Genomic DNA, 71,068 nt, shown 5'->3' on the forward strand with positions numbered 1-71,068 from the left:
GGCAGCTATGCAGCTAGGGCCGCGAATTGAGGCGATAGGGCAGAGTGCTAGTTAAGCCACATGGCTCATATCCTTTGGGCTTTTGGACCTGATGCGAGCCAGGTCGGCGATTGAGAGAAATGACGAGGTCGCGGGCTTCATAGGCTGCTGGAATGCTAGGCATGTAAGCCTTCTGCCTGCTGGTTTGAGAGAAAAAAATGAGGAAAACGCCAGCATGGGTTAAGCTCTTTTACTGAGTACCGTGAATGACGTTGGCTACTTAGTCCTTTTTGTCGAGAAAAAGATGGGCTGCTCCCAAAAGATGAGATAAAGAGGATCAAGGCAGATGCATTGGCTTGTCCAATCGCTATCGTGGAACCTACTATGAATAAAGGTGGAAAAAAGAGATATTCCCAGCCTATTTAAGAGATGTCCATTGAGAAAAAACCGAAGACTTCCTCCATTGCTCGTGAGGGTCCACCTGCTGTCGAGAAGCTTGTGATTAACTTGACTTCTTCTAATAGGAAGAAAAATAAGGCTGCTAGATCTGAGTCTATGGCGCCTGCCATGTCGAAAATGGCTAGTACAATTTCTGATATGATTGCTCAGCATAAAGGTTTTGTCATGTCGAAAGTGTCAGAGTTTGTACCAAGACGTCCGTCGTGAGCTAAGTCTGATTCACTTTTAGAGAGGCTTACTACTATGAAGAGCAATAAGGTGGACTCTGCTGCTAAAGTGGCACCAAGGTCCACTCCCCTTACTGCTAAGACTGATTCGCCTACTTAGAAAGATGAGATTACTCGCATAGGCAGTTGTAAGAAATCCACCAAGTCTGTTTCTGAGGAGGCTGCTGAGATTTGTGCGCTCTTGAAACCAGATTTGATTGAAGACATGAACGCGTGTGCCAAGCTTATTGATGGCATTAGAGGGGTTATTTGCCCAAGTTCCTTTGTGAAGCATATGACCGAATATAAAAGAACGACTTTGCTTGCTATGATGCAGAAAACGATAATTTTGGTAGTCGACTCTATGCTTCTTGACCAAAAGGATACCAAGGTTACCAAGGAGGTGGCAAAGACTATGGTAGCTGAAGTTTATTCCTCCGCTGAGAAGATTAAGAGGTTGGAATCTAAGCTCATCACTTTGAAAGGGTCTAATATCTCTACCCCTACTTTTGTGCAGCTTGAGACCGCTCACCAAGAGATCGTTGATTTGAAGACTAGGCTTGACGCGATCCAAGTGAAGTATGAAAATACAAAGAATGAGATTGGATGTTAAATACCTTAAATTCAAGATCTTGAGTGTGCCATTTCTGAGATTTGTTCTGCTGCTTATGCAAAGGATGAAGAGTTGCTTGCTGCATATAACCAAGTGATCCATTTCAACAAGATCGTTGATAGGCTTGAACCCCAAGTGTTGGAACTCCAAGGTGCACTGAAGATCAACGAAAGTCTGAAGAATGAAGTGGATGAGCTGCAGCGCATCCGTGTTGGTCTGCTCAAGGAGAACGAGCAGCTAAAGGGTGAAAAGGCTGGACGCGAGGCTGGACTCGAGGCTTTGCTTGTTTAGAGTCAGGCCGATTTCTACAAGTTTGGTTATGTATATCATCTTTTTGGTAAACCATCTGACTTTAAGTTTGCTAAGAAAGACTTCGAGACCTTCTTTATTTCTCTAGAAGACTTACTTGCCTTTACTTTTGAGGCTTCCATTGGTGAAGTAGTTGGAAAAGTTGGTGCCCAAGTTGAGGCATCCGGGGGTGAAGCGCTAGATGATACCGCTGCTGAGAACGTTGCAGCTGCTGAAGGTGTGGCGACTGAATAGTCGTGGGATGTCCAAGCTTCTAAAGAGTAGTCTTCTAGGCAGCCTTTATGATTTTCTTTGTTTTCCTTGTTGCTTTTTGCTTTGCTTGAACTCCCTTAACATTTGCTAGTTGTTTATCAATTTTGCTAGAAAATTTAATAAACTTGCTTCCTTCGCTTTTTTTCATCTTCGCTTCTTTTGTTCACTCCCAACTTTTGACCTTTAGACCAGCGGCAGACATGCTACTTTTCTATAAGCAAACAGGCCCACGTAGCCTATATAGTCGTAAGTGTTGGTGTAGAACTTTTGCAAAGTTGTTAGTCATAGGGTCGGCAGCCAAACACCTTACTTACAGAAGCAGACGAGTCTGCGTAACCATTTGGCTATTAACCTTGGCTTCCTTCAATCCTTTTGAGCTGTGTGGCCTACATCACAACATACTAACGATTTTTAGGTTATGAAATCTGCTAACCTTTCGTATCAAAAGTATGTGGTTGTATGGAATTTCGTAAGCAAGGTACGAGAGAACCCCTTGCTTTTTATGTAACCAATTTCGTGTGTTACGTAACAAGTATCACAACACTTTAGGAATTAGTGTAGATTTAAACGATCATTCCGTGCTTGGCAGAGGTGAAGCTTATCGACTGCGTAGCATGTCGGCAGTGGATAAAGCTCTATATATACACGCTAACTTGTTCAACCTTTCACAAAAATGTGCGGTTGTATAAGTTTAGAATGGCTTACTGCTCAAAGAGCAAGCCGTAGGCAATTTCTGGAAATCGTAGGCTACATTAGTGCATTTGATAGCAGCTTTAGGGTTCCAGGGCAGCCGTCCATAGGTATTATTGCGTAATGTGCCTTCTCCTTCTCTGAGGCCCGATTCCTTACGTATTGCGTAATGTGGCTTACTTATGAATTCCTCATTAGAAAACGAATGAAACGAACGAAAACTAAGTTGTAAGGTAAGGACTACATAACACTGGATAATCCTTGGCTTGTGAGGTGGTACCCGTCAAGCTGCTTGAGTCTTCGGGCTTTGATGTAGCAGGAGGTCACGCAAGGTACTTTCTTATATTGTAGTTGTTCCATCTTTTCGGAGCATTCTTAGAACTAGATCTCCAGGCTAGAATTATCAGATCTTGACCCTTTTGTTATAGTTGGAGATGAGCTGTTGCTGGTAGGCTATGATGCGGGTGATGGTTTTTTCACGTTTCTCCTCTGTCAGATCTAAGCTTGTGGCCAACTCCTTACTGTTTTGCTCGATGTTTGGTAGTAGAGTGCTGATACTTGGCACGATGACATTGGAAGGAATGATTGCTTCTGAAGCAAATGCCAAAGAGAAAGGAATCTCGCCTGTTGCTTGTCATTTGGTTGTGCAATACGCCCATAAACATTCGGGGAGTTCGTTTGGCCATTTTCCCTTTTTGTTGAAAAGAGATTTCTTGAGGCAGTCGAGAATCATTTTGTTAGATGTTTTGGCCTGCTCATTACTTTGGGATACCTAGGCGTGGACATGTGTTGCTTGATGCCATATTTTTGGAAGAACTTTGCTAAATATTTGCCTACGAATTACGGGCCGTTGTCTATGACAGTGGATTGAGGGATAACAAATTAGCCAATGATGTTCCTCCATATGAAGTGATATATGTTTGCCTGAGTTGTGGTTGTCATGGGTTATGCTTCCACCTACTTGGTGAAGTAGTCAATTGCCACGATCATCATGCCTCTGCCCCCCAGTAGCTGGTGACATTGGCCTTACCAAGTCGATTGCCCACTACATGAACGGCCAATGACTCATTTGTAAGTATAGCTCACTAGCAGGCAGTGCTGGTACTAGTTTGTAGTATTGGCAGCAGTCACATTTTTGTATTAACTCCTTAGTGTCTTGATACACAGTAAGCCAGTAGTAGCATGCATTAAAAGTCTTTTGTGTTAAGAATTGGCAGTCTTTTGTGTTAATAATTGGCCTCCGGATTGATTTCCACAAACATCTTCATGGATTGAACTTAGAACCTTGAGGTCGTCGAAAGGCGCTAGGCAGCGGAGATGTGGTCCAGTGTAGGATCTTCAGACGAGAATGTCGTTCCATATGTAGTAACGTGCCGCCTTTGTTTGAAGCTTTCTAGACTCCAATCTTTCCATAGGGAATGTACCATCAACCAAGTAGTCTATAATGGAATCTTGCTAGTTTTGAGTTGTATTAACCTGTGACACCTCGGCTACTGTCTCCACCTCTATACTTGGCTTATCTCGATACTCCACCAGAACATAGCGTTTAAGTTGGTGGTCGATGATGGAGCCTAGGTCGGCTAGTGCATTTACGTGGGCGTTGTTTGCTCACAGAACTTGAGTGAGGGTGTAAGTCTGAAACTCCTCTAGTTGTTTTCGTACATTTTCTAAGTATTACGCCATATTCGGATGTTTTGATGTGTATTCCCTAGTAGTCTGGTTGGTGATTAGCTGGGAATCAGAATGAATTGTAAGTTTTTTCACCGCCAAGTCTTTTACTATTCGGATGCCTGCTAGTAGGACTTCATATTATGCTTCTTTGTTGGATGTTTTAAAGCCTAGATTGTTTGCCTGCTCGAGCATCGAATTGTCTGGGGTGTCAAGGACCACACTTGCTCCCGAGTTCAGGTAGTTGGATATGTCGTCGTCTTGCAAATTCCTGAAGTCTTCATTAGGTGAAGCAGGTGTGGCTAGGGCATGCTCGGTTGCCTTCGAGGCATCGTTTGGGTCACTCTGTTGTGTCACATAGACTAGGCGTAAAGGCGCTGTAGAGAGTTGTAGAGTCGTCATTGGGTCGTTATTTGCTTCGCCTAGGCTAGGCGTGAAAGCGCAGTAGGAAACCGTGGAGTTGGGGCCATGTTACACGTAGCAGGAGATGCTTAGCTGCTGGTATTGGGCTACTCTAAAGCTGAATTATGGAGTAAGGGTCTACTAGGGTCGTGTGACGTGCAGTAGGAGGTGGTGCTCAACTGCTGGTAGATGTTACTCCTATGTAGAATCTTTTGGGGCGACAAGGATAAAACTTGCTTCCAAGTGCGTCATTCTAGTGATCGTCTGCCCTTAGTGTGCCTTTTGGGCTGAGTTGCTGCGTTCGTCGAAAAACTTTGTGTCCGCCAATGCCTGCGTCTTTATCGTCGCATGTTTGGATTGGGCAGAATAGTGCAGCATAAGGATGACTGTGTGCGTCTGAAAGTATAACTTGAGCTTCCGGGTTGTAACAACTATTGCCAAAGTTAGCTTTTGAATTTCTGGTAGCTGGTTTCCACATCGAGAAAAGCTTTTAAATTGTGGAAGGTAGTCGAGTCCCTAGCTCTTCTCGTATGATGGTAGAGCTTATTGCTGCTTCAAATACCATCAAACATGCGAATAGGTCATCCGCTGCTTTTAGTTTGGATAGTAGGGAGGTGATGTCAGGTACTTCTTCAAGTTCTTGAATTTGGATCGGCGAGCCTCGTCCCAAAGTGCATGCTTCTTTGCCAGAGCAAAAAAGTCTGCCAAAGTTAGATCTTCTTTCATAATCAATTTTCCGAACAGCGGGTGGTTTGCTATAAGTCATTTTTGGAAGGCTGCTCTAGTTATCGAATGGTTGGATCCGACTATCTTTGTCTCTGCTTTAAACCTCTTCAATAGTCATGAAGCAACTCATTTGAGTTCTTCTTGACGTTGAACAAGTGGTCAGACTTCTTATTGATCAAGCGATAAGATGAATATTTTTTGGTGAAAACCAAAGAAAGTTTGTTAAAACTCCGAATGGATTATGACGGCAGGGTGTAGAACCAATCTTACGTCTCGCCTTGTAAAATGATGATGAATATCTTGCACATGAGATTGTCGTTGTTTTGATAGAGGATCATTGCGCTTAAAGTAGTGCTTCAAGTATCTTTCCGGGTCTCTATCTTATTTGAAGGATGTGAAATGTGGCATGCTAAACTTACGTGGAGGCTCTGCCTGCTCAATCTTGTCTGTGAAGGATGACCTGCTCATGCTGGTCATATCCCGTCGTAGCGCCTCATTAGTGACCACGTTGCGTTGGAAATCACCCAATCGCTTGGTCAAGAGCATATCTACTTCTTCCTGAATTTTCCTTTGTTGGGGGTAGCGAAGCTCTCGGCTGCCCTTGTTCTTAACCTGCTGGTCTAGGTTGCTCTTTTATATGTTCGACTCATCTATGCCATGGTTGCGGTTGGTGCGAAAATTCTCTTAACACACAAATTTAACCCTCTTTTGACAATTGTAGTACAAGTATAAGTAGGGATCGTTCTGGACCAGTGATTAGGAGAGCTTGCTAATAACCTCTAAACTGACTCAAAAACATAAAACTAAACTTAAAAACACTTAACAAGACTCACAAGACTCAAAGCAACCTTAAAATACTCAAAACAGCTTAAAACAATCAAATAAACTTAAACTAGACACTAGGAATGACTTTGGACGAAATTTGACTTTTACTTGAATCAAAACACTTAAAAACACAAACTAAAATAGATTTGAAACACTTTGAAACAAGAAACTAAAAGGGGGGTTTTGATTTGGATGAAGTTGAAACAAACAAACAAGTATTAAAAACTAGATAGATTGTAAAACGAATGTGAGAAATAAGATGATGGATGGGATAGCTAGAGGCTTTTTCTCCACACATGACATGTATGCAAATAACTCGATTTCCAGTTACTACTTCATTGAATTATGAACGACAATACTCCAAATAAACCGTGACATCACTAGTTAACTCTCAGATTTTCCTTGTTTTATTGGATTGGATGACATCATTCGACAACCCAAAACATTCTTCTAAAGTTCCCTACATGACATCATAATAGAGATATAATCAAAGATCATTACGTTTAATGAAAATCATAAGCATTGACAAAGCACTTGCAACTATGACATCATGTCACTCATGCTAGGAATTGAACTTAACGCGATCGTCTATAAGTGACCTTCACTACATGTGAATATAAGTTTGTAACGATTATGTGAAACTTCATTATATTCTAGCAACGGATTTATGCATGCCAATTAAGTGTCGATCCTTAATTAACAAATACAAATAAGTTATCAATCAAATAGTTAAGCCAATTGCATTCACGATTCAAGAGTTCATAACTGTAATTTATCAAATTATATTGCACACATAATCATGGCTTTGCAATCACCCCTAGCCAAGAGGGGTTTAGCCACTCATATTTACAACAAAACAAAAGGAAATGAATTTAAACATTAGAAACAAAAGAAAGAAAACACCTAAACGCTTAAACGATCCAAGTTGGACAGCAAACACGTCCAAACACTTTCCTTCCCTTCCTTTGCTACGGCACAAGGTGTTGGTGAGTCTTTGAAGGTTTGTTTGTATGGAGGAATGGATGTGAAGATGAATGGATGTGTTTGGATGAAGGTTGTGTTGAAATGGGAGTGAATGATCTAACCAAGTATGAACTCAATTTATGTTACACACACTTCCTTTTATAGAGGAAGTGCAAGGCAAAGCATGGGTAAAATTGAGTGGTGTTGAAATGATTCAAAGGTGAAAGTTAAGTAATGATGCAAAGCATGGGTAAAATGGAGTGGTGTTGAAATGATTCAAAGGTGAAAGTTAAGTAATGATGCAAAGCATGGGTAAAATGGAGTGGTGTGCAAAGCATGGGTAAAATGGAGTGGTGTTGAAATGATTCAAAGGTGAAAGTGAAGTGATGATTGATGCAAGAATTAAACATGGATGGAGTGCACGACAAAGGTTTGTTATGGTACAAGGAACCCTTAATTTGTGTCCTAAAATGCATAGGAAACCTTCAATGTTGCTGGAACTTAGGGACATTTAGGATTTAGGAAGGATCAAACAAAAATAGGAAACCTTGGCTTAACTTTCCTACTTCAAGTAGGAATCCTCAACTTTAAGTCTTCAATTTCGTCCATTCCTTTAGTTCCAAGCATGTGATATTTATTCCAAGCCCAAAATTGCTCCAAAGGGCTCCAAAATGCACATTTTTGCATACTTTGTCCTTAGAACCTGAAATTGCACAAAAATGACTTTAAACACTAAAACTACTAAGGAATAACAACATAAATGCATTAGAACAAGCTAACTCAGTCGCATAAATATGCTCCTATCAGCGGTGCATGTGATACATCCCTAGCAGACGAGTGAGTTCCTCGCAGGCTGCTGGTCGAACTTGAGCTGGATTGAGTGACTGATTCTCTCCATCATTCATTCTGCCTACTTTGATGTGAGGTGAATGATGCTTCTTGCGGGCCTAGCATCGAATGAGCATTTCGCTTAGAAGGTTGCTCATGTTGATTATCGGAGTGTGGTCCTAACCATGAGTGTATGCTCGCCCGTAGGCCTAACCAAGAATGCACGCTCATTCACGCACTAAGACGAGAGTATACGCTATTTCGAGGGCCCAGTCAGGAGTGTACATTGCCAGAACGCTCAATTCGTGGCTCGTCGAGTGGTTGCTTGCCAGGATGCTACTTGAGAGGTTCTTCGTCTGCCTATGTCCGGGACACCTCGTCAGGGGCACGTTGTATCTTGGTGCGCCGCATGAGCTGATTCACCAAGGTCGTCTGTTGTGTGAGGGCGCTCTTCAATTCTATAACTTGTCGAGACAAGTGTTGTTCTCCATTTAGGTTAGAAGAGCTTGGACGAAATGTGTCTCCTTGAGTAATGGAAGTGTGGTAGACTCCAGGCGGGATTTGAGTTGGGAAATGTCAAATCTACAGAGAAATAGGGTGAAAATGTCTTTGGTTCAATCGTCGACCCTATTTGGGCTGTTTGGGACACCACGGAAGTAGGCTAGGCCATGGGAGTATGCTGCTCCACATACAGCACGTGTGGGAGTTGGGCTTGGGCTCGGCTCGGATGCGTGTTGAGCTCACATCGGGTCGTGGCTTGGGTTGACTCATTCTGGGCTTGGGCTTCTGAAGTTTGGAGTGGCACGGCTTAAGCCCTCTGGTCATTGGCTCGGCCTTGGAATGGATTGGGCTCGTGATGGCCTTGGGCCCGCAATGCTTGGGCTGCTTCTCATGCCGTGGTTGCCTGATTCTGGGCTTGTTCAACTTGGGCAGAGCTGGGTTCCCTTGTGGCGCGGGGCTGGGCTCGTTGTTGCAAGGTGGCATGGGCTTGGGCTTGCGGCTGCAAGGTGATTCATTCACCGTAGGTGTGGGCCGCGCCGAGGGTTGCCAAGGTGGTGGCTGCAGTGGTGGTTGCTACGGTGGCTACTATGGTGGTACCCCGTGGGGGTGGTGCCGCTCCACTCATTGTCGTGTTGAGCCTCGTAAATCGTCGTGGTCCAAATTCTTGAACGTTGGAATTTCTGTTCGTCGTGATTTCCGAATCTCTTGTCATTGTACTTTTCTTTTACGTTTATTCAAAGAATTTTTGTATAAAAAATTCTAGAAATAAGAACGTATGAAAAATCTACGAATGAACAAAAAATTAGAAACCTTGAATGCAAGAGTCTTCTACGAGAGTGTGAATCAAGACTCTCAATGAAAGCACCAATTTGTGGATGCAAATTTCTACCTTCTTCTTCTTGAATGAAAATGCACCTGTAAAATAATTAACACCTAAGATCAAGGTTAAAAGCCTTACGTACCCACGATGAATGGGGGGGCCTCCGATGCTAAAGTTAGAATTTAAGAGAAAAATGTTTAGAGAAATTTAGAGAATTTTAGAAGAAATTGAACTTAAGTTTTTGGAGAAATGAGAGACTATATATAGGGGTGTGGCTGGCCCTATTAGGAGAATTAGGACAGGCCACATATGGTTGATTTGTGGGATTGATTGTAAGATATAATATCTTGCAATTAATTTGGTAATTAATCCTAATTTGAAAAAAAAATAATTGAGAGTTATTTTGTGGGTAAGGATTTGATGAGAAGTGATGAGAGGGTTTTAAAAGAATACCATTTTGATCACTTTTGACCTCGATTGAGCCGTTATTGTCCGTTGCATGCGCGTGAGAATTTCGGTGTGCTTTAAAGGTAATTTTGTCTTTTTACCCAAAAGTCTACACGTCGTCTCCATAATTTACTTGATTATTTTTTACTCCACAGTGGTAAATCACGGTTATCTATCTCCTCCAAAAACCGGAAAGACTCATAGAGGAAAGTTTTACAATTTTTCACTGGAGCAAAATTGTTTGCCATCTTGAAATATTTCAACGAATATGTCGTCGGAGTTGTAAAAGTTTCACATGCATCTCTAATTTGCTCTTAAGTCCTCTATAAAAATACGGAATTCTAGAAACCCGAATTATATTTGGATTCGGAAGGACCCGGCCCAAGTAATAACCCCAACACGTTTACCCACGAAATTTTATGCGCGCATCTATTCCAATCCCCATCGTCTCCTCCACGAGCACCCCTTTCCCTCTATTTCCCAAACCCTAAATTCCCAATTCCTCTAATTTCAAAACCCTAATAGCCGTTCCCTCTCATTTCTCCAGCGACCTCGCATTCTGCAACTGCTAGATTTCTCTTCCGAATTCCAGGTAAAAACTTAAATCTGTGATTAAATTCTCTGATTCCAGTTTGTTCTAAATTATCAAGTTTCAGTTAATTCGATTAAATTTCATGTTAAAACTTTGAAATTACTTCTGCAATTGGAATTAGCAAAGTTCACGTTTGTTTTTGAGATTTGGAATCACTTTCTGGAGTTCAAAATTTGAAAAGCATTGAGAATTGCTAGAATTTGACTGGGTTGTACTGTTTTCCAGGCGAAAAAACCCTAGCCATGGGCTCCTACAAGGACGCAGACCCTTCCCTAGGGTTCCTAACCCGAAAGGACACTGAGGTCAAACTCCCACGACCCACTAGGGTTAAGAACAAAACCCCAGCCCCCGTCCAAATCACTGCAGAGCAAATTCTTCGGGAGGCACGTGAGCGTCAGGAGGCTGAAATTCGACCTCCCAAACAGAAGATAACTGATCCCACTGAGCTTGCTGATTACCGTCTCCGTAAGCGCAAAGAATTCGAGGACCTAATCCGGCGTGTGAGGTGGAATGTCAGTGTCTGGATCAAGTATGCACAGTGGGAGGAGTCCCAGAAGGACTTCAAGCGTGCTCGCTCGGTTTGGGAGCGTGCCCTTGAGGTTGATTATCGAAACCACACCCTGTGGCTCAAGTATGCGGAGGTGGAGATGAAGAACAAGTTCATTAACCATGCGAGAAATGTGTGGGACCGTGCTGTTACGCTCTTACCCAGAGTTGACCAGCTCTGGTACAAGTACATTCACATGGAAGAGATTATAGGGAATGTGGCTGGTGCTCGACAGATATATGAGAGGTGGATGAATTGGATGCCGGACCAGCAAGGCTGGCTCTCCTTTATCAAGTTTGAGCTTCGCTATAATGAAGTGGAGCGTGCTAGAGCGATTTTTGAGCGGTTCGTACAATGTCATCCAAAAGTTGGTGCTTGGATTCGGTTTGCCAAGTTTGAGATGAAGAATGGTGAGGTCGCGAGGGCAAGAAATGTATATGAGAGAGCAGTGGAGATTCTAGCCGATGATGAGGAGGCTGAGCAGTTATTTGTGGCTTTCGCTGAATTCGAAGAGCGGTGCAAAGAAACTGATCGAGCAAGGTGTATTTATAAGTTTGCACTTGATCATATACCCAAAGGAAGGGCCGATGACTTATATAAGAAGTTTGTGGGTTTCGAGAAGCAGTATGGAGATAGGCAAGGGATTGAAGATGCAATTGTGGGAAAGAGGAGGTTCCAGTATGAAGATGAGGTTAGGAAGAACCCTCGTAATTATGATGCATGGTTTGATTATATAAGGCTAGAAGAGAGTGCAGGGAATAAGGATAGAATTAGAGAAGTTTACGAGCGAGCAATTGCTAATGTTCCTCCGGCTCCGGAGAAGCGATATTGGCAACGATACATTTATTTATGGTACGTGGTACATATACTAAGCCTTGGTTAGTTAGCGACTGTGCTAATGCTTTGACTTTAATGTGGCTTGATTTGTTTGAATAATATGTTGCTGATTGTATGTTTCTTTTGCAATGTTAGGATTAACTATGCACTCTACGAGGAGCTTGATGCTGAAGACATGGAACGTACTCGAGATGTGTACAGGTATTCGTCATTTTATTAAGCTATGTTTTGTTGACGTACCTGAAGATTGTTTTGTTCTTGACATATTTTTCTTTAACTACTATTCAGATCAATATTGATGCATAAATACTTATGTATAAAATTGGAAATAAATCTTGTTCATCTTTCTAGGTACATGAATTGCTACAGTACACTGGGACTGAAAAAAGGTTTAACTGAATGTGTATGTGGATAAGCTTGAAAACTATTACCCAACGAAACTAATTTTTTCTTTTGGGTGAAAAGAAAACTAATGTTTTATTTGAACAATTTGGGTATGAAGTTATATTTTTGGTGTTCTTATATTATATGTACCATTTTAGTTTATCATGATAGTGGACTGATGAGCTTTCGGCTTTTTTGTAGTACATCATGATTTGTTGTATTAGTTTTTTAGACATCTCTTTGTTGCACCAACTAATTTGATGGTTTACACTTTGGAGATTTTGCAATGCATATTGCGGTTATTTGGTGAAAATATTCATGCAAATTAAAACAAGGATTCACAGTATAAGTTTACATTTGTTACCTTTGACATAGTTAGCATGTGGACACATCCTAAATACTTTGAACAGATTTCTCAATAACTAGAAATTCTTCCAGGGAGTGCCTTAATCTGATTCCTCACCAGAAGTTTTCGTTTGCAAAAATATGGCTTCTCGCTGCCCAGTTTGAGATACGGCAGCTGAATCTCAAGGGTGCACGACAGATCCTTGGCAATGCAATAGGAAAGGCACCCAAAGATAAGGTAATGTATATTTAGCTAATACACATACTCATTTTAAAAGTTCATTTAACAAGTCAAAATGTATAGCTAGTATTCATAATATGCTTCCCTAAAACAGATATTTAAGAAGTATATTGAGATTGAGCTGAACCTTGGGAATATGGATAGATGTCGGAAGTTGTACGAAAAGTATCTGGAGTGGTCCCCAGAAAATTGTTATGCGTGGACCAAGTATGCAGAGTTAGAGCAATCTTTATGCGAGACAGAACGAACCAGGTCGCTTTTTGAACTTGCCATTGCCCAGCCATCACTTGACATGCCTGAGTTGTTGTGGAAGGTAAGACACAGGAACATCCTTCTTTCTAAGACAACTTTTATTGTTTGAATTTTGATAGTTTCTTATGGAATATATCAACCTTTTCTGCACTTTTGTACTCTTCTATGATGTTTCATTACATATGGTATAATATACCATAGATTTTAGTTGCACCAGTGCCATGCATGGTTATAATTCTTGACTCTGAAAACTTGAATTCGAAGAAATAGCAGAAGCAATACCGTGCAGCACACCTATTATTCTCTGTTGTATCAAAGTGTTTTTCATTGTATATCCTTTCTTCTGATTGATTTATCACTAAAGCTAGTTTTGATATGGAGAACATGTTCCTAGCTACTCGGTATACCAACAGTGATTCTTTCTAGAAAATCTATGACAAATATATTTGTTGGCTACGGCTGATGTTATTAAGTTATGCACTACAGGTTCAGATGACAACATTATATTTGTTACTAATTTGATTGATAATTTGATAACAGGCATACATTGACTTTGAAATATCGGAAGGTGAATTTGAGAGAACTAGAGAACTTTACGAGAGACTCCTAGACCGGACAAAACACCTCAAGGTGTGGATCAGTTATGCGAAATTTGAGGCATCTGCTATGGTGCAAGATGTTGTGGATTCAGATATGTCCGAAGATCAAGCCCCGGATTATCTCCTTGAACAAAAGAAACAATGTCTTCTGCGTGCTCGAAGTAAGCAGTTGTTACTAGATAGAATAGTAATTGAGAGTTGTCTAATTTATATTCCTTTACAGTTGAGAATATCTAACCCTTGTGTTTTCTTTTTTTTTTTTTTTTGGCTTCACCAGGGGTTTTTGAGAAAGCTGTTAACTATTTTAGAACTTCGGCACCCGAGTTGAAGGAAGAAAGAGGTATGTTGCTGGAAGAATGGTTGAATATGGAGGCTAGCTTTGGAGACTTGGGTGATGTTAGCTTAGTCCAATCTAAGCTTCCAAAGAAACTGAAGAAGAGGAGGCCAATAATGACTGAAGACGGCCCTGCTGGGTATGCGATCAACTCGCTTGTTTTTTTATGTTCCTAAGTTTTTATATTCGTTTCTCATTTCTAAATATCTATTCATCTCGCTGTAGAGAATCTTTTAGTTACTGAAAGTGTTCAATTCCATTTGGCGAGTTCATTTCGTTTTTCCATATGTCAACTGATCTGTGTTGGGACTTGGCAGGTATGAGGAGTACATTGATTACATGTTCCCAGAGGAAGCTCAGACGACAAATCTCAAGATATTGGAAGCGGCCTACAAGTGGAAAAGGCAAAAGGTGTCTTCCGATGAGGACTAGTAAGTTTTTGCATTTTGTAGTTTCGTGTACTGTGTAAATACAGAGAAAAAGCGTCGTGCTGAGCAAAATGGTTGCTTGGCTGATGATCATCTTGATTTTGAGAAACCATGCTTGATGGTGATAGAGAGAATGTCTAACGAAACTCTTTTTACTGTACCAAAACCCTCCTATCAATTACCGTACCAAACTTAGTTTGGCAAAATCTATTACCATTACCGTACCAAACTTTCAGTATACCGAAGTTTAGTATTGCCAAATAGTTCTGTTCGCATGGTATGCCAATGGTAATTGCCACTTTGTTTTGTGACAAAATCTGTTTTTGTTTTTTTTTTAACCCAATTCAAGGGCACACTTTATATTTGTATCTTTATCTCATACATTGTAGCTTAAATTCATCTATTATTTATAATTCACAATTCACATACAATAATTCAAATGATTAAGATTCATGATGAAATTAAGCTTACAACCCAAATAAAAGTTACGAACCATAACAAATAGAAGTTAACAATCTAAGTAAAAGTTAAAGTTTCAAACCAAATGAAGATTGGAACTAAACTTCAAAAAGTAAAATTCACTGACCAATTCTTCAAGCTTGAGATGTCGAAGCTTTTGGAGAAGGTATTGAACTTGTAGAAGATTGTGCTTGTGTCAAGTCTACATTAAAATCAAAGAAAATATATTAGTAGCAAGAAGAATTAAAGGTGAAAACCATTTAATAACAAATTTACTAAAAAAAAATTAAAGCATGTCTTACTTGTTTTCATTTCTTCTATTTCCTTGTAAATTTGAAGCATATCTTCTATTGGTTCCTTGTAGAAGTTTACTTCATCCGCTAATCACTAGTACACACTAGTGCCTCTACTATTTTAGGAGTCAATGATGCCCTAAAAGGGTCCACAACCCTCCTCCCTAGGCTAAATGCATTTTCACTAGCAACTGTAGAAGTGGGGCAAAGATATCCATGGCTATTTGTGAAAGAATTGAGAACTCTTTTGTGTTTAATTTCCATCAACTCAAGAGATCAAAGTCACCAACAAAAAAGCTAATATAAGTACGGTTTTATTTTCAAATTATTGGAATATTATAAATAATATATTATATATTATATTATATTTTCGATATGATACGGTAATACCGTGGTAATGGTATCCATTACGAATATCGTACCATGAAATTTCGGTATGGTACAACACCGTACCATTACCAATTGGCACAAAATCGGTATGGCACGGTTGGCACGGTAATTTGGCAAAAAAAATCCACCCCTAGATAATTCTCTTATTGATGTAACAAAATTTGTCATTTGGTACCACTACAGTCTACCATTTATCTTTGTTATAAGTGAAAGGTCGTAAGTTTAAATATGATAAATAAAGAATTCGATATCATTTTGTTTTATCAAAATTTTAATTTATAAATCATTACGACTTGTTTGAAAGTGATTTTGAAACAACCAAAGAGATTTCAGAGTTACCTAAGAGTGTTTAGTCTAATGGTCAGGCCCTTGGTTTGTTACCAAGAGGTTTGGGGTTCGACACCTCTCAAGGTACCCACCTAGCAATTGCTAGAGTTTCTTGCCTACCAAATGTTGTGGGGTCAGGCGGGTGGCCTAGTGAGTAGTGGGGTCAAAGCCCCGGAGACACTAGATTAAAAATAAAAAAAAAAATAAAAAAAAAGAGATTTCATAGTTTCCTCCTTTCCCATTGAGTTTGACATTTAAATAGAATGTGATTTTTATGGCCACATAATTATTACAGTACGCATATAGACATTGAAAATTGGACATTAAAACTGAATTAAGTGAGGCTAATCACCCAAATCTCCTATGTGTTACTTTTTCTTTTCTATTTTTTAAAAGGTCGATCAGTTAGTGACTTCGTCACGGCAATCCACTTTTTCAAGGGTCAGGAAGACTTACAAAGGCAATCTCTCCATGGTTATCATTGTGTGATTCACTAGCATTAATAATCGGACTCAGTACGTGCTTTGTGGAATACAAACCTAAAATTTGTCATCAATCATTGAGTCATTCCGTCACGATTATCTCCCATGTGTTACACTCGCAATCACATGTTCCATGTCTATTTAATTGGCCGCTAATTATAAATCTGGTCTATATTATTAATGATCATAAAAAAGTTAGGCATATAGGATACCTAAACTCCCACACTGATAGATACCCCAGGTGCCCAAAGGTCAATACTCAAACTATTGACAATGATTCACACGATAAAACCATCAGGAAAAACGGGCTTATGACATTCGACAATTTATAATTAAGAAATGTTATGAAGTTTAAGAAAATAATGATGTTATTCATATTATTTATTTGTACCATTATTGTATACTATTGGTATGTGAGATAGACATCCGGATCATATAAATTAAGAAAAACTAATGAAAAAAATTTGAAAACTTTGAGTTTTAACGATAAGAACAAAATAAAGGGTAAAGTGAATAATATCATGATTGACTTTTTAGTGTAAAAATATGATTTTTCATTAAAATGAACAGTACTGAACATTTTTCGTTAAAGTTCACCAATCATAATTTTGATTTAATTAAAAACAAATTAAAAAACCAAAAAAAAAAAAAATCCTAAAACCTAGCAACGTGGACCTGGGTTTCAAAGTTAATCACTTTATCTAGCCGTCAATCAATCCCCGCGATGTTCTGTAAGAAGGCAGGAAATACCGCACGTGGTAATTACAGAGCGAGTACCAAATTATGCCAAGTGTCAGCCTTTTTGGTCCCGTTAGCGCGAATCTCAGACGTTGATTTCCAATGGTTTCCGTTGTAATATTTGGAAAATCAGAAGGTATTTTCATCGAAAGAAGCGCCAATTTTTGGTTCTCCACAAAGGTAGGTGTTGGACACAAGAATAACCAGTAAAAAAAACCCAAGGAAATTACAGTTATTTCCTTTCCCATTTTTCAATTTTTAACTCCCAAAATCCTGCTTTTTTTTTTCATTATTTTTTGGTTTTTGAGGGAAAAAGATCTTAAATTCTGCTCCAATTGCAATCGAAATATTTCTTTTTAGATCATCTGAGCTCAGATAAAAATTGATCCGCTAGGTGAAAATGACATTCCAGTTTCAGGTAATTTTTGTGGATAAATTATTCAAGATAATTTTATTTGATTTATTTTTACTGTGTGTTCTACTTTAAAGATTTTCTAGTTCCAATTCGAGAAATTTTTTTTTTGTTTGGTTTTATCTTACAGTCTGATATGAGCTAAGGAGCATGATTCAATAATTGTTTATATAATAGGATTTCAGAAAACAAAAAAATTTCCATTTCTTGTTACTCTTTGATGTGATTCTATCATTTACTTATTGTTTTTCGCCATTTACGTAACTTAGATGAATTTAATATAATTATCATATTGTATGTTTAAAAAAAATAGACAAATGAAATATAATATCAATAAATAAGGCTCCTCATTGTCTAATTTGGAAAAAGAACTTAATATTTTGGCAAATTTACTCTATTTGCTTTTTTTTTTTTTTTGGAAGACTACTCTATTTGTTTTTTGTTGGGAAACGTAAAGGTTATTCTCATATGTTATTTTATTGTTTGTGTATATAAATATAGTGTTTTCCTGTGCAAAACAAAGATGAGTTGAGAAAATTTCACTTTTATTCAAATTTGTTCAACTTTGATTGTCTTTTTAGGGTGTAGAAAGTTATTTAGAGCTTACACAATAGATTTCGAGAATTGAAATTGGTAAATTCCTTCAATTTTAGGTTTGAGCGCTAAAAGACAATTATATGCCCTAAAATAATTAACCGTGTCAATAAATGGTATCAAAGTTGAAGAAAATCGAGTAGAATTATCATTAAGAGCTTAGACTTTAAAGTTTCTGGTATAAGATTTGGTAAATCGTTTCAATTTTAGGTTTAAGCTATAAAGGACTATTATGCCCTAAACAATCAACTTTGTTGATCAATGAGATCAAAGTTGAAGAAAATTAAGTAGAAGTGAAATTTTTCAATGAGTTCGACACGGAAAATTCTACATCATTAAAATGTACTTGTGATTTCCATCTTTAGTGTCTTAATTTTTCTTTTACTTACTAAATCTTTAGTTGACCCTGCCATTACGATTGCCTGCGCTACTTGATGAAATAAATGCTATAACTTTCAACTCGATGAAAGAAATATTTAGTGGAACTTGAAGAATCACCAACCCATAGAATGCTTATAATGGTAAAGAACTAATAATCCGTAAGTGTTTCTCTGTCAATCTTACTCTCTAATCACAACATACAATTTCGTAAGAGCATTTTACTTCCTAGCTTTTCGATACGGATTATGATAATTTTTCTTCGCTTTTATTTGATGAGATTTTTTATTTTGTTTGAATCTTGTTCTTGTTTGATTTTCAGGTCTTAGATATGTTGCGAGCAAGACGGATGGAAAAATGTGTTTGTGTGTGGTGAGTTTTGAGTATTTGCTCAAGTATCCAAAATAGAGATGATAAAACATCGCTGGAGAGAGCTAGCTAAGTCCTTTAATAATCATGTTGATCCTGAAACAACTGAGCGGCTGAAGAGGACTAAAACAGGTGTAAACTTCTTTCCTCTCAACCTTTGATCTTCTTCGACTAAAATGCCGGTCACTCATTCGATCCGTGGATCCCGAAACAGACTTTTTATTTTTAGGGAATTTGCAAATTTTTGTTTCTGCAATGCCATGAAGAAAAGACCATAACTGAGTACGATTTTCTGGAATTGATCGTTTTTTTTTATCTTGTTTTTGTTTTTTTGTGTTGATGCGATCTTGCATGCCTTATCTAGGGTTATAAAATTATGGCAGTCTGCTTGTTGCGCAAGGAAACCATTAAAAATTGTTACCCTAAATATTATGTGATAATATGAAAATTCGGATGCATTGGTTGTGTGTTAAATTTGTCAAATTTAAGAGTTTTCTCCCCGAATTCGAGAGTCGATCAATATGTTATTCCTTTTTGTTCCCACTTCATTTGATGTTGAAGTTATTTTTCTCAGAGAAGTTTGTGTTATCTGCAGAAATTGAAAACAATGTGACAAGGATCTTCAAGCTTATAAAAATCGAAGACCAAGGGAAGAAGGATGTAAACCGAAAAGATTTGAAGCAAGAGGCGGAACTTGTTGCACTCATTGAGAACTTCTACCAACAGTACCAGTCACTATATGCTTTATATGATCATCTAGTAGGAGAGTCTGGGAGAATCGTTCATGGCAAGAAAGAACAAAAAGGTTTTTCCATGTCTCCCCCAAGCTCAGATTCCGAATATTATTCCTCAGAAGACGTTGAAGGTAACAATGCCAGATTGGAAAGAGCTGACAGCATCAAGCATGAACTTAAGAATGAATGTTCCGAAGGATCTGGTGATCTGAAGCGAAAATCGGTCTCTGAAAATGGAGAAAAGGAGGCGATAAATTCAGAATATTTGGCAGCATTGAGAAAAATAAAACAATCAGAAATTGTAGACAATGATCTGAAGGATGAAAAAGTAAGAGAACTCTCAGCTCTTGTCGAAGCGCATGAGGCTCATGGGAATCATTCCTCAGCTCGGGTAAAAGAGTTAGAGGGACAGTTAACAGGCTTTAAAATGGAGTTGGAATCCTTATGCAGCCAGAAAAGAGATTTGGAAGCATGGAAAGAAGGTAAATCTGCTGAAGCTAAACAGCTAGGAGATAAAAATATCGGACTACATGCGCGAATTTTGGAACTTGAGTTAGTTTTAAAAGAAAGAGAGGATGAAATATCTGATTTCAAGAACAAACTCAAGGAAAATGAGGAGAGCTCAGCGTCGAAAATTTCAGACTTGATGACACATGCCGAAAATATGCAACAGGAAGTTGATTCGTTGTGTGCGCAAAAAGGTGAAATGGAGAAACAGATGGTGAGTAAGAAAAATGAATCAGCGACGCAAGTCAAAGGCTTAAGTGAGCAGGTCAATGCAATGCAGAAGGAATTGAAGATCCTGCACCAGCAGAAAATTGAATCACAAGCACAACTGGATGAGAAGAATAAAGAAATCTCCAAGCATCTGCAACAGATGGAAATTCTGAGAGAGGAATTAACAAAAAAGGACACGGTTGAGAGGAAAATGATGGAAGAAAAAGGAAGTTTTCTTGTGAAATTGAATGACTTGGAATCGGAAGTGAACTCTCTACGTAACAAAAAAAGGAATGTGGAAAAGCAGATTAAAAACAGAAACCATGAGAACAGCAAGTTGAGACAGGAAAATGAAAGTCTTCTTTCTAGAATTTTCAGGTTGGAGAGAACTTTGACTGAGAGAGGGGATGAGATTTACGCTCTTCGTGGAGAATGCGAGCATGGAAAGAACGAAGCTTCTGCTCGACTTATTGAATTCACGACGCAGGTCAGCAATTTGAAACAAGAAATGGATTCCTTGCAGGCTCAGAAAAGCCAGTTGGACTTGCAGATTGAGATACTGAACAAGCGCTATTTCGAAAAACTGACTGAGATGGAAAATCTAAACGATAACTTGACAGTCAAGATTGGCCAAATTGACAGAGATAACCAAAAGTATTTGGAAATACTGAGTGAGAAGGAAAATCAAAACCATAATTTGACAGTCAAGATTTCCGATCAGCAGAAAATTATCAAGAAACATGAAGAAACTTTCAAGAAGTTCAACAAGGAGCATAAACAAGCTAAAATTTGGTTTCCTCAATCTAAGTTAAATGTACAATTTGCCGAAAGGAAGATGGAAGAATTGGCAGAGAAGTACCGAATCAATCTTGAAGACAAAGTGCGCCTCTTGTACCAGAGGATCAGGGTAGCGGAACAAATACATAACGAAAACAAGGAGAGCTACAAGAAGTTCAAGGAGATGTACGAGAAAGAAAACGAAGATCTTAAAGAAAAGCTAGCAACGTATCAAGATCCAGACAGAAAGATGAAGAAAATATCGGAAACAGCGAAAAGTGCATTGCAAGGATTGGACTTAGTGGTGCTTAAATTTGAGGAGGGACACAAGAATTTTCAAAACCAGATTGCCAAAATATCGGAGGAGCTTGAGTCTGCAAAAACTTGGGTTAAAGAGAATGCTGGCAAGATCAAACAGTTAAAGCACAACGTAGATTACTTGACCACACAACTGAATGAGAAGGAAGAGCAAGAACGTGTGTTGAGAGAGAAAGTTTGGGAGTTGGAAGCATCGGGGAGCAAGGAAACTGGAGAGAAGCTCAACTTAATGAAACAGTTTAGCCAACTTGAGAGTCAGGTGGGAAATCTTGAGAGGGAAGTAAAGTACAAGGATGAAGATTTGTTGAGCCTTGGGGAGGAGAAGAGGGAGGCCATACGGCAACTCTGCGTGTTGGTTGATCATCACCGAAGCCGCTACTATGATCTGAAGGAAGCAGTGTCAAAGAGGTCAGCTGCAACAACTACTAGAGGCAGCAAGACTACAACTTAGGCCTCTCTTATAACCATTGTTGTGATCATTTTTGTTTGCCATTATAAACCCTATTCGACTTTTGTTCTTTCTTTTTGTACAAGGTAAGTGGATGTGTTGCTCAAAGTGAATTTCACCATCCATGATATACAATGAATTCATGGGATGTATACAAGTATACATAATTTGCATTGTTTTCTGAGTTAATTAAAAACGAAATTGATTATTCGATCGATTCTTTTTTCTTTGTTTTGTTATTGTGGGAGGGAGAATTCGAACATAAGATTTATTTCAACATTAGAAGAAATGTTTAATTATACTTGTTGTGAACGTCTCTAAATGGAAGGCCTCAAGATCAAATTAGATAAATACCACGTCCAAATAGTGAGTCAATCCTATGTAACATCAAAATGTAATTTCTCACTTCACTATCGATCATCATATCAAATATTCTCCAAATTTGTTTTTGGCTTGGTGTCAAATTTGCAATGACTTTTTGAATGTATACGTGGTTCATGCCTTCTACATTTGAACCTTAAAACAACAAGGCACCTTCGTTTATGTTCCAATTGAGGTTAAGAACAAATTAGGAGGTTGATGTTGGAAGATAAGATCCTACATCGGATAGATGACAAAATAATATAATTAATATATGAGACTTTTCACCTCTAATACCATTGAGACCTTTTGTGGTACAACCCAACACCTAGCACTATGTGGTTAAGTTGAGACAATATCGGTGATGTTGGTGGTGGACCATGTTGGGCCTATAAAGTTTATTATGATATCAGAATAAACTATTATTTCAACACATTCTGGGCTAGAATTTTTCTCCTTAAGTTGGGATTTCAAAAAGTTGTGCTAGCTCCGGCTTAAATGTAACGACCTATTCCTAATTTTTATATTATTTTGACCTCGCTAATGAAAATTACCAAAATACCCAAGAAGGGTGCGTATCAACTTTTGTTGACTTTATTTTTCGTGACAAATGTAACATATTAATTAGTATATTATCGTATTACTTGTCGCTATGAACGTGTGGGCGCAAGCTCAACGAAAATTGAACTTAAAATGAGGCTTTTACAGGTCATTAAATGTAATGGCATTTTCATAATTTTATCTCCATTTCCGGAGAATTCTAATTTGTTGAATTGGGTATAGTGCGACCCACGGAGGGAGGGGAATTTTTCTTCTCCCTTACACTATGTTTGGATAAGGGAAATAAACTCAGAATTTGGATTAAAGTCAAAATTTGTAAATTGACATGCACCAGTTCCCTTGTTTGGATTCATAAACATAGAAAGTTAGAATTTCCGCGTGGAAAAAAACTTGGAATTTGGGACCTCCAATTCCCGAGTTTAAATTCCATGTAAATAGGTGTCATTTCTCAATTTCTATAATTGAGAGTTTAAAAATAACAAATTCAGTATTCAATTCCATTGTTCTTTTAGGTTAACCAAACAAGAAAATTCACAAATTCTAGAAAATAAAATTCCGTCATTTCAATTTCCGTCATTTTAAAATTCCTTAGTAAACTTAAATTTCTTCATCTAAAATTTTTTTTTTATCTTTTCCAAAACATAGTGTTATCTTTTCCACCGAACCTTTTCCATAACAATCTTGCTCTCTCTATCTCGGCTCACACTCCCCCGAGAACACGAACACCACCACCATCGTTAATTTCTCGACAATTTCAACCACCAACCACTATCATCGACACCCCACAACTTCCCAAACACCATCCAACTCGTTGTTTAGCGAGATTCGAGGAAAAACTCCTTGGTTCAAGAAAGGAGATGAGCTTTGTAGAAAGACCAAGATTTTTAGGGCAATTTTGGTCATCTTTCGACCTTGAAATTTGTGTAATCTTGTTCCTCTCTTCTTGATCTTCATTTTAATATGTGGATCATCAGTTTTTGTTGAGAAATGAGGAAGTTATGGCGAATAGAAAATTTTGCAAAAAACTGGCCAAAAACTTAGCTTCCGGAGTGATCGGCAGATCGGGTTGGGCTTGGTTCGGTCGGGTCTGGTCGGGTCAGTCAGATCGGACCGTTGACTTTACTAATGTTACTATTGACCGGTCAACATTGACTGTTGACTATTTTCAAGAATTGGTCCAAGGAATCATCTTAGGATATTTCAATGCGCTTATTCCAAATTCGCACATTGTTTTTCAAAATAATTGTGTTAATAGAGTTTTACTAATGGGTTCATTTATAACTTAGGTACGAGTAGTTCTAGAGGCCCTATAGGACAAGCCTAGATAGATGAGGACTTCATTGACGATCAGTGAGTGGACACTTAGTTGAGAAAATTTCATTTATCTAAATTTCTAAGCATACCTAGATAAATATGATTTTAGTTATATTTTAAGGATTGCATCGATATCTTCAGAGTTATGATTTATAATTATGAGTTAGTTAGACATATTTGGAGATTTTATTGCCAGACTTATGATTTATGATATATAGTTTATGATTTATAATTTATGACAATGACGATTGCATGATTGTTATTCCTTTCTTATTACTTATCTTGTGCCATGCATACACCCGTACATAATTAAAATATTGTACCACATCCATGGTCGTAGGTAGGCCTGGCAAACGGGTCGTGTCAGTCGTGTTCGTGTCGTTTTTGTGTAACACCTGTTATCTTAACGGGTCGTGTCATGTCACACCTGTTATCTTAACGGGTCCTTAACAGGTTGGGTCACTTTACCAAACGAGTAAAGTGACCCGACCCGTTATGACCCGTTAAGAAAAATAATTTTTTTTTTCTTAAATTTGCACATACCACACATTGTCACATAAATAATACTTCAAAACATTAAAACACATTTGTTGTTTAAGTACTACATCTACACTCGAAAATAAGAGCCTCAAAAAAAATACATCCATACACTACTAATCTATTACAGATATTAAATGTGCAAGGATATGCAAAATGAAAGCGTTTTTGTTTTCAAAGTTGTGAAACCTTTCTCAAAAGTTTAAACCTTGCCAATGGAACTCAAAACTTAAAGAAAGTGACCCACTAGAGTGTTTATTCGTACTTTCATTAAGTATAACATAAGATTTTGTGGTATCCACAAGTGTAAATATTTTAAATTGAAGATCGAATTCATTCATTGTATTCATATAGGGTCAAGGAGTGTAGTTGTAAAAAATCATCAAAATCGGAGTTAAAATAACCGTTAAATTGTGATTTTTCGTTTATAACCGTCGAAAAGTTTTATCTCGTTACTTAATCTTTAAATGTTTGTTTTTTGCAAATTTTTGGCGTACAAACAAGTATGACGGTTAGATCGTTGAAACTAGTTTCGTAGAATGCGTATCTCATCAAAACAATAGATTCAATAACACTTAAGAGTTTATTCTTACTTTCATTAAGTATAACATAACATTTTGTGGTATCCACTAGTGTAAATATTTTAAATTGAAGATCGAATTCATTCATTGTATTTATATAGGGTCAAGGAGTGTAGCTGTAAAAAATCATCAAAATCGGAGTTAAAATAACCGTTAAATCGTGATTTTTCGTTTATAACCGTCGAAAAGTTTTGTCTCATTACTTGATCTCTGAATGTTTGTTTTTTGTAATTTTTGGCATATGCAATCTCGAAGTATATACAAACATGTTTGACAATTGGATCGTTGAAACTAGTTTCGTAGAATGCGTATCCCATCAAAACAATAGATTCACTAACACTTAAAGATTTTATTCATACTTTTATCAAGTATAACATAAGATTTTGGGGTATCCACTAGTGTAAATATTTTAAATTGAAGATCGAATTTATTCACTATATTTATATAGGGTCAAGGAGTGTAGCAGTAAAAAATCATCAAAATCGGAGTTAAAATAACCGTTAAATCATGATTTTTCGTTTATAACCGTCGAAAAATTTTGTCCCGTTACTTGATCTCTGAATGTTTGTTTTTTGCAATTTTTGGCATATGCAATCTCGAAGCATATACAAACAAGTTTGACGGTTGGATCGTTGAAACTAGTTTTGCAAAATGCGTATCTCATCAAAACAATATAATCACTAACACTTAAGAGTTTATTAATATTTTCATTAAGTATAACATAAGATTTTGTGGTATCCACTAGTGTAAATATTTTAAATTGAAGATCGAATTTATTCATTGCATTCATATAGGGTCAAGGAGTGTAGCTGTAAAAAATCATCAAAATCGGAGTTAAAATAACCGTTAAATCGTGATTTTTCGTTTATAACCGTCGAAACGTTTTGTCTCGTTACTTTATCTCTGAATGTTTGTTTTTTGCAATTTTTGGCATATACAATCTCGAAGTATATACAAACATGTTTGACGGTTGGATCGTTGAAACTAGTTTCGTAAAATGCGTATCCCATCAAAACAATAGATTCACTAACACTTAAAGATTTTATTCATACTTTTATCAAGTATAACATAAGATTTTGTGGTATCCACTAGTGTAAATATTTTAAATTGAAGATCGAATTTATTCATTGCATTCATATAGGGTCAAGGAGTGTAGCTGTAAAAAATTATCAAAATCGAAGTTAAAATAACTGTTAAATCGTGATTTTTCGTTTATAACCGTCCAAAAGTTTTGTCTTGTTACTCTATCTCTGAATGTTTGTTTTTTGCAATTTTTGGCGTATGCGATCTCGAAGTATATGCAAACATGTTTCACGGTTGGATCGTTGAAACTAGTTTCGTAGAATGCGTTTCCCATCAAAACAATAGATTCACTAACACTTAAAGAGTTTATTAATATTTTCATAAAGTATAACATAAGATTTTGTGGTATCCACTAGTGTAAATATTTTAAATTGAAGATCGAATTTATTCATTGTATTCATATAGGGTCAAGGAGTGTAGCTGTAAAAAATCATCAAAATCGGAGTTAAAATAACCGTTAAATCGTGATTTTTCGTTTATAACCGTCGAAACGTTTTGTCTCGTTACTTTATCTCTGAATGTTTGTTTTTTGCAATTTTTGGCATATACAATCTCGAAGTATATACAAACATGTTTGACGGTTGGATCGTTGAAACTAGTTTCGTAGAATGTGTATCCCATCAAAACAATAGATTCACTAACATTTAAAGATTTTATTCATACTTTCTTCAAGTATAACATAAGATTTTGTGGTATCCACTAGTGTAAATATTTTAAATTGAAGATCGAATAGGGTCAAGGAGTGTAGCTGTAAAAAATCATCAAAATCGGAGTTAAAATAACCGTTAAATCGTGATTTTTTGTTTATAACCATCAAAAAGTTTTCTCCTTTTACTCTATCTCTGAATGTTTGTTTTTTGCAATTTTTGGCGTATGCGATCTCGAAGTATATACAAACATTTTTGACAGTTGGATCGTTGAAACTAGTTTCGTAGAATGCGTATCCCATCAAAACAATAGATTCACTAACACTTAAGAGTTTATTCATAATTTCATCAAGTATAACATAAGATTTTGTGGTATCCACCAGTGTAAGTATTTTAAATTGAAGATCGAATTCATTTATTGTATTCATATAGGGTCAAAGAGTGTAGATGTAAAAAATCATAGAAATCGGAGTTAAAATAACCGTTAAATCGTGATTTTTCATTTATAACCGTCGAAACGTTTTGTCCCGTTCCTTGATCTCTGAATGTTTGTTTTTTGCAATTTTTGGCGTATGCGATCTCGAAGCATATGCAAACAAGTTTGACAGTTGGATCGTTGAAATTAGTTTCGTAAAATGCATATCTCATCAAAACAATAAATTCACTAACACTTAAGAGTTTATTCATATTTTCATTAAATATAACATAAGATTTAGTGGTATCCACTAGTGTAAATATTTTAAATTGAAGATCGAATTCATTCACTGTATTTATATAGGGTCAAGGAGTGTAGCTGTAAAAAATCATCAAAATCGGAGTTAAAATAACCGTTAAATCATGATTTTTCGTTTATAACCGTCGAAAATTTTTGTCCCGTTACTTGATCTCTGAATGTTTGTTTTTTGCAATTTTTGGCATATGCAATCTCGAAGCATATACAAACAAGTTTGACGGTTGGATCGTTGAAACTAGTTTTGCAAAATACGTATCTCATCAAAACAATATATTCACTAACACTTAAGAGTTTATTAATATTTTCATTAAGTATAACATAAGATATTGTGGTATCCACTAGTGTAAATATTTTAAATTGAAGATCGAATTCATTCATTGTATTTATATAGGGTCAAGGAGTGTAGTTGTAAAAAATCATCAAAATCGGAGTTAAAATAACCGTTAAATTGTGATTTTTCGTTTATAACCGTCGAAAAGTTTTGTCCCGTTAATTAATCTTTAAATGTTTGTTTTTTGCAATTTTTGGCATATACAATCTCGAAGCATATACAAACAAGTATGACGGGTAGATCGTTAAAACTAGTTTCGTAGAATGCGTATCTCATCAAAACAATAGATTCACTAACACTTAAGAGTTTATTCTTACTTTCATTAAGTATAACATAACATTTTGTGGTATCCACTAGTGTAAATATTTTAAATTGAAGATCAAATTTATTCATTGCATTCATATAGGGTCAAGGAGTGTAGATGTAAAACATCATCAAAACGGAGTTAAAATAACCGTTAAATCGTGATTTTTCGTTTATAATCGTCGAAAAGTTTTGTCCCGTTATTTGATCTCTGAATGTTTGTTTTTTGCAATTTTTGGCGTATTCGATCTCGAAGCATATACAAACAAGTTTGGCGATTGGATCGTTGAAACTAGTTTCGTAGAATGCGTATCCCATCAAAACAACAGATTCACTAACATTTAAAGATTTTATTCATACTTTCTTCAAGTATAACATAAGATTTTGTGGTATCCACTAGTGTAAATATTTTAATTTGAAGATCGAATTCATTCATTGTATTTATATAGGGTCAAGGAGTGTAGCTGTAAAAAATCATCAAAATCGAAGTTAAAATAACCGTTAAATCGTGATTTTTCTTTTATAACCGTAAAAAAGTTTTGTCCCGTTACTTGATCTTTGAATGTTTGTTTTTTGCAATTTTTGGCATATGCGATCTCGAAGCATATACAAACAAGCTTGATGGTTGGATCGTTGAAAATAGTTTGACCAAATGCGTATCTCATCAAAACAATATATTCACTAACACTTGAGAGTTTATTAATATTTTCATTAAGTATAACATAAGATTTTGTGGTATCCAGTAGTGTAAATATTTTAAATTGAAGATCGAATTCTTTCATTGTATTCATATAGGGTGAAGGAGCATAGCTGTAAAAAATCATCAAAATCGGAGTTAAAATAACCGTTAAATCGTGATTTTTCGTTTATAACCGTCGAAACGTTTTGTCTCGTTACTTGATCTCCGAATGTTTGTTTTTTGCAATTTTTGGCATATACAATCTTGAACTATATACAAACATGTTTGACGGTTGGATTGTTGAAACTAGTTTCGTAGAATACGTATCCCATCAAAACAATAGATTCACTAACATTTAAAGATTTTATTCATACTTTCTTCAAGTATAACATAAGATTTTGTGGTATCCACTAGTGTAAATATTTTAAATTAAAGATCGAATTCATTCATTGTATTTATATAGGGTCAAGGAGTGTAGCTGTAAAAAAATCATCAAAATCGGAGTTAAAATAACCGTTAAATCGTGATTTTTCGTTTATAACCGTCGAAAAGTTTTGTCTCATTACTTGATCTCTGAATGTTTATTTTTTGTAATTTTTGGCATATGCAATCTCGAAGTATATACAAACATGTTTGACAATTGGATCGTTGAAACTAGTTTCGTAGAATGCGTATCCCATCAAAACAATAGATTCACTAACACTTAAAGATTTTATTCATACTTTTATCAAGTATAACATAAGATTTTGGGGTATCCACTAGTGTAAATATTTTAAATTGAAGATCGAATTCATTCATTGTATTCATATAGGGTCAAGGAGTGTAGCTGTAAAAAATCATCAAAATCGGAGTTAAAATAACCGTTAAATCGTGATTTTTCGTTTATAACCGTCTAAAAGTTTTTTATCGTTACTTGATCTGTGAATGTTTGTTTTTTGTAATTTTTTGCTTATGCGATCTCGAAGCATGTACAAACAAGTTTGACGGTTGGATCGTTGAAATTAGTTTCGTATAATTCGTATCCCATGAAGTTCAATGGTGTGTGTGTGTGTATATATATATATATTTATTTATTAAGTAGATTTAAATCTATTTATTTTGTATGTATAATTATTATAGTTTTTAGGGGTATAAAATTTAATTTAAAATTTAATATATATATATATAAATATAACTATTATAGTTAATATTTTGGGGGTATAATTATTATAGTATATATAATTATTATAATTATTATAGTTAATATATATATATATATATAATTATTATAGTTTTTAGGGTTATAAAATTGTTAAATTAATATATATAATAATTATAGTATTTTTTTTAGGGTTATAAAATTATTAAATTAATATTCTGCTTATCGTGTATCGTGTTAACCACGTGTATACCCGAAACAACCCGTTATCTTAACAGGTGCTTATTGGGTTACCCGATAACGACCCGTTTCATTATCGTGTCAACCCGAACACCTGTTAATTTCGTGTCGTGTCGTGTCGGGTTATTGGGTCGTGTCAGGAATTGCCAGGCCTAGTCGTAGGACACAACTTACATGTGTATGAGTATTTTTAGCTTGTTCACATAGTGGCCATGTCCTTCTAGCTTGTCATTTCCTCGAGATTACTCGGCAATGACTTGATTATATTTCCAACTTACACTAGCTATGGGTAGTGTGTAATTATATTTCCAGCTTACACTAGCTACGGCTAGTGTGTGATTGTATATCAGCTTACATGTGTATTGGGGTGAGGGTATTACATTTGTACTCTCAGCTTGTCATTACTAAGATATTACTCAATAATTACATGATTCCACAATTATATTCTCAACTTGCCATTGCCTCGAGATTATTGGCAATGACATGATTATATTATCCAGCTTCCACTAGCTACAACCACTACAACAAAATTATATATAACTGGCGGTTCAAAAACCGACAAAAAACATATATTACTGTCGGATTTTAAGCAAAATCCGACAGAAAATGGATGCAATGACGGGTATAATAAGCGACAGAATTGCATGCGTCAGGAAATGAACTTTCCAACAGAAAATACTCTAAAACCGACAGAAATCATGTCGGTTATAATCGACATGATTTTTATTTATAATAAATAAATAAATGAATTCCTGTCGGATAAAACCGACAGAGAATTTATTATAAAAATAAATAAAATCATTCTTGTAGGCTAAAACCGACAGAAAATATGTTAATAATAAAAAAAAATTATTTCGGCATTTTCCATATTCCCTGCATTCACCATTCGGAACCTCGCCGGAGCTCGATCTTGGAAACCTGTTGTGGGATTTTGAAGAGAGCGAGAGAGAGAGAAAATATTAGAAGAAATGAAGCAAGAGGGGGAAGAAGAAGAAGAAGAAGCAATAGCAAGAGAGAAAATACCAAATACACAATACCCATAATATCAAACAAACAACTTACATCCGCTCCGCATTGGGGTCGTACAAGGACATGTTCAAAACAGCTTCCGAGCAAAATTCTGGTAATCGTTCATTGGAGCCACAACATGTCCAAGAGGTTAAAGATGCAAGTCCGCATGCAAGGAAATATGTTCGAAGTTCAAAGGAAGCACATGAAAGAAAAACAAAACACATTGATCATGTTCAGAGTAAAAGAAGACTTGGTGCTAGTGAACCAGATGTTTCATCAACTAAAGATGATACCAGAATTAAAATAGTGCATGCCAGAGATGAATATGATTTACCACTGAAAGACGGCTTTTCTACTGTCGCTCCAGATGCCCACCGTAAAAATTCCAAGGATGTCAAGTCCACAAAGTCAGAGGAACGTGTTACAGATATGAAAGTAAAGATAAAGATATCAAAAAATGAAGCTTTAATTTGGACAATACTCGAATTGGTAAGAGGAAAGACATATTTGAAAATTCAAATCAAGCAAAGAATGCAAGTGATGGAGGTAGAGCTTCAAATCAAGAGAGAAAATACCAAATACACAATACCCATAATATCAAGCAAACTGAACCATAATCTCTCTTCCATCAACAACTCTCCCTGAAATCAAATTCAATTAATTAATTACAAAACCCTATCTTCTAATTAAGCTCATAAGAGGCCTATGAGAGAGAGAGGAACCATCGAGCTTCTCCACTGCCTTATGCGCCTCGTCCTGATACTTATATCGGACAATAGCAAATCCAAGAGAATCGCCAGTCCTCCAGTCTCGGGGAATGAAGACATTGACGACCTTGCCGTACTTGTCGAAGAGCGGGAATAGGTCATCCGCGGTGGTTCCTGGTAAACACAAACCAAACAAAGAGAGAGAAAGAGAGTTAGGGCTTTCAGAAAGGGGATGGAGAAGGAGGAGAAGGGTAAAAGGGGAATTACGAAAAGTGATGTTGAGGACGAGGAAGAAGTAGGTGTCTCTGATGTCCGGAGGTCCGGATCGACCGAAGTGCGACATCTCCGAGAGGGATTGGAGTGGCGAGCGTGTGTTAGTCTGCGACCAGACTAGGGATCGGGAGATCTAGGGTTTGTAATTTGTGGTGGGGGATTTTGGGAGCACAATGAAAGGGATTTAAGAAATTGGGCGGATGTGGGTATAAAAAGAAATGAACCAAAAGGGGCCGGATGTGGGTATAAAAAAAATTTCATTACTGTTGGTTAAAATCGATAGAAACATTTTTTAAAATATAAACTGACGGAAAATTATCATTCCTGTCGGTTAAAACCGACAGAACAAAAAATGCCGACAATATTCCCCCCAAAATTCCCTCCCAAAATTTTAAATTCCCCCCAAAATTTTGTTACTATTTAAAAAAATAAAATAATAATTGTTTGGTTTAATAAATAAATAAATAAAATGTATTTAAGTAGAATAAGTTTTTAAAAATTAAATAAATAATTGTTTTTTTTTGTCGAAAATAAATAATTATTTGGTTTAATAGATAACTATTAACTACATCTTGTAAACTTTTTTTTTTGTCATGTTCATTGTTAATTTGGATAATCCAATTAAAATATTCCCAAAAAAATTGAACATTTTGCTGTTATTTACTAATTGTGTGTATCTTGTAAACGTTTTTTTTTATATTTTGCCATGTTCTTTATAAAATAAAAAAACCTTATTTATTATGGAATCTGTTTGGAAATCACCCTACTGTTGCCATACAACAACAACAAAATGAAATCTTATCTTACTAAAATAAATCAATTATATAAATAATAGAACACCACTCAATTTTTTTCGCTACACTCCTCGACCCTATAAGAATGCATTGAACAAATTCGATCTTCAATTTAAAATATTTACAGTATAACATTAACTCTTAGTGTTTGTTAAATCTATCAATTTGATAGGATATGCATTCTACGAAACTAGTTTCAACGATCCAACCGTCAAATATGTTTGTATATACTCCAAGATCACATACCTAAAAAATCACAAAAAACAAACATTTAGAGATTAGGTAACAGAACAAAAGTTTTCGACGGTTATAAACGAAAAATCATAATTTAACGGTTATTTTTGCTCCAATTTTGATGATTTTTTACAGCTACACTCCTCGACCTTATAAGAATGTATTGAACAAATTCGATCTTCAATTTAAAATATTTACACTATTTATACTTAATGGAAGTATAACATTAACTCTTAAGTGTTTGTTAAATCTATCAATTTTATAGGATATGCATTCTACGAAACTAGTTTCAACAATCCAACCGTCAAATATGTTTGTATATACTCCACGATCGCATACCTAAAAAATCACAAAAAATAAACATTCAGATATTAGGTAACAAAACAAAAGTTTTCAACGGTTATAAATGAAAAATCACAATTTAATGATTATTTTAGCTCTAATTTTGATGATTTTTTATAGCTACACTCCTCGACCCTATAAGAATGCATTGAACAATTTCGATCTTCAATTTAAAATATTTACACTAGTGGATAATTTTTTATACTTAATGGAAGTATAACATTAACTCTTAAGTGTTTGTTAAATCTATCAATTTGATAGGATATGTATTCTACAAAACTAGTTTCAACGATCCAACCGTCAAATATGTTTGTATATACTCCGAGATAGCATGTGTAAAAAGTCGCAAAAAAAAAAAAACATTCAGAGATTAGGTAACGGGACCGTGAGTGAAAAAAAAATATTTAAACCATTTGTTTATTTATTTATAATCAATATAACATTTTAAAATAATAAAATAGTCAATTTCTGTCAGTTATAACCGCCACCATTAACTTAAAAACCGCTAGAATATGTTAAAAATATTAAAAAAAGAAAAGAATTCAAAAATACTGAGGGTTATAATAATTTTACGGCGATTAAATCCGCCAGGAATTTATGTCGGATATATCCGACAGAAAGTAACTTTAATCCGACAGTAAATAAATTATGTGTCGGATATATTTTATCCGTCAGAATGGCTTATTAACCGCCAGGATCGTCCGACACCTAAAGCTATTATTGTAGTAGTGAGCTAATGGATGATATTGTACGCTATGCCATTGGTATGTATCAGCTCGTTGTATATGTATCTATCAGCTCTTAGTGTTTACAGGTGTATATATATATATATATATATATATATATATATACACTTTTTAACTTTTATGGCATGCTTAGGTTTTTCAGAAATCATAAGTAGTATTAGATGTGTTCTTAGTACTGAGGGTTAATATGTTCAAAAAGTAAATAGTTTTTTAAAACTTTATTTTTTGTCCATTCACATTTTTATGTTTTGCGCCCACTTAGGAATCAGTAGTAGTTGATGTGAGCATATTCAACGTCAAGGCATATTCCCAGGCTCTCAAATGTCCTCGCTAATGTGAAATGACCAAAATGTTCCTAGAAGGGTGTGTATCGACTTTTGTTGACTTTATTTGTCGTGACACGTGTGACGTACTAATTAGTATATTATCGTGGCACTCGTCACTACGAACTCGTGGGCTCAAGTGGAATGATAATTGAACTTAACATGCAGCTTTAATGGGTTGTTCAATGCAAGGACATTTTCGTAAATTTCTCTCCATTTTTGGAGAATTCTAATTTGTTGAAGTGGGTGTAGTGGGACCCACCGGGGGTGGATCTTTTCTTCTCCCTTCTCTTTTCCCCTGTGGCCCTGTGCCCTTTCCGTCACACACAATTTGGCCTTGAGTTTTCACTTTTTGGTATCCAGCTTTTTTTATTTTTTATTTTTTTAACTGAAGTATTTTTTAGAAAAGTAAAAACGAAATAGTTATCCAACAACCCATCTAATCGTTTTTTATATAGAAATGATCTTCTATTTTTAAACTAGTCTAAACTTTTAAAAGCGAGATTTGATCTCGATGCATAAAATAAATACATGTACTCTAGCCAATATGATTACAACCTCTTGACAAAATCGAGATCCGTCCCATTTAATCCGATGAGGATAAGGTTGGAAATAGCAAATTCAAACCTGCCATCAATTGTTGCTATCTCAAACTGTCTGTTTGGATCATGGTCCAAAAGCACAACAAGCCCACTTCATCCTCCATTTCATGTTATAGCTAATATAACTACGATCACGTCTGTTATTTTTTCCCCAAAATGGAGATCCGTCTTGTTCAATAGAACTACTATTAATCCTACCAATCATAATAGAAGTGATGCAGGACCATCAAACCCTACTGTACACAGACCACATTTAGTACCACTACCACGCCTCACAAATTGTTGCTTATCCCTAACTGTCCGTTTCGATCGTTGCCCAAAAGCAGAGGAAGCCCACTTCATCCTCCATATCCGGCAATTATTACCGCCGACGAAATTCCCAAAGCCCACATGGAAGCGAGTGGGACAGCGAAAACAACAACGAGCGAACCTGCGCGGGAATATGACTGATGTGGCGAGACCTCATGGGCCATCAAGTACGCAATAATTTCCGACCAAAGCTCACGGCACAATCACCTTTGACGCCCCAAAATTTGACCGTACTCGGATGAGAACTTGGCTGGCAACTGTCTCAATGCCGAGCTTACATGTAACGGATACATGATAATAAAAAATAACGAGTAAATTATAGTAATAGTTCATCAATTTTAATTTAATTAGAGTAATGGTTATTTAACTAAAAATTCATTACTATTGATTCCTTAACTCATTAAAATATGCAGCTATGATCTTTTTCGTCAACTTTGTTAGAACTTCCGTCAAAATGAGTAACGTGTCATATACGTGAGGTTGAATCAAGGGGCAAATATAGAAAATCAAATAAGAAAAATTGTATTAATGACCCATTAACTTTAGTCCAACTGGAGAAATGGTCCATAAGCTTTAACCCAATTGAAGCAATGATCATAACTGTTCTAAAAATCCTCGTCTAGGCGCTAGGTGGCTGGTCACCGTCCCAATTAATGCCTAGGCATTTGAAAATTAAAAAGGACGTCTAAACCTATTGGGGCGCCCGCCTAGGTATCAGCCTTGGTTGCAACTCACTTAGACAGAAAATAGATAATTTTTATTTTGAATTATATTTTTTTAATTGTAAGAGACTTGTTGAATACTTAAATAAACATATATTATAGGCTTGTTTTTCACGTTTTCATTATGTTTCAATACTTCATAATATATATCATTATTTTGTAGTTTACAATGAAATTATATATATTTTAATTATAAACAGACACTTATTTACATGAAATATAATAGATTTACTTAAATCTGCCTAGTTCACCTAGGTGCCCGCCTAGGCCCCGTCTAGCCGTCTAGGTGCTAGGCCTTAGCTCGCAGCTCGATTAGCGCCTAACGTCTTTTAGAACCTTATTTTCAATATAACTCATTTTGAAAAAATTCTGACGGAGTTGACGAAAATAACTATTATATGTTTTGATGAGTTGATGGACCAATGATAATGAATTTTTAGTTGAGGGACCCTTGCTTTAATTTGGTTAAAGTTGATGAACCATTACTACAATTTACTCAAAAATGACTTATACGTAATGACTTATAAAGTTGATGGACCAATGATCATGTGATGTTTCATTTTAATAAGAGATGTGCTATTCATACATCTCATTTTACTTCTTACACACTTCTTATTAATTTTTATCATTTGATTTTCTTAAATTCATTAAATTCGACGATCAAAAATTAAAAAAAATGTGCGAGAAGCCAAAAAAAAAGGATGTGATATCCACACACCCCATTTTACTTCTCACACACCTTTTGAATTTTCGGCCGTCGGATCGAATGAATTGAAGAAGATCAACGGATATAAATTATCAAGGATGTGTGAGAAATAAAATAAAATATGTGGATAGCACATCAAAAAAAAAAAAAACGTGTGATATCACAACTCTTTAATAATGCATATTTATATCATTTTTTGACATGACATAATTTTATTAGGACTTGGATTGTCTGCCCTCTTAGTTATGGTGCCTTTCCAGCACTTCTATTTTGTGCGATCACGGTTAAGCCACGTCAATATTTTATATTAATTTTTTAATAAGATAATAAGACAAAAAATAATAAAAATATAAAATATTGAAGTGGCTTAATCGTGACCGCACAAAATAGGAGGGCATGGATCGGCACCACAACTAGGACGGCAGACAATCCAAGTCCATTTTATTAGACGGAACGCAGCGGGTAACTGTGATTCTTTTCCGAGCTAGTCATTCGCATCAACGCCAGGAAGAATGGCACTAGTGTAATATAGCTTCAAAGACAAGGGCAATTACGCACCAGAAGCTCCAAGATTCCGCACCTTCGGATATTTGAAGCGACAAATGGCGTACTGTCACTTTGAGCGCCTCTAATAAAAACAAAATCTCTTTTTCCCTTTCATTTTATTTTTTCGATTTTTCATTTTTCATAAGCCTCTCTCTCTCTCCTCCCCCCCTCTCTCTCGTCAATCGGAGGACTGGAAGGCTGGAAGCTTCTCTCTGCTCGATCACCGGTCGAGAATCGGCTCTGACCTTTCGGCTTCAGGTGATCATCGACTCTGTTTTCTTCTCGGAATTGAAGTCTCTGTTTTTTTTTTTCAGTAGAATTTTCGTCACTGGTTTTCTTGAACTTCTTGATCGGAGTCGGATCAAACTTCTTCTTCTCCGCCATAGCTTTGCATGCTCGATTTCGCTTTCTCTTCATTCTGTAAATTCTTCAGTTGCTCGATTTATATCTCTCGATTTTTGTTAACGACAATCTGAAATCGGATCAGCCGAGTTCTGGAATTGAAATTTGATTTAAAAATTGATTAATTATTTTTCTTCTGTTTGCCTAAAATTTTCACTCGCTTTGTTCATAACTGTTGTGATTTATTTATTTGATTATTTTCTTACAGCGGGGTGGTTGCTAAGATTTTGAGGTCAGCAATTCCCGACGAAGCTTCATCAAGACGACTTGAAGAGGAAGCAAAAGAGTATTAAGGTAAATATCTTTTCTTCCTATATTTGACTGTCAGCCGGAGTTACAGGTTTAAAGTGGCAATTACGTAATTTAGTAATTTTTAAAAGGGCAGATACGGAATACAGAAAGTAATGATATGGTTTTGGCTACTTTTTATATATTCGAGCATTTGTTGACAATTACCTGGCATTTAGTTAAATGGAAGGAAATAAACAAAAAGAAACAGCTCATTTTTCGAATTTTATTTTTGTGTACACACGGCGAACAGCTCATTTTTTTTTCAAGGTATGCATGTTGGCTGTCTATACTGGATCCCAAATCGGCTTTGTAGGGATTCCGCTTTTCTAAAAAGCTGACGTGGCATCAAAATTTGGACTTTTACTAATTTGGATTCACTCAAAATTTTTCTAAAGTAGCCATGTTTTTTATTTTTGTTTTTTTAGTTTCTAATTCTTTAGAGATTATTGCACTCGCCCTCTTCACTCAAGTTGGAACAGTTTTTCTTACGTGGTTTGAATATTAGAATTATTACTTAAAATGTTGCTCGAATAATAAAAAAAAAAAAGAATTCCATGTTGGTGTAAGCAAAAATAATTGGGGGTTTCAAATTGAAACAAATTTAAGGAGTAGTTAATAATTTACTGTAATACCTAAATGTATTAATTAGGTGAACTATTGTGTGGTCTTGAAAGACAATCTTCCGAGATTTACTCAAATTTAGAAGATAGGAAGGTGTTCGGATGCATGTTTGACCAAAAAAAAAAAAAAAAGGTGGCGGATGCATGTGGCTTGTACGGTTATACCTACCATTTGTTTGAAAATGAAAATTTTACAAAGGAAAAGAATAGAATGATGCAACTAAATTTTTTTTTTTGTTTTTTAGCCACCAGACTAGTTCAGTGGCAACGGTGGATAGGGTGATGGGTAGATTCTGGGAAACACTGTTTAGAAAGAAAAAAAAATTATTTTTTTGTGATGCTATGGAGGATTGGCTACTTAATACTATAGTTTAGTAATATTCCTCTTTACTTGTAAGTGAAAGGTTTTAGGTTTGAATCACGGGAATGGCGTGTTCGCAACCAATTTATTGCTCCACCCCCGTAGTGTAAATATATCTTTGTATAAAAAAACTACGGAGGATTGAAAATCAGTCTAAAATGGATTCAGATTCGGTTGGTTGGTTAGAAAACTGTAGTAGGTAGAGCTCTTGGTTTAGCTTTGTACATGCTTCCTAAAGTAGCTATGGCAAGGACCATGCTAGTTTCCACATATTGATTCATGGACAGTTACATTGGTCTATTATTTATTGCACCTTAAAGATGAGACAACGGAGAGAGACTTCCAAAGAACGGGTTGTTGTGAATCCTGTTTCACCCAAGTCTTTCTCCTGTGAACTGAACAACTAAACTAGAATGTATAATCTATTGCTTTTCTTATGATAGTTTTATCAGAGTGGAGTGAGGATAAAAAATGAGTAAGAAGTCCATACCTGGGTAAACATACACAAACCTCATGACATTGACATGAATAAACAAAGTTAATGACCAGTAGTGTTAAAGGTAAATTGTCGATGTAACCCTCTTCTGAATGCTTTTAGCACTTGACCTTATCTACTTACACCTTATGCTTCTACAATGATTTAAAAGGGGAGAATTTTTGTGTTTCAGGCTTTGAGCTGGAGATGGATACAACCTCTTCATAACTCACATCTACTGGGGAAGCATAGAAATTGAAGCGATGCCAAAGCACCGCATGAGGGAAATTAAGTCCTTATTTGGAAGTCACATCAATTCACAGAAGCATGAAGAGCTGAAAGGAACTAAAATAGGTAAATTTTCCTGTAAAATTCTGCATTAGGCTTTGAGATGGCATTGCAGCACTATACAATGCAACTGGGATAAACTTCACTATGATTACATATTTCGGTGGATCGATGAAATGGAAATTTAAAGAAGTTTTCTATTTTTACTGCAGGTATTGAGGAGAAGGTGAATAAAATATTGAAGCTTCTAAAAAATGAAGAGCTTAAAAAAGATGACATCCCAGTAGAGAACTCCAAAGTGGAACCTCTCGCTGAGCTAATTCAGGATTTCCACAAGGATTACCAATCACTGTATGCACAATATGATCAACTAACTGGAGCGCTGAAGGAAAAAGTTTGGAGCAAACAAGAAAAGGACAACAGCTCTTCATCAAGTTCAGACTCAGATTCCGATCATTCTTCAAATGAAAAAAGCCGTAAAAATGGAGTGATGGAAAGTGACTTTCAGAAAATAACTGATGGGACCAAGCAGGAACTTGAATTGGCACATCAAGAAGTTGCTGACCTGAAGAGGAGATTGACTGCTACAAGTGAAGAGAAGGAAGCTTTAAGCTCAGAATGTGCGGCGGCTTTGGCCAAGATAGAAGAAAAGGAGAGTGTTGTTATTGACTTGAAGACTGCAGCTGAAAGGTTAGATGCTGAAAAATCACTACTTTTGGCCGAGAATGGTGAGCTAAAACAAAAACTGGAAGCTGGTGGAAAGATAGAAGCTGAATTGATTCAAAAAGTGGAAGTTGTGGAAGGAGAGAAAGATAACTTGATTAAGGAGAAAGAGACTGCTCTGAGAACGATTGAAGATGGAGAGACTATTACAGCGGAATTAAGAACCGTGATTGATCGGCTGAAAGATGAAAAAGTAACCCTTGAGCAAGAACTAGAATCTGTTCGAGGGGAAGTCATCCATATAAAGCAGAAGCTGCAATCTGCAGAAGAGCAGGTATCAGATTTAAGCCACAATCTGAAAGCCAAGGAGGAAGAAACAACTGAATCTAGTCAGCTAAGGGAGAAATTGGGTCAGAGGGAAGTGGAATATTCGGCTCTGTCTGAGATGCATGAGCTGCATGAGAAGGAAACATTGGCTCAAATTATGGAATTACAGGCTGCTGTGACAGGGCTGGAACTGGAGCTGGAATCTTTGCGAGCTCAGAAAAGAGATATGGAAGTGAAGATTGAGAGCACAGAAGCTGAAGTAAAACAACTGGGAGAGGTGAGTGCAGGACTGCAAGTCCAAATTTCAGAAGTTGAGTCAATATCAAATGAGAAAGCAGCAGAACTTTCTGCTCTCGAGAAAAACCTTGAAGATTACAAAAGTGAATCTATTCAGCTGAAGGAGAAATTGGGTCAGAGGGAAGTGGAATACTCAGCTCTGTCTGAGATGCATGAGCTGCATAAGAGTAAAACATTGGCTCAAATTACGGGATTAGAGGCTGCTGTGGCAGGGCTGGAACTGGAGCTGGAATCTTTGCGAGGTCAGAAAACAGATATAGAAGTTGAGATTGAGAACAAAGAAACTCAAGTGAAACAACTAGCAGAAGAGAATGCGGGACTGCAAGCCCGAATTTCACAACTTGAATCAATATCAAATGAGAGAGAAGCCGAATTTTCTTCCCTGGCAAAGAAATTTGAGGACAGCAGTAATGAATATGGTCAACTACAGGAGAAACTGGGTCAGAGGGAAGTGGAACACTCAACTCTGTCTGAGATGCATGAGCTGCATAAGAGTAAAACGTTGGCTCAAATTACAGGTTTAGAGGCTGCTGTGGCAGGGCTGGAACTTGAGCTGGAATCCTTGCGAGGTCAGAAAAAAGATATAGAAGTTGAGATTGAGAAGAAAGAAACTCAAGTGAAACAACTAGCCGAAGAGAATGCGGGATTGCAAGCCCAAACTTCAGAACTTGAATCAATATCAAATGAGAGAGAAGCTGAACTTTCTGCTCTCACCAAAAAACTTGAGGAGATCAATAGTGAATCCATTCAGCTGAAGGAGCAATTGGATCAGAAGGAAAAGGAATACTCAGCTCTGTCTGAGAAGCATGAGCTGCATGAGAGTAAAACATCGGCTCAAATCCTGGGATTAGAGGCTGCTGTGGCAGGGCTGGAACTGGAGCTAAGATCTTTGCGAGGTCAGAAAGAAGATATAGATGTTGAGATTGAGAACAAAGAAACTCAAGTGAAACAACTAGCAGAAGAGAATGTGGGACTGCAAGCCCGAATTTCACAACTTGAATCAATATCAAATGAGAGAGAAGCCGAATTTTCTTCCCTGGCGAAGAAATTCGAGGACAGCAGTAATGAATATGGTCGGCTGCAGGAAAAACTGGGTCAGAGGGAAGTGGAACACTCAACTCTGTCTGAGATGCATGAGCTGCATAAGAGTAAAACTTTGGCTCAAATTACAGGTTTAGAGGCTGCTGTGGCAGGGCTGGAACTGGAGCTGGAATCTTTGAGAGGTCAGAAAAAAGATATAGAAGTTGAGATTGAGAAGAAAGAAACTCAAGTGAAACAACTAGCCGAAGAGAATGCGGGATTGCAAGCCCAAACTTCAGAACTTGTATCAATATCAAATGAGAGAGAAGCTGAACGTTCTGCTCTCACCAAAAAACTTGAGGAGATCAATAGTGAATCTATTCAGCTGAAGGAGCAATTGGATCAGAAGGAAAAGGAATACTCAGCTCTGTCTGAGAAGCATGAGCTGCATGAGAGTAAAACATCGGCTCAAATCCTGGGATTAGAGGCTGCTGTGGCAGGGCTGGAACTGGAGCTGAGATCTTTGCGAGGTCAGAAAGAAGATATAGATGTTGAGATTGAGAACAAAGAAACTCAAGTGAAACAACTAGCAGAAGAGAATGTGGGACTGCAAGCCCGAATTTCAGAACTTGAATCAATATCAAATGAGAGAGATGCCGAATTTTCTTCCCTGGCGAAGAAATTTGAGGACAGCAGTAATGAATATGGTCGGCTGCAGGAAAAACTGGGTCAGAGGGAAGTGGAACACTCAACTCTGTCTGAGATGCATGAGCTGCATAAGAGTAAAACTTTGGCTCAAATTACAGGTTTAGAGGCTGCTGTGGCAGGGCTGGAACTGGAGCTGGAATCTTTGAGAGGTCAGAAAAAAGATATAGAAGTTGAGATTGAGAAGAAAGAAACTCAAGTGAAACAACTAGCCGAAGAGAATGCGGGATTGCAAGCCCAAACTTCAGAACTTGTATCAGTATCAAATGAGAGAGAAGCTGAACGTTCTGCTCTCACCAAAAAACTTGAGGAGATCAATAGTGAATCTATTCAGCTGAAGGAACAATTGGATCAGAAGGAAAAGGAATACTCAGCTCTGTCTGAGAAGCATGAGCTGCATGAGAGTAAAACATCAGCTCAAATCCTGGGATTAGAGGCTGCTGTGGCAGGGCTGGAACTGGAGCTGAGATCTTTGCGAGGTCAGAAAGAAGATATAGATGTTGAGATTGAGAACAAAGAAACTCAAGTGAAACAACTAGCAGAAGAGAATGTGGGACTGCAAGCCCGAATTTCACAACTTGAATCAATATCAAATGAGAGAGAAGCCGAATTTTCTTCCCTGGCGAAGAAATTTGAGGACAGCAGTAATGAATATGGTCAGCTGCAGGAAAAACTGGGTCAGAGGGAAGTAGAACACTCAACTCTGTCTGAGATGCATGAGCTGCATAAGAGTAAAACTTTGGCTCAAATTACAGGTTTAGAGGCTGCTGTGGCAGGGCTGGAACTGGAGCTGGAATCTTTGAGAGGTCAGAAAAAAGATGTAGAAGTTGAGATTGAGAAGAAAGAAACTCAAGTGAAACAACTAGCCGAAGAGAATGCGGGATTGCAAGCCCAAACTTCAGAACTTGTATCAATATCAAATGAGAGAGAAGCTGAACGTTCTGCTCTCACCAAAAAACTTGAGGAGATCAATAGTGAATCTATTCAGCTGAAGGAGCAATTGGATCAGAAGGAAAAGGAATACTCAGCTCTGTCTGAGAAGCATGAGCTGCATGAGAGTAAAACATCGGCTCAAATCCTGGGATTAGAGGCTGCTGTGGCAGGGCTGGAACTGGAGCTGAGATCTTTGCGAGGTCAGAAAGAAGATATAGATGTTGAGATTGAGAACAAAGAAACTCAAGTAAAACAACTAGCAGAAGAGAATGTGGGACTGCAAGCCCGAATTTCAGAACTTGAATCAATATCAAATGAGAGAGAAGCCGAATTTTCTTCCCTGGCGAAGAAATTTGAGGACAGCAGTAATGAATATGGTCGGCTACAGGAAAAACTGGGTCAGAGGGAAGTGGAACACTCAACTCTGTCTGAGATGCATGAGCTGCATAAGAGTAAAACTTTGGCTCAAATTACAGGTTTAGAGGCTGCTGTGGCAGGGCTGGAACTGGAGCTGGAATCTTTGCGAGATCAGAAAAAAGATATAGAAGTTGAGATTGAGAAGAAAGAAACTCAAGTGAAACAACTAGCCGAAGAGAATGCGGGATTGCAAGCCCAAACTTCAGAACTTGTATCAATATCAAATGAGAGAGAAGCTGAACTTTCTGCTCTCACCAAAAAACTTGAGGAGATCAATAGTGAATCTATTCAGCTGAAGGAGAAATTGGGTCAGAGGGAAGTGGAATACTCAGCTCTGTCTGAGATGCATGAGCTGCATAAGAGTAAAACATTGGCTCAAATTACGGGATTAGAGGCTGCTGTGGCAGGGCTGGTACTGGAGCTGGAATCTTTGCGAGGTCAGAAAACAGATATCGAAGTTGAGATTGAGAACAAAGAAACTCAAGTGAAACAACTAGCAGAAGAGAATGCGGGACTGCAAGCCCGAATTTCACAACTTGAATCAATATCAAATGAGAGAGAAGCCGAATTTTCTTCCCTGGCAAAGAAATTTGAGGACAGCAGTAACGAATATGGTCAGCTACAGGAGAAACTGGGTCAGATGGAAGTGGAACACTCAACTCTGGCTGAGATGCATGAGCTGCATAAGAGTAAAACGTTGGCTCAAATTACAGGTTTAGAGGCTGCTGTGGCAGGGCTGGAACTGGAGCTGGAATCCTTGCGAGGTCAGAAAGAAGATATAGAAGTTGAGATTGAGAAGAAAGAAACTCAAGTGAAACAACTAGCAGAAGAGAATGTGGGATTGCAAGCCCGAATTTCAGAACTTGAATCAATATCAAATGAGAGAGAAGCTGAACTTTCTGCTCTGACGAAGAAACTTGAGGACAGCAGCAATGAATATGGTCAGCTACAAGAGAAACTGGGTCAGAGGGAAAAGGAATACTCAACTCTGTCTGAGATGCACAATCTGCATGAGATTGAAACACTGGATAAAATAAAAGGATTTGACTCAGAAGTTACAGGGCTAGCACTGGAGCTGGAATCTTTGCGACATGAGAAGAGTGGTTTGGAAGTAGAGATCGAGAGCAAAGAAACTGTAGCAAAACAACTGGGAGAGGAAAATGCGGGACTGCAAGCCCGAATTTCAGAACTTGAATCGACTTTGAAAGACAGAGAAGCTGAACTTTCTGCTCTCACAAAGAAACTTGAGGACAGCAATCATGAATCGTCATCCAGAATAGCAGATTTGTCCGCACAGATCAATAATCTGCTAGCTGAGGTAGATTCTTTGCGTGCCCAGAAAGTTGAGTTGGAGGAACTTATAGTATCCAAAGGTGATGAAGCATCGACCCAGGTCAAGGGATTAATGGAACAAGTAAATGTGTTGCAGCAGGAATTGTTGTCAATGCAGAGCGGGAAAACTGAATTGCAAGTGCAGCTTGAGAACAAAACTCAAGAAGTTTCTGAATTCTTGATACAGATACAGAATCTGAAAGAAGAAATAACAAACAAGATAACGGATCATGAGAGGGTTGTGGAAGAGAAAGAGAGTTTGACGGCAGAAAAGAGAGAGATTGAGATAAAGGTGGACTCAATACACAACCACAAAAGTGAACTCGAAGAGGAGATAAGAACAAAATGCCTCGAGAGTGATCAGTTGAGAGTGGAAATTGTTGAGCTAAGGGATCAAATTGTTGAATTTGAGAGGAGACTAACAGAAAAAGAGGCCGAGTTTTCTTCCCTCCAGGAGAAACATGACAGTGCAGTGAATGACACTTCTGCTCAAATAACAGCCTTTGTATCACAGGTTACTAATCTACAACAGGATTTGGATTTATTGCAGGCTGAGAAGAACCAGATGGAGTTGCAGTTTGAGAGGGAGAAACAAGAACTTTCACAGAGCCTGACGCAATTGGAAAATGAAAAGGTTGAGTTAGAGAGCAAGATTGCTGATCATCAGAGACTGCTGAATGAACACGAGGAGACATATGGCAAGTTAAAAGATGAATATATGCAGCTGGAGAGTCATATCCAGGACAGTAAGGTCAACCAAGACGCTGCAGAAAGGAAAATCGAGCAAATGGCGGAAGATTTCAGTAAGAAAATTGAATCCAAAGATGAGACAATAGCTGATTTGGAGCAAGAGGCTGAATATCTGAAACGAGATCTTGAAGAAAAAGGGTACGAGCTTAGTTCTTTGGTTGAAAACTCCCGTAATGTTGAAGTTAAGCTCCGCCTGTCAAACCAGAAGCTCCGGGTTACAGAGCAGGTATTGACTGAGAAAGAGGAGAGCTTCAGAAAGGCAGAACTGAAATTCCTGGAAGAACAGAGAGCACTTGAAGACAGGATTGCTAGATTGTCTGATATAATCTCTGCAAACAACGAAGCCTATCAAAGAAACATCACACTTGTTGCAGAAAATGTGAACAGTTCTTTCAGCGGAATGGAATCCATGATAAAAAAATTTATGGACAACTGTGCAGAGTATGAGACGTGCATTCTGGAAACATCACAGGAGCTTCACGTTGCAAAGAATTGGGTTGCAGAAACAAGGAGTGAAAGAGAGACGTTGAAGAGGGAGGTGGGGGACCTAATTGAACAACTGCGAGATAAGAAAGAAGAAGCATTGGTGCTTGGAGAGCAGGTCAAGAGGATGCGGGCAAAGGCAAGCAAGGAAGAAGTGGAGAAGGGGAGTCTGATCAAGGCCATGAGCCAACTTGAGAAGAAAGCGGCGGACTTGGAGAAGGTGGTGGAGGAGAAAACAGAGGGAATGCTGGGATTAGGAGAGGAGAAGAGGGAAGCCATAAGACAGTTGTGCATTTGGATCGAGTATCACCAAAGCCGGTACGATCATCTCAAGGAAATTCTCTCGAAGACAACTCCTGCAAGAGGCCAGACGAGGGCTTCGACATCTCGTCCTTGATAAATATATATATATATATTTTTTTCCTTTGATTGCAATATGACAGTTTTTAGTCCCTTTGCATCATGAATTGTTTTTATTGATTCCATTTTTTGTGTTTCTTTTGAAGGCTAGTGTTTATAAAGCATTTTAGGTAGAGCTTGAAACGTATATGCACGAGTTTGCTTGTAAATTTTGCTTTTGTTCTCGTCCATTGAATGCAGGCATTTATAAAATGCAGATGGTTCTTTGTTAACCTCATTTGCGTCGAATGTCACTGGTTTAGACGAAAAATAAGATTTTTCGAATCCATCAACACATACAATCACGTTATCTGTAAATGTAATATTCAAAGATTGGCACAAAATATTCGAACTTCAAGAGGTAACGGTACCAAACACTTTGAAGAAAATAAATCTCAAAGTGCAAAAGTTCAACTCATTCCTTGCAAAACTGCTGTTTTGGCGAATCCACGTGTTGTACAGCGTCACTTTTAGTTTGCCAACTGATTCGCTCAAAAATGCCCGCAGTATACGGAAGGCAAATGGACAATAAATAGAACTGAGCAAAATTACTCGTATTCTGTAGAAATCAATCCATTGTAATGCATAATTTCCTTGAAAGATAATACTTATTGTCACAATGCCAAAGCATATGAATAGGAAAGCTAAAAGCTATAGTCGTTCGGATGAAGACAGATATGTGTATAAGATGGACGGGAAGGACTATCAACCTGGGCTATACGTCTGCTTCTAAACTTCCTCCTATAAATTATTAAAAAATCCTGACACTTTACCTTCTACGCAGTCCATTCCCGCTCATTTCCAGATTTAGAACAGAAGTTAAACATATGGCTCACGGTTCTCTATGCTTTTAGTCAGATATCCTCATCTCAACTCCAAGAACATCCTTCACTACCTCATATGTGACAAAAGCAATTGCTATGGAAGGTACCACCTAAAAGAACAAAAAAGCATAGTAAAGGTTGGATAGAAGATAAGTATGCAAAGATACGCTAAGATTTTAATTTCGGTTCCAGGATATGCCTTTAAACACTGACCTTAACAGAGTTTGGGACCAAACCCTTGTACAGTGCTCCAAACCCCTCATGACGTACTGTTTTCCTGAATGCATCAACCATACCAGTATATTCCAGGGATGCCCTTCTCTTTCCATCACCAACGACAACCGAAGCAGCATCCTTCCAGCCTACCATCTGCATTCTTCTCCGGATGACATCGAGAGGGTAAGCAACTGTCTGGCCCACAGTCCCAGCAGCAGCCCCACATGCAAGCCTCGTAGGTACACTCAACTCAGAGTCCTGGACTAGTCCAAAAGGTCTACTTTTGATCAACCAGTCTTTCAGAGATTCATAAACAGCAAAATTGAGACCAACGTAAGGTACCTGTAAACAGATTAGAAAACATTTTAGACATCTCATACAGAAATGCGAATAAAACCTTGGGGTGTGCTATCTACACACCCTATTTTACTTCTCACACACCCCTTGTTAATTTCTGTCCGTTGATCTTCTTCAATTCATCCAATCCGACGGCCGAAAATTAAAAAGGTGTTGAGAAGTAAAATGGGGTGTGTGGACATCACACCCCTAAAACCTTTCCTCGCACAATATTACCCTAAAAAAATATCCCATCAGAACTATAACTCATCATCTACACTCATCAAAGTGCAGATTACGACAATGGAAATGTTAATGAATGAACCAACGATTTGATAGAGGATTCTATTTATTTTAGCACCATAGAGAATACAGAAATAAACAAACACTTCACTTACAACTCCTATGACAGAAGGCAGCCAGCCTCTGTACAGAGCCCGGGGTCCTTCTTCCCTAAAGACGGTTGTGAGAGCATGATATATTCCCCTATATTGCCGAGGAGACATGTCTGTCTGAAGAAATAAAGTTCAAACAAATTTAAGCCATCAAGGTGAACATGCAATACTAATTGCTTCGATCACAGAAAGAAATCTCTAAATTATACCTGGACAGTCAAACGACCTCGTACCATGTCCATTGGGTAAGTTGCTGACATGGCAATAATTCCAGCACATGCACCAGCTCCAAGGCGTAATACAGGTGTGAGTTGAGCATCTTCTGCAAGAGATGAACAACAAATATCACTCTAGAAATCCATTAAAGCCACAATTTTCATAATTTTTTTCCCAAAATTGGATCTATAAGACATACATTTTACATGAGGGAAGAACTTGGCCACAGAGAGCACACAACTGATTCAAAGTTAACCAAAGAAACTCATTGGCAATCAGATCTCAGACAACAAACACAGACTGAATGAATTCAGCCCAGGAAATCAAAAAATTTAATTTACATGCATCTCTAGGTGGAAAACTACAAAACACAAAAGGGGATGGTTTGAATCGTTTAATAATCCAAGCATCAATCAATACAAATAAGACACTGCCTCCCAAAGTACTACTATTTAACATTAGATACCATAACCCAAATAGTCTAAAAGCACACAAACCATAAAATGAACTTCCTACCCCCTATCAAGACTGAAAGTAAAGAACCTTCAAGTTATCATTGAAAAGCTACACAATGAGGATAAGACTGGCATAGTTGCCTAGAAACTGTGAAAATTACTTTGAATTGATTCATTCCAAATGAAGCCGCCAATAATTTCATGGTAATTGACTTTGCATAAGAAATAGGCACGAGGTGGTCATACCATTTCCAGTTTGCTGTCGGTAGAACCATAAAATACCCCTATTTGGACAAAGTACATAAACGTGAAAATGTTATCAGAAAGCAGCTGACAGGAAATATAGCTGCCAATACAAATCAGTACACATATTAAAAAATTGTGGGGGTGGGGGGAGAAATTGGGACATGGAGAAGCATACTTTGATGCTTCCTCGTAGCTAAAGAACTTGACTGCTGAATTTGGGACTATGCGAGCACAATTAGTTCCATTGCCTTTAAACAAGCCTCTGAAACCCTCAGTCCTCCATATGTACTTCAAGCCCTGAATCGTCCCATTGTATTTAATACTATGAGGGTTTTGAACCTGCATATATGGAAGATGCAAATCCAATTTAGGTTGACTTAACATAAAATGCTTAGGTCCTCGTCAACCCCACCCACCCCAATACCCCAAAAAAAGAGAGTATTGATTAACATGCATTCAATTACAGTGATAAAGGTTTCATAAACAGAGTATTGAATAAGGATCAAATGGTACATCACCAAATTTCCCGTATGTGCAAATAAGATAAGTACCTGCAGCAAAATTTTTAATCTTTCCAATGGAGCAACTGCAGTTCGTGACCTGCACCGGGTAGTCAATACCAGATAGAGAAGCGTAAGGTTTGAAGTTCACCCACATCACTCTTGTTGCATGTAACACAACAACAACAATGCCTATTGACAACTACATTCATGCATAACACAAAACTATTTGCTCTTAACACTCAATTATCTAAAACCCATTCAAGAAAGAAATAGCAACTCCGACAACAAGGAGTGGGTGCTTCCTGTTAAGCAAACAGCATAGAGATCATAAAACATACAATCTTCACACAGCAAGATCCCATTTCCTCCTCAAGTGTTCCATCCATTTCCTACAAGTACTTTCGTTCTGAAATACATAAAGACATATACGACTCCTTACAATATACTTCCAACAAACATTGAGATTCAACTACATCATTGTTAAATACTGCTCTTCCATGGAAGACCACAATCCATGAAATTTAAAAAAGGTTTTCCATTTCCGGGCAACCAAGCATTAAGTCCAATTTCATGCCACAAGTTTTTGGAAAAAAAAAAAAACCTACAGCAAATTCAGCGCAAAAACAAACCAAAGCAAAAGGAGTAAAGCAAAGCAATCGTATACACCCACAAAAAATAAAAACTTTATAATTTCTACTTATTAAATAGAAAAAAAATCAGTATTCGCTCCGAACTCACACTCCACCGGCAACTCCTCCGGCGACGAGGGACTTGGCGATGCTAAGCAAGACATGGCCGGTCGGCGCCTTCACTCCTTCGCTTGCGAGCTTCGCCTCCTCGGCCAGGTTCACAATCGTCGACACCGCGGAATCACTCGTCCTCTTCACATCCTCCGACGCCATTAAACCCCACGCACAACACACGCAGAGAGAGAATCTCAACGGCTCGCCGGAACCCTAGGAAGACTCCCGGACCAATCCGCGTCCAATTCGATCGACGAGATTCCCAGCGATTTATCGGCGAGTATGCGGCCGCATGTGTGCGGACTGCGGAGAGGAGGCGTGCCGTTGGGTACGAGAACGCGATTATATATGTACGATAAAATGATTTGGTCGTTGAGGGTTATATATGTACGGCCGTCGTCACTATAACCAGCAAAGTACTACTACTGCTACGCTGCTTTTACTATTTTTTTTTTTTTCTTTATTTACTTTTTTTGGGTTTTGATGTTTTTGCTGGGTGTTTATTTTCGTAGCAAGTTGCGAATTTAGAAAACAGAAATGACTCTTTATAGACTTTAGGTCGTTTTACTGTTTAATGTTAATTTTCGTGTTATCATAATAAGGTATTGTGTTCAAAACATGAGGTGAAAGACTCTTTATAGACTTTAGGTCGTTTTACTGTTTAATGTTAATTTTTGTGTTAACATAATAAAGTATTGTATTCAAAACATGAGGTGAAAGAAAGTCCAGAGAATCTCATTTTTGAAAAAGCATCCTTACCATTTCTCAAAAGAAAATAGGTTTATAGTTGTATCGTACTCGTCATCGTGTTTTTACTAGACGGGCATGCCTTGTTTGTTGGTAGTCAGTGTGATTAATGATTCTGATCAGTTGATTTGGAAAAAAAAAATCAAAATGTATGGTTTGTGATGCTATTGACCGGCCAACAAATTCATCATTCATAGGAGTTGAATTTGATATTCTACTTACAAATAAAAATGACTAATAGTATACTGTAATGATAATAACAGAGCAACACTGTAATTTAAAATTGAAATAATTCCATGTTGAAGTGAAGTAGTGAAAGTAAATTTTATTTCTTTATGCATAAATAAAAAATTAGTGTAACATTAGTATTATTGTCTATTGACATTTCTTTCCGAGTGTAAAAAAAGGTCTCGGGCACGACTCTCATGAACCACAGATTTAAAATTTATTAGTATTCCTTTGATGCTTGATTGTGAATAGTAATCAATTAATCATATTAAGGGGGAAAAGTTCATTTTATCAACCAATTTGGTGCTTTATGGCCACATAAATCAATTAAGAGAAGAAAAAAAGTCAATTCCATCTATCAATAATTATGATTATCGTGTAAGGGGAGCGTAACTTAATCAGTTAAGAACATTCATTTTTACATTTGAGGATTTAAGTGCTAATACGGTCTGTATTTGTTTCTCCTCTTATAATAAACATTTGTAGTTTTTTTACATGTGGTAGCCGTTTAGAAATTTACAACAATTGTCTGTTTTAGCAAATTGGTTAGAGATTATTTTCTTAGTTACTACATCATTATACTCAATTGACACTTTTATATTTATTTTAATTGGTCATTGAAAATTTCAAACTATTGTTTCTTGTAAAAAAATATTGAAAAATATTAAGGGGACTCTCAAAAGTGGGACTCTCCATTGACTCTCTATTACCTCACAATTTAATGTAAATTTCTGTACCAATGTTATAAAACATTGTGCCAAAATGAGAATGCTAATGAGACCGAATTTGCAAACCAAATGATGTGTTGTCGTTAAGAAATAAATACGTTAATCCAGTGGCGGAGGCACTACAAGGCCAGCATTGGCCTAGGCCTACCCTTACTTTTTCAAAATATTTAGTATCATATGTATTATATTTCCCTTTTTTTTTTTGGTAAAATTAATATTATACTTTTTTAGTATACACAAAATCCCTAATTCTATTCACCAATAAATAAAACAAGATGTCTCCTTTTCTTTTCAATCCCAAGAACACTCATCCTAAAACTAAGCATCTTATTTATAAACAAATCAATAACTCTTAAACTATAAAATCTAAAGTCTAATTTAGTTTTATCAAAATAATATTCTTTTACTTTGCCAACCGAAGAATAATAAACTTTGAGCTTTTCTTCCTCACCTTCTTGAAATTTCAAATATTTTGTCCTCAAAGCTCCCAGCCCACAACAATATTAAGGTTTGTAAATCTCTCTGTTCTTTGTAACTTTTACTTAGTTTTTAGAATTTGACATATTTTGTTCTCCAAGTTTCCAATTCATTCTTCTCATTTTTGGTTTGAAAATTCCCAATTTATTCTATCTTGACTTGGGGTGGTGTTAGAGAGATCATCTACTTGAACCATATTTTGGGATCACATGATTATATAGCGTTTAATAATTGGATTATTTCTTTAAATCATTAACCACCACATTGGTCTCCAAAATATGGTCTAAAAAGTTGGTCTCTAGCATTTTTATTGACTTGATATTGGAAGGTTAATTTCTCTTAATCCTCTTAAATTTTGATTTACTACTCTATATTAACTTGATATTGGAAGATTAATTTCAACATGAAAAAAGCATTTAGCACCTATAAAAAAAATTTTAATTAGCTCACAACTCCAAGTATGTATTATATTGTCTTGTACGTACTATCTATTTTTTTAACAATTGTGAGGCCCCTCCTCACGTAAAATCATTGCTCCGCCAGTGCATTAATCAACATTTAAATAATAATTCAATCATCAACATCCACATAATTTGGTTTAAAATTTTGATCTCTTTAGCATTATCTATGCCAAAAACACTTAATGACAATAAATCCATGAAGAGACTCATTTTTAGCGAGTTCCTTCAACATTTCTCAAAAACATTTTCCATCTCATCTTATTCATATTTTTTTTTTTGACAAAAAATATGTTTACATGATTTATTGAGGATGGATTGGTCACGATGTCATATGATCTTATCTCATTAATTAGAAGATGAAATTGATAGAAGCTGAAATTGATGTTTTTGGTCCACAAGTTTGCTTTCAATTCAAGCACGACAATATCCGAAACAAATAAATAATTTCGATATCGAAATTCATCCATTTCTTGGGCAAACAAATGCAAACCGCACACGTTTGCAGGAGACAACAACATGAAGGCCACAAGTTGACGTAGGAAAGAAATTGGGTTATTTTACGGGAAGTGTTATTGGTATTTCAAAAATCTCATTCTACACTCCTTACAAGTGTATTTTTCTTTCCAAATATAGAAAGTTTGAAGTTTAGAATGAGATTTTTGGAGTACTAATAACAATTCCTTATTTTACATGCCATAAAAAAAAAAAAAAAAAAAAAAGAAAAGAAAAAAAAAAGAGGAATGTACATTCAATCAAGAAAATCATTTGAAAAATTGGAAATTCGAGGATTAGTAGATTATTTGTTGCTACTATTTCACGAAAGTAAATGTTTTGAAGATTACAAACCTAAGGCCAATTTGACCTTTTTATGGTGTAACTTAACCTAGAAACCCTAGGAATCAAAATAAGGAAAAAAAAATAGCAAATAACAAAAGATCAAAATTGTACTAAAATTATAAAATCTCATATTAAAAATAGCAAACGACATAATTCCTCCAAATTCTGTCTGAGCTCATGTCACATCCCGGCCCGGGGCGGACCACATCCCGGGCCCGCTCCACCACCATAGTACGATATTGTCCGCTTTGGGATTACCAAAGTCTCACGGTTTTGTTTTTGGGAACTCACGAGCAACTTCCCAGTGGGTCACCCATCCTGGGAGTGCTCTGGCCTCCTTCTCGCTTAACTTCTGAGTTCCGACGGAACCCGAAGCCAGTGACATCCCAAAAGGCCTCGTGCTAGGTAGGGATGAGAATATACATTTAAGGATCACTCACCTGGGCGATGTGGGATGTTTCAGCTCATACCAAAGCAATGAGGGCCAGTTTAGGATTGTTGAGTTTTTTTAATAAATTGATTATGTTGTGATTTAAGAACAATCAAATGCAAAATAAAGTAGTTGAACATTTGTTATACTGTATTTTTAAAAGTGTTGTGAGTACAAAAAAACAGTGAAAAAACAATGTGTAGAAGGAGAAATAATGTCATTGTTTAAAATTAATGAGCTTATTATAGGAATTAAAAATATTCTAAAGGCTCAACTCGGCTTTTTATTAAAGCAGCTTTTAAAAGCAACCTACATGGTGCTTTTAAAACCTGTTATCTAGAGGTCATTACTTTTAAAATAAGCAGTATATTTTATGTTTACCAAACATTTTTTTATTGCTTAACTTTAAAGTTAAGCGATTTTTGGTGAATAAAACAATACCAAACTGGGCATGAGTCATGTAGCAACAAATAATCTATAAACTATGTGAGCACAATGAGTCTTGTAGCAGCAAATTCAACTTGGGCCCAAAAAAGATACGCCAATGAAAAGTTGTGTTAATTGAACAGCCTGAAAATTCCAAAACATCAACTGTGAAACCCTGCCCTAAATTAATTTTAATTTCATATTAACAAGAATTATGAGATTACCATTTTGCCCCATATCCATCACCACTCCCTTTTTAGATTTTTCGTTATTATTTTATTGTGACATCTCACATCGTCCAGGGGAGTGATCCTTAAATGTAAATTCCCATTCCTACCTAGCACGAGGCTTTTTGGGAACTCACTGGCTTCGGGTTCCGTAGGAACTTCGAAGTTAAGCGAGAAGGAGGCCAGAACACTATCAGGATGGGTGACCCACTGGGAAGTTGCTCGTGAGTTTCCAAAAACAAAACCGTGAGTGAATGGTAAGCCCAAAGCAGATAATATCGTGCTACGGTGGTGGAATGGGCCCGGGATGTGGTGGACTCGGGCCGAGATGTGACAAATGGTATCAGAGCCAATCCATGGCCGGAAGTGTGCCAACGAGGACGTCGGGCCCCTAAGAGGGGTGGATTGTGACATTCCACATCCCCCGGGGAGTGATCCTTAAATGTATATTCCCATCCTTACCTAGCACGAGGCATTTTGGGAGTTCACTGGCTTCGGGTTTCGTAGGAACTTCGAAGTTAAGCGAGAAGGGGGGCTAGAGCATTCCCATGATGGGTGACCCACTGGGAAGTTGCTCGTGAGTTCCCAGAAAAAAAACCGTAAGGGAATGGTACTCCCAAAGCGGACAATATCATGCTACGTTGGTGGAACGGGCCCGGGATGTGGTGGACCCAGGCCGGGATGTGACATTTATGACACTTCATCTCTCTCTCTGCTTGCCACGTGGCACCACCCCCCACTTTTTATCTCATTCTCTCTTCTCTCTTATCCCCCGAGTCAGTCTTTATCTCAGCTCAATCTCTCTCTCTCTCTCTCTCTCTCTCTCTCTCTCTCGCACTCTCCCTCTCCCCGGAACCTACACACACCCAAGATCGAGACAACGATGGTCGACAACACCACCCTCCACCATCACCTCACTCAATGCTCTCTATTCCTTATCCTCTGTGAAGCACAGAGAACCCAGGAAGTGCTATGGCAGACCCCGTGGCCTTCAAGCCAAAATTAGGCCAACTCTGGCCACCTCAAGGTGTGTTCTAGGTACGAACCTCTTCCTCTCTCTCGTAGCTTCAATTTTAGGGGTAGATCATCAAGTCTAGTTGGGTAACGGAGTCGATCAAAGCTCAGGAAACTCTGATCTTCTCCCTAGCAAAACCGGGTTATACCTGACTCGAGACCCTAAACTGGGTCCTCTAGCCCAAAGCTTTGGGTCGAGCTTTCAAGCCCAAAACCCGTTAGAACCCAAGCCCAAAATCCCTTTGAACCCAGCCATTTGGGCCGTGCTGACTTAGGCTTTCGGCCCAATAAACCTAGGTCTAAACCCACTGAACCCAACCTAGTAACCAAGCCCAACCCAGGACTCGGATCCCAAACTCCAAGCCATGCGTGGGCCTGTGTGTGAGGGCAGGCATATGCTGGTGCGTGGAGCACACGCGCCTCCGCCAGAGGCACTATGTTCTGCCGTGGCTGACGACTTTTCTAGCTAACTTTCCGACGACCCATCTCAGCACGTGGTCACCGGGGCCGCCACTTTGTGGCGACGCGTGAGGGCACGTAGGGGTACCCAAGGTCCCCCTTATGTTTTTCGACGTCTTGAATCCATTTATGACATCCGTTTTCCGAGATTCAATCATTATAGTAGATTTTTATTAATTGGACCCTTTATGTGCTTAGGTACAATTATTAGCAGCGTTTATGTCCCTTATATTTCGCACAGCTCTTCGACGACGGAGTATCTATGAGTGGACCCCTTCCAAAATGCATAAATGTACTATTAGAAATGCATACATGAAAAACATGATTTAATGATTACGTTTCATGAAATGTTTATTAGTAAATTAGATTTACACTTTATGAGATATCATGTTTTACTGAGAATATTTTGGAATACCATACTTTATCGACTTTACGTTCTTCGTAGTATATATGATTGATGACTATATACTATGAATAGGTTTTACAATATGACTTTGTAGCTACCGAACTGCGATTAAGATATATATATATATATATATATATATATATAGTAGAAATATTATGTTAATGTTTTTATGTACTTACCTAGTGGTTACTCATATGATCTGCCTACGGGCGAATGATATCTATATTGGTTTCGGTTGGGTGATTTAGGGGCCTACGGGTTGAATGATATCTATATATTGGCTTCAGTCGGGTGATGTAGGGGCCTACGGGTCGAAAGATACTTATATTGGCTTTGGCCGGGAGATGTAGTGCATACGGACAAATGATAATGCCCACGGGTGCGTGATGTAGAACCTTCGGATGAATGAAGAAGTGTTCTATATGCCTTCGGGCCACAAATATTATATATATATATGCCTAATATATATACCACTACTAAACACATTATATACGATATATGTTTTATGAAATGTTTTATGGCATGCTAGGGTTTTCGGAAAACCTACTACTTATTATGCAATATGAGTTTTCATAAACTTTGGACGTAGTTAGCTTATAGATTACTCGGCCTGCGCGCCATGTAGACTTTTTAGTTTCTAGGGTCAACAAAGCCTCAATTTCCAAGTTTGTCGGTCTTTCCAACTTTCTCTTTTGTTGTTTATATTAATCTCATACATAATTGATGTTGTGAATTTCTCTATGATTATTATTATTGTAATTCTTGCGTTATTTTCATATTTTCTAATATTGTTCCAACAATTTAAAGACATAATTTTATATGCAATTGTTAGAAAATATGTTTCGAAAGAATATGGGCTGTAAGACGTATATGCAGTATACGTAAAACAATGAAGTAAAAGGAAAAAAAAATCGTCAAACAAGTTGGAGATCTTCAAATCATTGTACGTGATGATTGTTATGAAAGTATGACCTTTCGTTGTATTCCATGGTAGCGTAAATGAAAAATTGCCACCTTCTTAAGTACAAATGATTGACGGAACATATCTAATTGTTAGACTTCATATATATTGATGAAGATAAAAGTAAAAAGAGAATGGGTATTTTTGTATTTTGATTCATGCCTTTTGGATTGAATAATTTGATTCAAACAAAGAAGGTGTCTCAACAGCCTTTTTGGTGTCCTTGAAATTTTGACACTTCACTCCATAAGAGGTACGTGTAGAATTGTCCATGAATTGTTAATTGACTTGGCATGCATATACACAGGCCACGAGGATCATGCATTATAATCTAGGATTATAACAATAACTTATGCATTAATATAGAAAAAGTTTGATTCTAGGATACATGCATGTTTTTGTGAAATACATGTCGATCAGTTATACATATATGCAGTTCAATTTAAATAACTAATTATTGGTGTTTCCAATTCCTTCTTCTGGAAAAAGAGACATCGCTATTAAAATGTGGATAAGAAGTTGTGGTTTTCTAAATTAGTTCACTATCTGTATTATCTATAAATGAGAAGTTCCTATAAATATGCGAGACATATTTGCGTTGATGAAGGAACTTAGAAACCGCTCAGGGTTCTTGATGGATTTGCAAGTTGCTTTCCAAGATCAATAACCTGGGAATTGTTTTAGGTGTTTTGGACAAGAATTCCATGCCAAACGATTACCAATAGTAGTTATTAAAATGAAGAGACATTAACAAATTAAAGCAATTGCAATATTGTTTGAAGCGGTGTTTTGATTTAGTGTTCTATTTGCACAAAATGGATATAATTAATGTTGTCATCATTATTACAAGAAGATGATAATATTGTCTATCAGAGATTTGTGTTACTATACTAAAAGAAACACTTTCAGGCTGTTAATTGGTATTAGCAAAGAAGGCAGTTAATTACTACTATGATAAGTGTGGAGCCAAAAATAATCACAAAGCGACACGTGGATTTTTGAGTGAAGATGATAAATTTACCCTCGAGGCATACTGGGTTTCCTACACGCGAGCAGTGGAGAATCATCCATCAACAAAATCAGGAGTATCCAAAATAGGTAATAAGTTCAAATTTGTCTCATCCATTCTCATTCCATAACCTCCAAAAACCTCCCAAAACATTTCTTTTATTATGATAATTAGCCAATTAATATATTTATACCTAATTAATATATTAATTGCTAATTGAATCACCAAATAACACCCCATTCCCTATATATATGACCCTATTTCTTCTAAAAAGTTAGGTTGATACTCTTGCAAAACTCCCAAAAATCCTCTAAACACTTTTTCTCTCTAAATTCTAACTTTGGCATCGGAGGTTCTTCAACCAAAGCCCCCCCATTCATCGTGGGCGCATGAGGTTCTTGGCTTTGACCAAAGGTGTTGATTGTTTTGTAGGTGCAATTTTGTTCAAGAAGAAAGAGGAAATTTGCATCCACAAATTGGTGCTTTCATTGAGAGTTGAGATTCACACTTGTAGAAGACTCTCGCACAAACAGGTTTTTTCTTTATTTTCTCTATTTACTAGTCTATTTGTATTTTTCGTACGTTCTTATTATTAGAAATTTTTATTTGCAAAGATTCTTTGATAAAACGTGAAAGAGAAATACGATGGCTAGAAATTTAGAAAATTCCATAAGTGAAAATTTCAATACTCAAGAAATGGGATCGCGGAGATCCATGAGGCAAAATGCGTTCGTAAGTAGAGTGGCACCACCACTACAAGGTTCCACCGTGGCCCAAGCCATGCCATCCAAGCTTGCACGGGCCCGAGCCCAAGCCTCGCATTTGCATGCACCACGCATTGAGCAACCTGCTCCCGCGACCCAGCCTATTCCCGTGGCCCAGCCTGCTCTCGTGGCCTAATCTGCTCCCACCGAGTAGCCCACTCTCGTGGCCTAGCCTGCTCCCAACCTGCTCCCGACGAGCAGCCCACTCTCGTGGCTCAGCCTGCTCCTACCGAGCTGCCCACTCTCATCGCCTAGCCTGTTCCCGACGAGCAGTCCGCTCCTGTGACCTAGCTTGCTCTCGTGGCCCAGCCTGCTCTAGCTGAGCAGCCCAGCCTGCTCCCGACGAGTAACCCACTCCCATCAAGCAGCCCACTCTCGTGGCTTAGCTTGCTCCCGATGAGCAGTCCACTCCCATGGCCCAGCTTGCTCCAGCTGAGCAACCCACTCTCGTAGCCCAAATCGGTCCAAGATTAGTTCAACCATCCCTGTTTCAAATTTTTTGGCTTACAATCGAACCAGGGGCATTCTCACCCCATTTCTCCGCGAATTTGACATTTCTTAACTCAAATCTTGCACCCGGAGTCTACCACATTTCCACTGCTTAAGAAGGCACATTCTTTCCAAGCTCTTCCAATCCAAATGGTGAACAACACTTGTCTCGACAAGTCATAGAGTTGACAAGCGCCCTAGCACAGCAAACGACCTTGGTGAACCAGCTCTTGCAGCGCACCAAGATGCAACGTGCCCCAAACGAGGTGTCCCAAAGTAGGACAAGGGCAGATGAAGAACCTCTCCGGCAGCATCTCGGTAAGCAGCCACTTGACCATCCACGAACCGAGTGTTTGAGCAGAGTACACTCTCGATTTGGCCCCCGAGATAGCATATACTCTTGTCTTAGCGTGTGAATGAGCGTGCACTATCGACTAGCAGGCAATGAGCACATACTCCTTCCATGGCTAGGCCCGTAAGGAGTATCCTCCACATTACATCTGAGCAGGCAGTATAACAGACGGAAAGAAGCAGTCACTTAATCCAGCTCAAGTTCAACTAGCAGCCTGTGAGTTACACGCTTGCCTGCTAGGAATTTACCACACCTACCATAGCCATGGCATAGACGAGCCAAACATATGGAATAACAGCTTAGACCAGCACATCACGATTGGGGGCAGTCAAAAGCTTTGCCACCCCAACAAAGGAAAATTTAGGAAGAAGTAGAAAGGTTCTTGACCAAGAGATTGCACAATTTCTCGTGCCAACTAAGCCTAAAAAAACGTCTACTCTCTAGTGCGAGAGGATAATCTAATTGCTCTCCAGTGCGATAAAGTAAACCAATTCCCCGACACCCAAAAGAGTCTGATATCTAGTGCGAGAGGATAAACTAATTGCTCTCCAATGCAAGAGGATAAACTAATTGCTCTCCAGTGCGAGAGGGTAAACTAATTCCCCGACACCCATATGGGTTTGCTCTCAAGTGCGAAAGGATAAACTAATTGCTCTCCAATGCGAGAGGGTACACCAATTCCCCAACACCCATATGGGTTGGCTCTCCAGTGCGAGAGGATAAACTAATTGCTCTCCAGTGCGAGAGGGTAAACTAATTGCTCTCCAGTGCAAGAGGGTAAACTAAATCTCTGACACCCATACGGGTAAACTCTCCAGTGCAAGAAAGCCACATAGTTTAAAAGATCGAATGCTTGAAGATCAACTAAACAACAAATGCTGAAAAATCAAACTCAAGCAGTTTCTTTATTTTCAGCAGGCAGCCCAAACGTGGCAGCCCAAACAATTGCCTATCCCACGCCACTTCCTCGCTCTATGCCGAACCAATCCTTGGCTACAATCAAGCCGAGCCGCTCAAGCAATGGCCCCTGCCACATCACCTCCTTGGCCCATGCCAAGCCGACTCATGGCCCTTGCCAGCTGATGTGCCGCACCACCCCGACGACTGCCCCGTGGCAGCACCACCTAGGAAGAAGACAAGAAGAAATTAAGTTTTTATTACATTGGTGCGGCATGGAGAAGACGAAGAAAACTACGAAAGACGGTCCTTTGCATGGGCAAGATGTAGAAGATTGCTAGATGAGGGGGAACAAATATCCTCTTAGGTCTCTTTTTCTTGTAGGGTAGAATAAATCACTCTCCAAAGTTGATTTAATAACCCACTTAAGGTAGACTTAAATAGGCTTTGAGATAAATTTATTTCCTTTTCCTAAAAGGATCTAATTTCATATTAAAGAAGGAATCTACATCAAAACAGGAAGCATTCCTAAGTTTCCTAGAGCAAGAAGATCTCTACACCTGCTGCACTTTCCTACGAGCAGCCCAGCAAGTGTGGGGGCATTTGTGGAGCCAAAAATAATCACAAAGCGACACGTGGATTTTTGGGTGAAGATGACAAATTTACCCTCGAGGCATACCAGGTCTCCTACATGTGAGTAGTGGAGAATCATCCATCAACCAAATCAGGAGTACCCAAAATAGGTAACAAGTTCAAATTTGTCTCATCCATCCTCATTCCATAACCTCCAAAAACCTCCCAAAACATTTCTTTTATTATGATAATTAGCCAATTAATATATTAATTGTTAATTGAATCACCAAATAACATCTCATTTCCTATATATATGACCCTATTTCTTCTAAAAAGCTAGGTTGATACTCTTGCAAAACTCCCAAAAATCCTCTAAACACTTTTTCTCTCTAAATTCTAACTTTGGCATCGGAGGTTCTTCGGCCAAAGCCCCCCCATTCATCGTGGGCGCGTGAGGTTCTTGGCCTTGACCAAAGATGTTGATTGTTTTGTAGGTGTAATTTTGTCCAAGAAGAAGAAGGCGGAAATTTGCATCCACAACAAGCATTATAAAGAATCTTGCGCGCAATGACCATGTTAGCCATGGATGAAGCCAACTGTCAATTCGTTTGAAAATAATAAGACATAGAGAGTGTGGGGGTATTTTACAAGTCTTTTGTACATTTGCAGAAGATGCAATGTTGCTCATTTGGTAAGCAAGGACAACCAATGAGTTTGTTATATCATGGTTGTTCATGGTAAGAACGCGTTTGTGATAACAATACACAATACCATATTCAAATCATAGAGCTTGAACTCATTATGGATGAGTTACTTTCATCTTAATAAAATGACAACTGAATTAATAAATAGAGGAGGCTAACATCCAAGGAAGTGCCTTAACAACCTTAAAGCAATCACAATTATGAGAGAATTATGGGGTTGCTTAAATATCATTAAGATATAATGGTATTTACTTAACAAGAAATAATAAAAGAATTTGCTACCTAAACGTGATAATATACAATTTTGAGGTATAGAAAGCTTTAGATATCTTTCTTTAAATACCTTAAATGTAGGGGAAGTCTACTTCCTAGTGTTAGCAAATTACTTACAAAAGTCCCAACATATGTATACTTTTGAGGACTTGAAATTGAGAAACAACTACTCTCATATGAAATATAATTTCATAAGATGGATTGTACACACCATTAAAGATATTCAACCTAAATGGTACCAAATATTAAAGGTTTGACTATAGAGTAAGTTGATCATTGAAGGAAATGAGGCTAAAGCCAACACAACTAATGAATCAGCTTAGCGAAACCTTACTTAGTTGATTGGAGATCCCATTGTCTAAGTTCAATAGGCAAACTGGTTGGGCATGATTCAAAGAAGTTAACACACTATATACCTCATTCCTATGATGGAAGAGGACTTGAAATTGAGAAACAACTACTCATAAGATGGATTGTGCACACCATTAAAGATAGTCAACCTAAATGGTATCAAATATTAAAGGTTTGACTAGAGAGTAAGTTGATCATTAAGGGGAATGAGGCTAAAGACAATACAACTAATGAATCAGCCTGGTGGAAACCTAACTTAGTTGATTGAAGATCCCATGGTCTAAGTTCAATAGGCAAACTGGTTGGGCATAATTCAAAGAAGTTAACACACTATATACCTCATTCCTATGATGGAAGAAGTGTGTTGTCTGCAAAAGATTTAGGATGTATGTTTATACTTAATGACAATGATATCTTATAAATAAGAGGAATATTGCAAAGTATTCTTAATCAGTTGTCACCTATGTGAGAGTATAAGTGGATCGCTTCTATGAGTATGAGATGGCTAAATTCACTAAAGCTCTCATGAATCCGGGATTTGTTTAAGACCAAAATGAATACAACCGTATGAACCATAATATATTAGGATTAATGATGTGTGTTGCTTATTGTCTCGGTTTACTACCGCGGTGAATAGTTCAAGATTCCATATCCACTGCGTCACCAAGTAAATCTAATAAGTATTCACTAAGATAGGTTCAAGTCCAAAAGACACCTCTCCCGATGCATCTTTTGTCCGCCTGTACTCTCAAATTCTTCATAATTTTTCATTCATGTGGGGGATTGTTGGAAATTATATATTATAATATTAAATTATAATATTTAATTTCTGTATGAATGAAAAATAAGAGTCGAGTGTTATAGTTGGAATTTAAATTCATGAGCTGCATCTATTCATTGGAACTTTAGGCAACAGTCACAATGTTTCAAAAGGGGTGGCTTGAGTTCTATATAAACTCAAACATCCCATGTGTTTAATAAATCAAAGAAAAGAGAAGAGTTTTCTCCAACGTCTTAGTAAAAATCCGAGTCGTGTCTTGAAAGTACGTAATATATGAAATTCGTCAGAGTCCGAAGATTGAAGTGCTTTAACTTCAGATTATAGATTGTTGAAATTTGGGAGACGGACGCCTACCGAACTATTAGCACAAGAGTAGGGGCGCAATTCTGTCTTTAGGACATTGCATTTATGCAAGCCTTAGTCTCCAAGTTTGTCAGTTTTTCTATCTTTCTCTTTTATTGTTTATATTAATCTCATACATAATTGATATTGTGAATTTCTTTATGATTATTATTATTGTAATTCTTGCGTTATTTTCATATTTTCTAATATTGCTCCAACATGACCTCTTGATGTTAACATCAACAGCCCAATTTGAGTCACTGAAGCCTTTGATCTTAATACTAGTACCTGAGTGAAAATGTAAACCATGTTGCATAGAGTCTTGAAGAAATCGAAGTATCCTTTTAACTAGATTGAAATGAATATCAGTTGGAGCATTCATGAATTGACAAACATTATTGACAGCAAAGGCTATATCAAGCCTGGTAAAGGTAAGATACTGTAAAACACCAACAAGACTTCAATACAGTGTTAGATCTGATAAGAGTAGATTGATGTGGTTAACAAGAAGTAAAACAAGGCTTACACCCATCCATTCCAGCCTTATGTATCAAATCCCTAATGTATTTTTCTTGATTCATAAAAATTGTACCATTAGATTGACCATGGATTTGTAATCCCAAGAAATAAGTCAATTGCCCCACGTTATTTAGATAAAAAAAAAAACTTTAGCCAAATCGACAATGACATATTGAATATAAGAAGAATCCGATCCAGTGGTGGTTATATCATCAACATACAAAAATAAGATAACAACCCCTATCTCAAAATTCTTAACAAACAAACTAGAATCTAAAAAAAGGTCTTAAACCCAAGAGTAGCTGTTTGGACCCAAAATTACACTATCGGCCATAACAATCGAGGCCGTTGAGTAAGCATACCTCTATATAGAAAAGTGAAGATAATTTTATTAATATTAAAAGATAACATTATCTTTTAATAATGATTTATCTTGACATTTTCTTATGAAAATAATATATCTCCAAGCTAAATAGGCTGCACAATTCAAGTTGATGTGGAAGTGTGGTTTGGATCAGTTTTGATTAACAGATATGCACAGCATTAGATAAATGAGGTCACTTGGAAACTACTGAGGGGATTGGATTCTGATCAGATTATTATCCATTTAAATATGGTGATAATTAAAAATGAATTTAATATTCATAGGGTCAGGTTGCATGCGACAATGGGTAAGGAAATGGTGACTTTAGGTGATGATGATGTGACAAGACCTAGAAAAGATAGGTTTTTTATGGTGGTGTTATGATGACATAAGAAAGCCTAGCTAGCCTAGGTTTTTAGTCATGATAAGATAAGTCAGAATGGGCTTTTATTATTTTGAAAAGTCAGCCATATGAAGATAGGCTTTAGCGCCTATGTCATGGATCAGTCATTTTACGAGTTTGAGTTTCGGTCGGTTTCTGCAACATTATCTGACCGTGGAGAGCAAGTACTTTAGTTCTATAAATACAGAGGCGATGTGCAATGTGAAAGGCCACTTCCAACTCAACACACAAACTGCCATGCGCTAACCCTCGCTCTACGCGAAACCTCTCAAACATCTTGAGATTTTTTTTATTTTCTTTTTTCGCCGACACATCTTCAGTTTGGATAAATAGCACTGTGAAGGCAACCGGCGAACACCTTCAATTTAGATAAACAGCACTGTTGCCGTAGAGTCAGCCGACCGCGAAGCACCTTCAGTTTGGATAAACAGCAATGCGACAAGGCCGACTGGCTATCTATCTAAGTCTCGGTCGAGAGAAGGATTTTCAAATCCTTATTGGCAAATGTCATCTCATTAGCCTTCTCGACGAAGTGAGGTGTTACCAAGTTACTACATTCGGCACCATGAGAGCCGAATTTGATATTGAACTTCGCAAAACTAGCAGCCTTGTCTCACGCTCTAGAACCCGAAGGCTGAGAGTGTTTCTTCCTCGGCCGCAGTCGCGAGATTCAGAAGTCAGCAGCGCACCCAACGTAACATCAACAAATTTTACTCCTCAGCCTAGCTCGGCCGACGAGTTGGCACGCCTCGCATACAACTGAATGACGTAGTTAGCTTACTAATTACTCAACCTGCACGCCACATAGGTTTAGTAGTTTTTAGGGTCAACAGTAGCCAAGTAATTTGTAAATTTATCATTCCAAGCCTATGAGGCTTGTTTAAGTCCATATAAGGACTTCACAAGCTAATTCACCATGCAAAACTGCATTTTGGACGTCAAATTGTCTAAGGGGCCACATGTATATTGCTGCCATTGCTAAAATGATTCTTACATTGGTATGGCGAACTACAGGACTAAATGTCTCTATAGAATCTAGTCAATTCTCTTGCCTAAATCTTTGAGCCACAAAACGAGCTTTATAACGAGCAACAGTTCCATTAGGATTCCATTTTATAAAATTTTGATCCAGTAATATTCTTATTAGGAGGTAAAGGTACAAGAGTCCAGGTCCATTGAGTTTGCAATGCATCGTACTCTTCTTGCATAGCTTGTTGCCACTAAGGATAACTGGAAGAAACTAAAACTGTATAAGGATCCTGTGCAATTGGAACTGAACTAAACTATCTTGAAGTCCCATTATCCTATGAAGAATTCTGCAAACTTGAAGAGGAAGACTGAGGCAAAGTCCCAAAACTAGTAGCACCCTGATGTTCTTGAAATAATTGCAAATTCACTATAATATGCCTAAGTGGCATGGCAGAAGGTTGGAATGAAGTGGAGTGTTGTAAATTTGATACACCAAAGGCAAAAGGAAAACATGTTTCATCATGTGTAACACTTCTGGAAATGACAACCTTTGCACTAACCATGTTATAACAAAGGGCACCTTTATAACCAAGACAATATCCCAAGAAAACACACTGAATAGACCTTGGAAGTTTATGAGTATTATAAGTTCTAAGATATGGATAAATGGCAAAACCAAATACTCTGAGATGTAAGATTAAGTTTCAAATGGAGATTTCATCTTTAAGTTCTTACTTGGCATTCTATTAAGAAAACCAAATGTGCCACTGCATAATACCAAAACTTGAGAGGAAGTGTAGCAGCATTTAACAAAGGAAGAGCTGTCTCTACAACATGTCTATGCTTCCTTTTCCACTAAACCATTATGTTGGGGCGTGCAAGGACAGGAGATAAAGGGTAGAATACCTTTTGTAGCAAGATAATCTTTAAACTTGTGACCTAAAAATTCTCTACCACCATTAGATTGATGACTTTTATCTTGGTATTAAATTGATTCTCAACATAAGCACAAAATCTCACAAATACACCAAAAACTTCTGATTTATTTATTAAAGGGTAAATCCATACAAATCTTGTGGCCTCATCTACAAACGACACATAGTATCTAAATCCATCAATTGCTACAACTGGAGAAGGACCCTAAACATCAGTATGAACCTTATGAAATGGTATATCAACTCTATCTAACTTTTCAGAAAAGGCTAGCCTACTCATTTTTCCAGTAATACAATGAGAACAAGTGTGAGTAATTACATCACTAGAACTTGACATACTAGAGACTTTCAACATTGCTTCCAAAATTTCATTTGAAGGGTGCGCAAATCTATGATGCCAGAGAGAAGGCTTAGCAACTTTGCCTAATAATGCAGTAGAAGAAGGTACACGTGAAGTAAGCAGAGAAGGAAACACATGCATAAGAATCCTAAACATTTCATTGTTGTTACTCTTTCCGTTGTACAAAACCACCCATGTTGCCTTGTCCTGCACAACAAAATTGTATGTCATCACAAATAAACCGACTGTTATTAACCTTGCATAGTTTTTTCACAGAAAGAAGATTTATAGTTAATATAGGAACATGTAATATATTTTTAAGATGAAGAGTGTGAGAATAAGTCTTGATAGTTCCAGTGGCAACATGTTGAACATTCAATTCTTCACAATTTCCAACTATAATATTCTTATCACCAGTGTATAGAACTGTTGATTTTAATAGAGTGACGTCAGGGCTCATATGGTGAGAAGCCCCAATGTCAATAATCCAAGACTTATCATCATAAAAGGTTTGAGTAGTTAATGCTTGCATAGAAGAAGGCACAAGATTCCCTTGATCAGCAGAAATGTCTTGAGAACCAATTGAAGAAATAGCTTAATTGAACACAGAAAGTCCAGGTTGAAAACCAGAATACAATTCTGCAGGAAATGGAGACACTCCTTGAAGACCAAAACCACCAGGTAACATGACATTGGCAAAGGAATTACGATGCTGAAATTGAGAAGAAAGGTACTGAAAGGCATAGTGAACAGTGAAAGAAGAAGGGTGAGCTATTTGATAGGCATAATTACCCATATATCTGCAATCAATAGCAATGTGTCCCCTCTTTCCACAAATTTGACATTCTTGAACAACTTGACCACCATCTGAATAGATAAGTAACAACATTATGACCTTTCCTAGAGCAAATCTGACATTCATGAATGATTTCTTATCTATGAAAAGTATTACAGCCCAAAATTGACCATTTCTGTTACCATTAAACCGAGGTTTATAACCACCATTACCTTTGCCCTTATAGCCATTATTATTCCCAAAAGATCTATTACCTTGACCATTGAAATTGGTAGTATTTGATGGACCAAAATTGTTCCCATGAGATGAGTAACCAAGAAAAAGCATTTGGCTGAGACACACCATTGGACTGAGAAAAACCATTAGGTGCAGATCCAGGAGCAACAAACCCATAACCAAAATTTTGAGGAAATGACATAGCACCAACCGAAGAAGTAAGAGGACCCATGCATTGAACTGGATGGAGAAAAAAAAAAGAAAAAAAAAAGGACTAGGCATATAACCTGAGGAAGAAATGATTGGATTGCCTACATTAGTGTACATAGCAGCCATACTTTGCACAAGAGAATGCATTCTATTTTTAATAGTCTTTTCTGCACCTAACAATTGTATATAAAATTCTTTCAAGCTAATAGGTGTCTCTCTAGCAAGAATAATTGTTTTAATCATTTCAAAGTCAGCTGGAATACCACTTAATGTTGCAGTCATTACATTATGATCTAAAATTGCTTCACCAGCAGCTGCGAGTTTATCCTTAAGAACTTTTAGTCTCAACAATTACTTATCAATAGTATCTCCACCCCTTTGTATTGTGTGTAACTCAGCTTTCAAATGATTAACATTGGCACTGGAAACTGACATATATCTATCTTGCAAAGCAATCCAAGCATCATGAGCTGTTTTACAACCAACGACATGTTCAATTGCATCATCACTTAGTCTAGTTAATAAAAGACTAAGTAGGGCCATATCAGTTTTAACCCACACCTTACAGGCATTACTAATCTCTTTAGTAACCCCCATGTCAGGAGTAAGAACATATTTGGGTGGACAGATAAAATCTTTAGTAACATGGTCGAAAAGATCATGACCATGAAGCATCAAACAAAACTAAAAATTCCATTTGATGAAATTATCATCATTCAGTTTTATAGTCAACATTCCCAAGAGACTATCCAATTTCACAGAATCAAACATGGTTACTCAACTCAACATTGCAAGAAAAGACCCAAATGAGAAAATCGAATCACAAAATAACCCAGATGCAAAATTCTTCAAGAATCACTCCAAATATCATAAGATATAACTACAAATCGTAGATCTTGACAAATATAATGGTAATTGACCTTAATTCATCAAGCATATGTTCGAATTGGCATCGGCCTTCTCAAAGAACACATTGAACAAAGAACAAACAATTCAATAGTCATAGAAAATCTTCATGGCATCGGCCTTCATTCTATACAATCACAAGAATCTAGCAAAGTAGAAAAGCATACAGATCCCCCCCCCAAAAAAAAAAAAAAACCTAAATTCCTTATCCAACACTTGGGCTGGTTTGGTATTGCTGTGCTTTGAAAAAAAGCTGCTGTGAGAATAAGCGG

General features: G+C 37.4%; 6 protein-coding genes across 20 annotated transcripts; 3 read left to right on the top strand and 3 right to left on the bottom strand.

Annotated features, from left to right (window-relative positions):
• Positions 1-10,109: 10,109 nt before the first annotated feature.
• Positions 10,110-14,563, top strand: LOC126626679 (uncharacterized). The gene is made up of 8 exons (XM_050296051.1): positions 10,110-10,280; positions 10,506-11,679; positions 11,800-11,865; positions 12,487-12,631; positions 12,729-12,947; positions 13,427-13,646; positions 13,763-13,958; positions 14,137-14,563. The coding sequence occupies exons 2-8, from the start codon at positions 10,523-10,525 to the stop codon at positions 14,249-14,251; spliced, it is 2,118 nt and encodes a 705-aa protein (XP_050152008.1). The 5' UTR covers positions 10,110-10,280; positions 10,506-10,522; the 3' UTR covers positions 14,252-14,563.
• A 2,604-nt stretch (positions 14,564-17,167) lies between these two features.
• On the top strand, positions 17,168-21,894 carry LOC126625305 (COP1-interactive protein 1-like). The gene is made up of 3 exons (XM_050294390.1): positions 17,168-17,354; positions 18,643-18,821; positions 19,285-21,894. The coding sequence occupies exons 2-3, from the start codon at positions 18,731-18,733 to the stop codon at positions 21,684-21,686; spliced, it is 2,493 nt and encodes an 830-aa protein (XP_050150347.1). The 5' UTR covers positions 17,168-17,354; positions 18,643-18,730; the 3' UTR covers positions 21,687-21,894.
• Positions 21,895-31,798: 9,904 nt separating this feature from the next.
• On the bottom strand, positions 31,799-32,286 carry LOC126627498 (serine/arginine-rich splicing factor SC35-like). Its single transcript, XM_050297077.1, has 3 exons — positions 32,176-32,286; positions 31,924-32,082; positions 31,799-31,842 (listed from the first exon to the last, which is right to left on the bottom strand). Exons 1-3 carry the CDS (start codon positions 32,249-32,251, stop codon positions 31,799-31,801), a joined length of 279 nt encoding a protein of 92 aa, XP_050153034.1. The 5' UTR covers positions 32,252-32,286.
• A 5,294-nt stretch (positions 32,287-37,580) lies between these two features.
• On the top strand, positions 37,581-47,501 carry LOC126627493 (COP1-interactive protein 1-like). 15 transcript variants are annotated; one of them, XM_050297064.1, is made up of 5 exons: positions 37,581-37,763; positions 38,116-38,201; positions 39,848-40,008; positions 40,155-44,363; positions 45,018-47,501. In XM_050297064.1, exons 3-5 carry the CDS (start codon positions 39,918-39,920, stop codon positions 47,264-47,266), a joined length of 6,549 nt encoding a protein of 2,182 aa, XP_050153021.1. In that variant the 5' UTR covers positions 37,581-37,763; positions 38,116-38,201; positions 39,848-39,917; the 3' UTR covers positions 47,267-47,501. The 15 variants fall into 15 exon arrangements, with proteins under 15 accessions (XP_050153021.1, XP_050153015.1, XP_050153029.1 ...); XM_050297058.1 differs by having other exon boundaries at positions 40,155-43,760; positions 44,088-47,501; XM_050297072.1 differs by having other exon boundaries at positions 40,155-42,125; positions 43,434-47,501.
• Positions 47,502-47,825: 324 nt separating this feature from the next.
• On the bottom strand, positions 47,826-51,566 carry LOC126627496 (mitochondrial adenine nucleotide transporter ADNT1-like). The gene is made up of 8 exons (XM_050297075.1): positions 51,198-51,566; positions 50,508-50,556; positions 50,132-50,295; positions 49,957-49,994; positions 49,249-49,361; positions 49,043-49,156; positions 48,306-48,650; positions 47,826-48,202 (listed from the first exon to the last, which is right to left on the bottom strand). Exons 1-8 carry the CDS (start codon positions 51,359-51,361, stop codon positions 48,119-48,121), a joined length of 1,071 nt encoding a protein of 356 aa, XP_050153032.1. The 5' UTR covers positions 51,362-51,566; the 3' UTR covers positions 47,826-48,118.
• Positions 51,567-68,416: 16,850 nt separating this feature from the next.
• Positions 68,417-70,966, bottom strand: LOC126627497 (uncharacterized). The gene is made up of 2 exons (XM_050297076.1): positions 69,461-70,966; positions 68,417-68,875 (listed from the first exon to the last, which is right to left on the bottom strand). Exons 1-2 carry the CDS (start codon positions 69,533-69,535, stop codon positions 68,534-68,536), a joined length of 417 nt encoding a protein of 138 aa, XP_050153033.1. The 5' UTR covers positions 69,536-70,966; the 3' UTR covers positions 68,417-68,533.
• Between the last annotated feature and the right edge of the window lie 102 nt (positions 70,967-71,068).

The sequence above is a fragment of the Malus sylvestris genome, chromosome 6, assembly GCF_916048215.2.
Source record: "Malus sylvestris chromosome 6, drMalSylv7.2, whole genome shotgun sequence".
Taxonomy (NCBI): domain Eukaryota; kingdom Viridiplantae; phylum Streptophyta; class Magnoliopsida; order Rosales; family Rosaceae; genus Malus; species Malus sylvestris.

Coding starts and splice junctions, on each gene's coding strand:
- LOC126626679 (XM_050296051.1), top strand. CDS start 10,523: ATGGGCTCCTACAAGGACGCAGACCCTTCCCTAGGGTTCCTAACCCGA. Junction 12,632..12,728: donor GAAAGGCACCCAAAGATAAG/GTAATGTATATT, acceptor TCCCTAAAACAG/ATATTTAAGAAGTATATTGA. Junction 13,647..13,762: donor ATGTCTTCTGCGTGCTCGAA/GTAAGCAGTTGT, acceptor TGGCTTCACCAG/GGGTTTTTGAGAAAGCTGTT.
- LOC126625305 (XM_050294390.1), top strand. CDS start 18,731: ATGATAAAACATCGCTGGAGAGAGCTAGCTAAGTCCTTTAATAATCAT. Junction 18,822..19,284: donor GCTGAAGAGGACTAAAACAG/GTGTAAACTTCT, acceptor TGTTATCTGCAG/AAATTGAAAACAATGTGACA.
- LOC126627498 (XM_050297077.1), bottom strand. CDS start 32,251: ATGTCGCACTTCGGTCGATCCGGACCTCCGGACATCAGAGACACCTAC. Junction 32,083..32,175: donor CGTCCTCAACATCACTTTTC/GTAATTCCCCTT, acceptor TGTGTTTACCAG/GAACCACCGCGGATGACCTA. Junction 31,843..31,923: donor GGCAGTGGAGAAGCTCGATG/GTTCCTCTCTCT, acceptor ATTTGATTTCAG/GGAGAGTTGTTGATGGAAGA.
- LOC126627493 (XM_050297056.1), top strand. CDS start 39,918: ATGCCAAAGCACCGCATGAGGGAAATTAAGTCCTTATTTGGAAGTCAC. Junction 40,009..40,154: donor GCTGAAAGGAACTAAAATAG/GTAAATTTTCCT, acceptor TTTTTACTGCAG/GTATTGAGGAGAAGGTGAAT.
- LOC126627496 (XM_050297075.1), bottom strand. CDS start 51,361: ATGGCGTCGGAGGATGTGAAGAGGACGAGTGATTCCGCGGTGTCGACG. Junction 49,362..49,956: donor CCGACAGCAAACTGGAAATG/GTATGACCACCT, acceptor CATCTCTTGCAG/AAGATGCTCAACTCACACCT. Junction 48,203..48,305: donor TGGTCCCAAACTCTGTTAAG/GTCAGTGTTTAA, acceptor TTGTTCTTTTAG/GTGGTACCTTCCATAGCAAT.
- LOC126627497 (XM_050297076.1), bottom strand. CDS start 69,535: ATGGTGGTCAAGTTGTTCAAGAATGTCAAATTTGTGGAAAGAGGGGAC. Junction 68,876..69,460: donor TATTGATTGCAGATATATGG/GTAATTATGCCT, acceptor TTTGTTGTGCAG/GACAAGGCAACATGGGTGGT.